The sequence below is a fragment of the Aplidium turbinatum genome, chromosome 8 (assembly GCF_918807975.1).
Source record: "Aplidium turbinatum chromosome 8, kaAplTurb1.1, whole genome shotgun sequence".
NCBI lineage: Eukaryota > Metazoa > Chordata > Ascidiacea > Aplousobranchia > Polyclinidae > Aplidium > Aplidium turbinatum.
Window position 1 is genome coordinate 11,613,154 of NC_137479.1, and position 52,063 is coordinate 11,665,216.

Consider the following 52,063-nt stretch of genomic DNA (forward strand, 5'->3'; position numbering starts at 1 on the left):
TTTCTCGCGTTTTTGTGTCTTATGATGACTATAATAGCATAATTCATCAACACTACAACAGGCGTCTGTTTGTTGAAATATTTACATTAAATTAGACTTAAAGGATAGAAATGCATCGTGTATTTTATAGCATAATGTAGAACCCAACATTTTTTTCACTCGACTGTATACACTGATCTTAATCTTGTAAAGCTATTTAAGCCGAATCTATATTTAGGCATGAATATGTCTAAGCATAATATATATGCAGTGACAACTGTGCTTTTTGACTTTTTAGTATCCTTTGTACTTGTCATTTTTTGGTCAAAACAAGTTGTCGAAAGTCTATTTTCATCAGATTTTTTTCGTTACATTAAGTCACCTCTGCAAATCAAAAAAAAAACATACAGAGGGCAGAAAATTAAAAAAAATTGTCAAAATACTGTTTAAGTTGAAAGACTTGGGCCATTTTGTCCATGCAGAAGTTGCATGCTTCTTAAAGTACACTCATGCTCCTCTGGTGACAGATTAAGAGTTGAGTGACACGAAAGATAAAAATGTTGAATGTTTACAACGTTCATGCTGATAACGCAAATCGCATTTAGAAGAAAAACTGTATTTTACGTCGTTATGCAAGTTGTTAGCTCAAATGTAATGCAACTAAGCTCTGGCATGTTGTGTTTGTACTGCAGTAGTTATCCGACCGAGGTTAATCCGTAATAGGCTTAAGCTGTACTTTTCACATTAATTATTTTTGTTAGAAAAGTTTTTATATCGAGTGCTGACCATACCAGGACATTGTCAGTTCACAATCAGGTTTAGTTCAATGTTGCTACTGTTGTGTTAAACCTCACAAAGTAATATAAAAATGCTTTCCATTGAATAGGCTCGTGCTGATTGAAACCGACGTCCAATATGTTAAACTACTGGCAGAAGAAAATTTTCGTGATCCCTTTATTTTTTGTGTTATAACATGTCAGTTGGCATAGCAAAAAAAAGAAAAACGTCGGTAGTAGTGTAAAAAGCTACGCGAAAACCAGGACAAATATTTTATTAACTGCTTAATTGAAGTCAAAAGTTTATAACTACTCAAGATATCTGCTTTTTCAGGTACTGTCTTGTCTTATTTCGATCATTCAATTGCGCAATGTCACCACACGACTACGTTGCAACGCATTAAATGAAAATGGCGAGTGTTATTAATCCTTCATGCAGTACAGTTATTCCTGACAATGGTGTAGTCACGCAACAAAAAACCATTTATGAAAGCACCTGTAATCTCAGGTTTAAAACATGTAAACTGACATGCTGTATCAGATTTTGAGTCGACTATCATTACATTGGTTAATTTTTTGGGAAAAGTAATTATAAAAAAAAAGTTTTATTTTTATTTATCTGTTGTTTTTCAATGCAAAATTTTCGTGAAAAAACAAATGGGTTTTAATACAAGGTTCAATTTATTGTCCGTGGATTTTTTAAGAGAATTACAATGTTGAAAATCGGTGTAAATGTTTTTTTTCTCGCGCGTATCAACAAAAGCATGATGCTGAGAGACTTAATATACTGTATCATTTCTCCAAGATTATTTAGGCTACAGGTATCTGCGAAACAGAAGATTTTCTCCATGGCAAACCAAGTGAGACAGAAATTTGCAAAGACAAGTTTATAAAAGCACAGTAACTAGTCATGTTCTCATTCTGTAGTTTTAGTCTGAAGTTTGAAGTCTTCAATGTATTTTAAGGATATTTTATACATGTATGCAGGTTGTTTTGGTAACATTGCTTTTTTGATGTGTCTCATGTTGTTTTTTTAAGTTCCCTGGAAAAGCTTGCAAAAAGTTTTAATTTAACATACATCATGTCTTTTTTCCTTCTGTCCAACTCTATGGTTGCACGGATATGCACAAAATAGAACTGTAGCCTACAAAAAAACTTTAAATTTCAATCATAGAAAATTCTTTACAGCCCTGGTGCAAACGTACGTCTGCAGTCAGCAGTTAAGTTAAAAAAGTAGTGTTATTGACAGGGAGTTTTTATGTTGTTGGTAATGAAGCGTTTATGGTCAAAACTTAATCACCTAAATTTTTATTCTATTTTCTATCACTTTTTCATCAACGATCGCTTTTGTAAAAACAAGTTTTGTAATGTGGGACGTTAAGCCAACTGGGCATTGAAACTTTTGGCAGTTTTAAAAGTCTTTCACTGAAAAATAAATTGAACCATGCAATGTCTTAAATGTTAATGCAAAGTTGAAGCACTTGCTGAGTTGTTGCATACCGAGTAGTCCGACGACCAAACCGAAAGCTTGCTGAAGTAAGAAAAGAGATAAGCACATATTTTCACTTGTATGCCGTACATAGGCCTAATGTCAGTATTTTTTGTCTACTTTCAGCCAATTTTGATCTCGACTTTGTAACACGATTAGTGGCGACGCTGTATTTATATTACGATTTTTCTAACTTAAGATAAGATATAATAGCAGCAGTACCGTAAGTAACAATTAGTTTTACCTATCGTTGATCAACTTGGAGTTTACTCTGCTTGCACGGACCACCGACTAGCCTACTTCCATTGCAGATGGGAATTTTTAAGTAGGTTTTGGTGTACCGGTGGTTCAAAATGTTTATGCACTTACTAGGCCAACTTTTGGTTTCATCTCATTGAAGTGACATAAAGCCATGGCATTTAGCGCAACTGAACAAAAATGAATAAAATAACTAACTGTTCAATACGAATATTGCGGTGACGGCTCAATGCAGCAAGGATTCCCAAAAGCAGTGGTTCAACTTTTTTTTAATTATTTTTAACAACTGGCGTCTGTTAACGTTTTGCATATAATTATTTTCCTTGCCAAGCAAGGTCTTTTTGGGGTCTTTTCCCAAAATAGGTTATCAATTACCCGTTGACAACACAGTTTTTAAGCGCATAGGAACCGCATGTTACCTTCACTGTGTTGTCTACCTCTATACAGCTCACGAATATTTTTTGATTTGTTCACTATATCATCGCAAACTAACGAAAGGCAAACAATGTGCATAAACTGCACATTCGGTATAGATAAATTAGGAACCATACTTTGATAGTGTATTTAGCAATAAATCGGATTTTCCTATTTCTACTTTTGCTGTCTTTGCCGCATACGAATCAATACACAATATATCACATTTTTTTAGCAACCATTAAGAAAAAACGACGATGCAGATTCAATACAACATTTAAGCTGTACATGCGTTCATCGTGTGTTCAAGTAGTTACCAGCACAGTGTACAGTGCTGCCTGTTTCTCCTGCGATTTGCATACAATAGCTCTACGCGAGGTTTATCTCATAATCTCCCCACAGGTTACAATTCACGTGAATTCTGTGTTTCTGATATAAAACTTAATTCGGGAGAGAGAAATGCATTGAAGAAAGGGCACGTCCCATGTCAGGTGTGCTCCCTTAGCGTCGTGCCTTTAGAAACTAGTTTCACCAGTTCGTAGCTCAACCACATCTTTAGCTACCAGGGAAGGCACGACGAAGTTTGCTCAGTATACTTGAAAACCTTTCACTGCACAGTTTCATCGATTTTTCAGTAATTGCTCACGTCACTATCACAAACAGGACTACACAAGGTGTAGTTAATGAATGCTAACCCAACCAACAATCGGTGTTTTTTGCATTGCTTCAACCCACCAGACCGTAAGCCATGCTGTATTCAGATTTTTCTACAAACATTGAGTTTGAGGTGGATTGATTTGATCGAGCTTTCCCCTATTTTCAGTAGTATTTTTTTTTTTACTTGTTATTGGAAGAATACCATAGTTAGTTATCACAGAGAGTTATTTTTGGAGATACCGGTTTCAACATTTTACCGTCACGTTACATTATTTTTAATGTATCAACTGGCATGCGCTTGCCTTTGTTCACCACAAAGCTCGAGTTTTTGGTAACGCAAGCAAGTCTGTCAACGCTGAGCTTTTTCTAACCACAAGCTTGCAGTAAAAGTTGATGGTAAAAGTAAGGCATCTATTCCGTCAATTTACACTGATAAAGCTTTAGTCTACGCTTCGTTAATTTTACTGTCTTGAAGGCTTTTCAGCAATAGGATTTAACGCGAATTTTCAGCAAGCTTTCGCTATATAATAAGTATGGTAATGAAGAAATTGGTGACTTCTGACATGACACTATATCCATGCATTTGGTAAATCGGGTAGGATTTGCATTTGAGAGATTCAATACACCAACTGCAAGAAATGGCTCTCAATGGGTTAGAATTTTAGATGCTGTTCTAGTCGTCGTCGTGTGAGCTTCTGGGGCCGAGGGTCTAACCTTTTATCACCCCAGATTCACGATGTTCCCGGACTACACTGGAAGGCTACTAGAATGCAGCCAGTTTTTGGTTTCATCATCTATGACACGCAGACCTTCTACTCCGTTAGGTGGCTTGAAGATGGAACAGTCATTGATGATGTGGTCTGCGGTCTGTTCCTCGGCACCACATTCACAGGAGGAGGAAGAGGTTTCTAGTGATCGCCTCTTTTCTAGTACCAGCTTTACAATGCCAATGACGCAACTAAAATTTCGTGTTCACTGCGAGTAATTTATCCGTAATTGTTATACTTTGTTTATTAGTTCATTTTTGTGTGTTGTAATTGAAGCTCTGGCAGCTTAGAAAGATTTCTACGTCACTAGCACATAAACCCCGTGACAGTTGATGTGGCACTGTTCATTGTTCAAGGTCAAAGGCAAAAAAGTGTACATTTAGTTCAGTTAACAAGAATTTTAGTATGACTTTTTACATTGAAGCCGATTTGATGAATATTAACACTTGTGGGGTTATTTTTTATGGTATTTCAATTTAAAAACTTAAAATTGATGAGCTACTTATAACATTTTCATGAATGCAAAAATTCTTATAGAAATTGAATTAAAATGGTTGGAACATCTGGTTGATCTAATGAAAATAACCCAAAATGTAGATACTAAACTCATGTTCAGTGAACGTTTCAAAAATTAAGTTGCCTTCAATTCATTTTATATTAATTTTAAACTTTTACTTTAGCAACACAGCATGAGGGGAAGATATAGCCTAATACAGAAACTTCCATTTGCTAATCAGCTGTTTTGCAAAAAATTAAAAAAATATTTTTCAGTAAATTTACATAATGTAAAGCATGGTAACATTTTAAGATGTTTTATTATATACAAGCGTGAAACTGTACGGCGTTAAAACTGTTGACATGTGTGCCATATTGAGGTAGTAGGTTACGCAGTTTGTGTCTTAGATACTTTATTAAGACATTGGAGTTAACTGTGTAATCAGCTATCTTCATGGCTTCAGTCACTTTCATCTGTTAGGAAACGTGTCAAGGTTAGATCATAATAACCTTTTTTGCCGTGTGCTGAACAGTTTGAGATGACCGTTTGCAGTAAGCCAAAAGTTAACCTCAGTTATTTTTACCGACGTGACCGCCTTTTTGCGCGCATGTGTCATGCTGTTATTTTTCCGGTTTTCTTCAGCTTATCTTATTTGCATACAAAAGCCAGACTCGACTAACTGAAGGCTTGCTAGTGGCTAGATGAGGTAGTGGTGGGTTAGGGAGTGCTCATCGAATCCGAACAAACTTTTCATGCGACTTTCAAGAATCATCAAAATCTTACCATTGCCGGAAACAAGGTATTTGCCGTCCAGACTTTGAGAGATATTTTCTCTGATGAGTTAATCAGGAAATGGGCTTGTTCTGCAATTTCCGGTCTTTACCGGGATTTTTCTGACACGTTTCGTTCAGTAAGCTTTGTCAAGCCAGCGCCTGAGGCTGAAGCGTAATTTTCTAAAGTTGTGCGAATATAGCGTTGATAGCCACATTGCTAGTGTGACATTACGTAGTTAAAAAGTACGTGTACTGATATATACGTTAACTTAAGCCGTTTTCAAACAACATATTTTAAACATGAAAAATAGTGTACGGACTGTAGCGTCTGCTAAATGAATGAAGTAAAATAAGAAAATTAATGATTTAGCTCTTTACGAAGGCTATCGAGTCTTTATTTGCTGTGCCCTGCGGTGAAGAGCGTGAGTTTTTGTGGTTTTTCTTTAATTTATGATGAAGTTTTCAGGTTCTCCTCGTTACTGATACTTGTGTCCATTTTTCAGAACACGTTTTATGCCAATATGTTGTGATCACCAACGCATACAAGATTGAGGTAGTAGGTTATGATGTTCAGGTTTTATTCTGCAGGAGATGCATCGCAACCCGCTGGCTCCTCATTGTATGCGTTTCTTGCAACATTTTAGTCAGAAATACACCTATATTGTCAAGTATTTCATTGAAGTGATTTTAGGCCACACTCATAAGCGAATCAAAGTGACTTTGCAAAGGTGTTTTTTTTTACAAATTTATTTTCTAATCACCGTCAGTAAAACTAAAAATTGTTTGTAGCCTACTTGAAATTTTTATTTTCAATTTTTCAGAGTGTATAAATATCCTTTGCCGGGTAATGCTTTATGAGATAAAAATAAGTCATGTTGCTTATGATTGTGGTGTGGATCATCTGATTGTTTCTCGATTGTTTTTTGCCCAATCCCATTGAGGCCCTGCATGCATTTGTGATGCGTTCAGCCGTTCATAGTTTGTAAAGTTGTCAAGAATACTTTCATGTGAAGCAATGCTAGTAGTAGTAGGCCATAACAATATTGACAGCTGAGATGAAAGATTTGCTAGTTTCGAAGACATGTGCATCTCTGCAGCTTTTCTATTGAGATATAGACATGCAAAAGTCATGCACATTTGCAAATTGCAACGTAGCAAAATAGGCGTGCTTGCCAGCTAAAGGTAGTGTAGTGTAATGCACACCTCAGTGTCCTGTATACCTTCATTTGTTCGTACTTTGGTTAGTACCACTCGTGAAGAATTTCAGTAGCCATTTTGTGAATTCGAATCACGTGTTAGTGATCAAATGTATTTTATTTCTATGCACAGTAGCTGTGTAAGCACTCGGCTTATCTGTTAATTATTATAAAGTGCCATAATAGAAAATTGTTTGAAACAAATTTCTATTCAGACTTTTAGTTGAATACGACGTTGCAGGCAATACAAAAAATAAAAATGCAGTTTTGATTTTGAAACTCTTACTTAGAGTGAGGTAGTATGTATGTCAGTTTTGTATTACTATTTGGGCGTTAAACTGATGACTTACTAGCTTATCTAAGTGGTTTCTCTGTCTGCAATTGTTTTGACTTCAATACTGAAGAGTGAGTTACTCAAAAAACTTCAAAAGGTAAATTACAATCCAGTAATGAGACATATGTAGTTATGCTTTGAAAAAGTAACATTAGTTTAGTGTAATCTTGGTCGCGTTTTGTGAAAACCTATGTCCTTTGCAAATGTTTATTTGCAAAAAAAGTATAAAAAGTGCTGTGTTACATAAATTTGCTACACACACAATGAATCTCTTCCCATCCATTACCACAGCGATAGGATCTCTGCAGTCTCAAATGCAACACTGGCTAACGAATTCTCTATTCACTGTCCAGGCTTGTTACAGCTTCTTCGAAAGTTTGAAACAAGGTTTTTAAAAAAAGAAGTTTGATTCAGCCGCTGTGTGTTCGGTGTGAGGTAGTAGGTTGTGCAGTTTAGTTGTCTTATTATTTCAGCTGGAGATAGCTGCACAGGCTTCTGGCTCGACTACACTAAGCGCTTTCTTCAAATCGGCTAATTTCGAAATCACGGCTTTCAGAGAAGCTTTTTATTATTAACGACACGTGGAATTTCTGTTGAGACTTCTGTTGGCTATAGAGTTTTGGTAGAGGTTTGCTTTGCAATGTCAAATTTTACTTGTAAACGTCACAGGATTTACTGTTTGTTCAGTTTAACGCAAGAAGTCTAAATGCGTAGTAAAACCTATATAATAATTATAAAAAAAAACATACTGCACTGAAATTTTTTGACAGTGCTTGTAAAACTGAGTACCTCAGTCAGCAAAATTATCACATCAACGTCGTTAAGCATTGAAACAGTGTAGAAAAACCAATCTTAGCTCATCGAGACAGCACAATTCAACAATACACACAAGGTCACCCCTTGGCAAGGAAATGTACCACAAGAGGTGTGAGATATATGTTCACCAGATATGTTTCTGTTTTCTAACACCTTTGTGGTTTGCGCAAAACCTAGAAGGTACTTGGCAATAATTTGACAAAGACGTAGTTTCTCAGGTTCTTCCTCGGAAATCGGAATGTCTTGATTTTACTTAGCAAGCAAACTTACCTTAATATATTTTGGTAACATCCTTCGTCTAAAAATAGCAATTCGGCTGTTCGAAGCAACTTTCTTTGGATTACAAAATATTTCATCAAATAAGGTGATTTTTTCGCCCAAATACGGTTCCTCGAGCTGTCAATTTATTTAACAACAGTTCGGCTAGTTGCGGACTTCAATTACAGTTTTAAGGTTTAAATTTATTTTGTGCATTTTTTTTCATGTGTTGGCTTTAATGTTATTCCGCAATTACAATGGTTGATGCAGTGAAGGTTACCATCCCACTTCATCAGGGCCGGATTTAGCTGATGGGGGGCCCGGGGCACTTTTAGATCGGGAGGCCCCGTGAAAAAAATTTTCGCGCCTACGGCGCGAAAAACCGTTACTACGTCTGCAGTTCATAAATTGTGTGCTACGCTAAACAATTATGAATTTGAGGTCATACAAGGCAAATTAAGTCATATTAATCATAAACAGTATAGCCTACAATAACACGAATAAAGCAATGAAGTCGACAAACCAAAGAATATCTACATAATCTAACTAGTAGGCGTAGGTTAACACACAGCTGACGAGAACGCTACATCTATGTCCAACTAATCAACAAAAATGCATCCATGGATAAGAGAGCGCACATTAGTTTCAGAAACTTAGTAGCCTATGTAGGATGGAATTGGTGTCCATTATACAGTACAAAAAAGATAAGCTTTTTAAAGCAGTGAGTGATGTTGGTCAAAGTAAACAAAACAATCAAACTATGAAACCAGTCAAGTGTTCACTGTTCAGTTACTGTAGACTAGAGACAGTATCACTAGATATAGGCTAAGATGCATTACGTTAAGGCAGATTTAACTTGCACTTTACACAGTTTACTACTAATGAACACTGTGCAAAGGGGAAAATAAATCACAATCAAGTTATTTGTATTATGAAACTTCACAACTATAAAAAGCAAACAACAATAAAACACAGCTTTCTGAAATCAGTGAAACTCAATAAAATTGTTTGCTGCATATAATTTTTATAATCTGAAACAACTAGGCTACTGCAATTACTGTGCAATGTAGCCTACTAAGCAAGTGAAATTAGGAATTCTGTCACACATCCCATTTTACTGCACCTGCAAAATATCTAAAAACACTCTTTCTTTCTACATTTAGCATCCACAAAATCTCTGATTAATTCATTAAATTCCACCATTTTAAGGACACTGCTTTCAATATTCAGTAGGCACAGAGAACTTAGCCTTTCATGACTCATTGTGCTTCTCAGGTGATTTTTTATCAGTGCCAATTTGCTGAAAGATCTTTCACCAGAACAGCTTGTTACCATCATACTCAAGTAAATTCTAAGGGCAATGTTAACACCTGGAAATGTATCACATAAACCTTCATCATGCAACAAAACTGCTTGCTGCAAAGGGGCAAGGCATGACCTGAGCTTGGCAAAAGCTGCAAATTGAACAGCTTCTTCAACAAAGACACTGGTAAGGTCTCCCGGATAAAAGCTTGTTAGTTTCTTTGCCTCACTTTTTATCTCTGGAACACTCAGATTGCATAAGTTAACTAGTACGTTGAACCTATCATGCACCACTTGGTACGCTGCTCTGCGCTGTTTTAAAGCAACAGAGAGCTGATCTAAAATAACATTGAAAACTTCACATCTGAATTTTTCTCTTGGTGTAAAAACAACCTCTTCTGAGGTTGTTGATGCGTCTTCATCGAACCGCTTGTTCCTTGTTTTCTGTCTGTTTCTGCCTGATCTATACACCATACTGGTACATAAGTTTCCAGCAACCTTTTCCAACTCATCAAACCTATCTCGGATGGATTGTACAAATTTTTCAAGAGAGTCTATCAAATCCACCACTACTTTCAGGTCAATATTAACACCTTGGAGTGCTTTATTGGTGCTGTTGAAACGTACAAGGACTATGTTCCACAAATTAGCTAGCAGAGCAATTTCCAGACAGTCCATTTTGTCCCTCAATGAACAAGCTTCATGTCTTGCTTCTGGCTTTTGTTCCAGGTTATTTTCAATATTCTCAAGAGCATTTTTAATGGAGTTGTATCCATTCACAAGGGCTATAGTAGCATCAGCTCTTGCTGACCAACGAGTAGCTGACAGTGGTTTAACCGATAGTGCACTTCCATTTCCTTCTAGAGACTTAACCAACACCTCCCATCTCTTCGTTGACGCAGAGAAAAATGTGTACAAGCTCTGGATAAAGCCAAAGTAAGACACTGCCTCAACACAGCATGATGCAGCAGCCTGCCCTACAAGATTTAGGGAATGTGCAGCACACGGGATAAAAATGGCTTTTGAGTTCTTGTTTTTAAGCCTTGCCTGCATACCTGCATAGCAGCCAGACATATTGCTAGCATTATCATAAGATTGTCCTCGACAATCATCAAAACTGATTTCTTCTCTTTCGAGAAACTCTAGAAGAGATGAAGACAGAACTTCAGCTTTGTGAGAGCCAGTCTGCAAAAAGGTTAAAAATCTTTCAACTGGTTTACCTGAAACCACGTAACGTACAATGACGGTTAACTGGTCAACATGTGCTAAATCTGGTGTTGAATCCACTGAAACTGAAAAATACTTTCCAGCTTTGAGTTCTGCCACAATGTATTTTCTAACCTTTTTTGCTATCAACAAAATAAATTCTTCAAAAATGGTTGATGACAAATAGGACTGCCTTCCACTTCCACAATTGCCATACTTCTTAATATGACCCATAAGGAATGGATCAAACTGTGCAATAAGTTCGACGATTCCTAAAAAGTTGCCATTGTGCTTGGATCCTATTTTCTCATCATCACCCCTAAATGCCAAGCCTCTCTCACTTAAGAAAAGTATGACAGCCACAACACGGTGAAGCACTTCATACCAATATTTCCTGTTTTCTTGCTCTTCTTTTTCTAACTGCTTGTCAACATGGGAAGAAGCGCTACATCGAAGGGTGAACTTTAGCACACTTTCTCTGTGTCGTTGACCTTTTTCATGGCATTTCATTTTTTCCTCTGCTTTTTTCCAGTTTCTAAAACCATCCTTTTTTGAAAATTTGTCCTGGTTGGTACGCATTAAAGTACAGTAAAAACAATAGACAGCCCCTTTTGATGTGCTGTAAAGGAGCCATTTTTTTAAATTTGGTTCACCATTGTCATGTGTAGAAAAAAACATGGTGTTTTTAAAATATCGACAACTTTGACCTGATTCATAGTAACGGCTGGATTCAGGATAAGAATCAAAGTCATTTTTGTTTTGACATACTGGTGTGATGGCAGTTGACCAATGGAATACACACTTTTCTGTGACAGGAAACCACATAGCTGGATCAGGATCGTACCGTGAGACTTCACTATCCTGATCAGGAAAAGTATCTGCAGAAGGGGTGCCACTATATTGCAAATCACCACTATCTTCACCTTGTTTTGTTAAGTCACCTTGGTTGTCTGCAAATGTACTTGAGGATGTGGATGCGGTTTCAGGAATATGCACTTCAAGTTCAAACTGTTCAGTACTGGTACCAGTATCTTGTATGTTTTGCAGAGAGAAAAAATCTGTGAGACGTTTTGTCTTTGCAACAATTGCAGCATTTTTTTCACTTGATTCCTTGGAAATTTTTCTTTTCTGAGCTCCTGAAAGCTGAATTTTCCGTGGCATACTCAAGGTTAAAATATATACTCTCTAAACAAAAACGATATAAAGCTTGAGTGATAAAAAAAAACTAGAAAAAGTGCTATCATATTTGTAACCACCACAGGTTGAGTTACTGATTCCATTTGGCTACCAATAGTAGCTATGCGGACCGCACATACATTAAACAGAGAGAATGCAATAAAGGGGACCCAACACACTGCAGAATCGAGAAAATTAACAGGGTTTAGGTCCACTGAGACCAGAGAGCTTGCAGGGCGTGGAATAGGAGGGCTAGTTATTAGTTAAGCACCATCCAAAGTTACAAATTTATGAACTGAGCTCTAGTAATGGAGTAGGCCAGCATAGGGTTACCAAACGAAAATGATATATGATTTATTGAGCAGTAGCACCAGCAGTCATTTCAGTTCCCACGAATCCAGCAGGCAATTACATCTGCATTAATCTATCAGTAGGCTAGAAATCCGATATCAATCAGTTATTGATGTCTTATTCAAATAGAAATATAAACATTAGATGAAGAGTGTAGGCTACTTACATACTGTATGACTTCCACAATAATAAACATTTAAACCCCAAAAAAGCTGCGTTCGAATCTTCCGCCTCGCCATCAAAAATCAACCTCATGGCGATGACAACATCCGGGAAATTGCATAAAGCTTATTTTGGGAAGGGCAACGCAGTCGACCGAAACTTGCGATGTAAACAAAGGCTACGTAAAGGGTCAGAAACAGTGTAGGCTATAAACAATTAGGAATAATTCGGGACTGAGATTATGAAACCAACAATATTCATATCGCCATAAAAATAAAGTAACTTAGAAACTTGAAAGTCACCCACACCGTTGCTAATGCCTTAACGCCAAGCTCAGTCGCCACCTTGTGACTAAAAATAAACTTTGGAAGAAGAGGGAGGCATTATGCAGAAACTTCAATGGTTGAAAGAAAAAATAATAATAACACTAAATCACATTTTTTTCTTCGTCGGGGGGCCCTTCTAAATGGGGGGCCCGGGGCACCTGCCCCCCCCTAAATCCGGGCCTGCACTTCATTTTATTTCCCAAAGTGGTAAAGGTCCGCCTTCGTCTCAGGTACTTGTAGATGTGAAATCGATTCTAGGTCGGGTCAAAACGAAGACTTTAAAAACGGTACCGATTGTGTTTTATAAATTAGTCCTGTTGCTAAATGATGCTAGCTGTTGTAGAGAGCAACAATAAATAAAACGTTATTATTGTCAGTGAGAGTATTTTGTTAGATGTTTAATGCTGGAATACACAAAACAGCAATTTGTGACTTATTGCATTAAAAGATTCAAACGCACAACTTTATAGTGTGGTCACAGTCAATACAATACCGTATGAAGTCTGTTATAGATTTTGCTCTTTGTTTGTTGCTTTGTTAGGTTGTTGTTTTGTTGTTGTTGTTTGTTCGTTGTTTTGTTAGGTTGAAGATTGTTTGAACGAAATTTTGCTTCGATGCAGATGTTGTTTCTTTGTTTCAACTGCAAAAGTGTTTTAGTACAAAATGTTTATTTTATAAAACCCTAACAATTTTATTTTCTTACCAACTCGAACCCTTAAAAATCTCAAATTTACTATCAGGAACAGTTAAAAATGAATTTTATTGCTCCAAACGAAACGAAATTCATCACAAGAATAGCAATGCGAAACAAAATCAGGGACAAGACTTCTTACGTGAAAACCAAGTTTCCTTCCGTCATGTTCTGTTTCAAACAGCCCTTGTTGCTGTCACACACAAATTTTCTTCTAATTTTTTTGCACTGCAACGTAATTTTGTTTTCATTTGTATCGTCCCAAAAAACTATGTTTGGAACAGTCCAGTTGCTTTGTTCGTTTTCCAGACAGCAAAATATGTTATTTTGAATCAATCAAATCGTTGAATCAATGTAAATATGACGAATTTTGCTGTCTAGGTTATTATAGCATACTTTAAATTAAAAGCTTTACGGAATTGCGGTATTCACAAAGCCTTGCCTTTCATTTGAAGTGTGATCCATCAGTCCTCAGTTATCGAAGTTTCACAGTCAAACCATTGCTACATGGGCATTGTTACGTAAAGCAACGTCATGTCGAAAGCTGATTTAGTGGTTGTGCCAACTTCAAGACCGTCACATCCCAGACAGTAAATGACCTAGTTTTTTTGCAGCAATCTCCGGTCACGCTTTTCGGTCACGTACGTTTTTCTTCAAGAAATCGCCATTTTTTGTGCTAGGTAATTTGCAGAGCTGCCTGTTTTGTGGTTTTCGCGTGAAATTCGACTAGTTTGAGACGTTAAAAATTAAGGACTTGCAACTTGAAGGATTTTTACTGTTTTATTTGGAGTTTTGCAATTTTATACTTTTTGTCATAAAAACCAACATGCACTAGTAAAATTGGTAAGATCTCTTGCTTTGTCACACTCAGAATTAGTGTACTTAAAACATGATTAAGTTTTCGACTCCATGAAATCTTTCAGGTCGCTTGAATCGCATTGCCTTGCGGATATTGTGGAATGCAAACAGCAGTGGGCTGCTGAGCAGATTAAACGCTTGAAAACTACCAATCTTTTATTATTTAATCCAATTTATTTTACAAAAAGTTTTCACATGTTTCTTTTTGGTGGAAATAGTTCGAAAGTATTTAAGTTTATACAAAAATCAAAATGTAGGAGCACAATAACTGGACCGCGTAGTGGGGTTAGAATTTGTTTTATTAAAACGGAACACCAGTTTAGTAGGGCACCAATCACACTAGCCACCTACCTTGGAAATTTTGTTTGCGTTCAAGACTGAACAAAATGGCGTCGCGTCTATCGGCCTAATTTATCTCGATCGCAATGGCTTCACTAGACTGCGCTCTGAAGGTTTTCACAATAGCTGATTGTTTGAGCGTGTTTATTTTGGCCACAAGTATGCATTTAATTAACGCAAAAGTGTTCTTCATTAGTTCAGTACAGCAAGCACTGTACTACTGCAATCTTCTCTCGTGAAAAGCGAATATTGCAACGAAAGCGTAAAATCACAGTAACTATTTTGCTATAAATAAAAACTATGCTTTAAAAAATCTAAATGGATTAACAGAATTTCGATTTTTTTTTTTTTAAGCTAACTGCAACAATAATTCCGATATAATCGCTTTGACCTTTCATCAGTTAAATAGCCTGCAGGTGCTATAGGCGTATAAATCAAACAAGCAAGTAAAAAATTAAGCCTTTTTAGATAGGCTATACCTGCAAACGTAGTTTTCCAGCATGATTCTTTTCCCGGATAATTTTTAATTCTAATCTTTTCACTAGCAAAGCTTCAGTCTGTATTATGTGATGACAGTGACCACAGACCAGTTTGCTATTCAACAAAAGTATTGGCCGAGTAATGTACGCCTGCCTCAAAGGCTTCGGTTGGGCATCTATCGCAGTGGATTACAAACTTTTTTGAACAACGGCACGTCAAGGAATTTTGGAATCTACCTGGGCACATTGACTTAGTTACTACATCAATATTTTTTTTCGAAATACACTACTGCACGTTTCCCTCAGGCGACTTTTGAATCGAAACTGCTACGGTATGCTGAATAAACTATGGATTACATAAGTTACAAAGTTAGGTTTCTTCTTCATCCGTTCAGAGTTGATTTCAACTCTGTGTCACTGAATAAATCATCTATCTAGTCACCACAGCTCTCGCAGACTCCTTCAGCTCTTCCATGTCCATCCCGCTGTCATTCATTGCTGTATCGAGCATTCTCGTTTTGAAACGTAGGTAGGCTAATTGTTTGGAAACTGTTGAAATTTGGTAATTCGTATAAAGGAAATGCATTTTTGTCACGATTTGTGTATGATACAAAATAAATAGGTAAAGGTGGTCCCATACTTGATTCAAGTGTTGGGTATGAGAAGATAAGGTTCTCATAGTACTAAGCCTTCGGCACTAAGGAGAGTAGGGTGGCCAGTTCCTTTCTTTCGGCCGCCTTTCCTTCAGCGGTGAGATGGCGCAGCGGGTAAGGCGCTCGCTTTCCAATCATGAAATCCTGGTTCGACTTATGCTGGTTGTTGACAAACACCGCTCACCTTTACCCAGGGTGTAATATATTGGGTGGGCATAGTTGCTGAAGCAAAGGCGGCCGAGAGAAAGGAACTGGCCACCCTACTCTCGTTAGTGCCGAAGGCTTAGTATAATGAGAACCTTATCTGCTCATCCCCCGATGCTTGGATTCAAGTATGGGACTCACTTTTACAAAATAAAGCGGGTCACAGACTGTATGAAGCTTCATCATGGATCATGATACACCAAAGTTTGAGAAACACCGATTTAGGGCTCTTCCATTAGCTTATTCTTTGACTCCGCTTTTCTGGTTTTATCTCTCCCATGTAATGCCATACTGCAGGGCTTCCCAAACTAGGGGTCGCAAAATGTATACCAATTTGCACAAGGTAGGCTACTGCATATTAACACTTCTGTGCGAGATGCTGTGACAGTTATTAACTTGATTAAGAATCGCGCACTCAACAGGCTACCCGTATTTTTGAAAATTTATGAGGTAAAATATAATCGGAGTGAAAAACTCTTTTACCGCATTGTGAAGTGATGTGGCTTTCAAAAGTCAAAGCTTTAAAATGGCTAACCAATTAACGTTGAAAACCGAAATCGTGGTTTTTCCAACAGAATAAAATTCAGTCTTGGTCCACCATTTTCGCAATGACATCTAGCTTTTGAAATTATGCCAAATGTCAGATTTGCTTGAAAAACTGAACGAATTTAATTTGTCCCTCCTAGGAGGAAACTTCAATATTTTGCATTGAAATCTAAAATTGGTGCGTTGATCAAAAATTGGATATCTGGAAACAAAAAGTTTCATAATGATTTATCTGAAATGTTCTCACTTCGCCTACCGTTCCAGCCTTAGCAACATTGAAACCGCCTTGAGACCTGCATTAACAAACACTGAGTCACGGCTGGACTTGCTTTGTGGCAGAAAGCTGTCACACCCATCACACTGAATAAATGTGTTTGCTTTTTTGTTTTCAGTAGGCTGCCCATAGGCTTCGTTGTTATAGTCAGAAATAAATAAATACAAACTGAACTGAGAACGGTAAATTGTTTTTGGTTTTCGTTAAATTTAAGGTTTTCAATAAATTTCACAAATGTATATTTTGCTCTGTTCGTCGTTTTAATCGTAAGGGGCCCCGAAACATTTTAGGAGATTAAAAGGGGTCGCAAGCAAAAAAGTTTGGGTAGCCCTGCCATACTGTATATGACTTTTATTGGTCAACTAGGCTAAGGAACAAGAAGTGTAACTTCCAACCTGATAGTAGGTCCAACATGATCGAGATAACGATTCGTAGAAATTTCACATATGTGCTCAAAAATTTTACTGCTTCATGTAGCCTATCTCCACAACATAGCAACGATTCTGTGGCAGTGGATGGACTTGTGCAATGACTGTACGAAATAAGAATAGGCTACTTCGTTTTGACAAACCAATTTGTGTGTTGGTTTCGTTGTTTACTCTCGAAACGAAACAAAGAAATAAGAATATCTCAAAACGCAATATAAGCACATTAGTTTACAATTTTATGTATCCTAGTGACTTTAGGTCATTAGGCTTACGTAATTCAAAACAAAATTTCTTTTTGATGCAAAATGTTTTGTCTAGATTTCGTTTCGAATTACAGACTAGCCTATTTCTTGCAAAATATTTCGTTTCATGTCGTATCGCTTTTTGCAGAGCAGTAGCCTACAATTTTGTTCGGTATAATTTGACCCAAAAAATAAATCGTTTCGAGCAGCACTATTTGTGATTTGTTGACCGTTTTGTTAAGATAGCCTACAAGCAGTGTACAGTAAATGCTGAGCTGAAAGCATCATTTTTCATCATCAGCATCATCATCATAGCTGAAAGCATCATTTTTGATATCGTGACGCCACACGCGTGCCAAAGGGGGGGGGGGGTTGAAAACCCCCTTGGCTACGCCACTGGTAGAGGCCATAGCTATTATGATAGAAACTAAAGGCGATGTTGATAAGTGGAAGTCAACCAACTCATCTTTACATTGAACACTGCAGCTCTCCCGTGATTTGTCATAACCTAATATCCGCCGTTTTCGAGATAAACGACTTTTTGTGTTTATAGCTGTAAAATTAACAAGGTAAAACACTCGAAGTTGACTTTTGGAAGGCTGGAGCGGACAACCAAACAAAATTTTTAAGAATGAAATTTGAGCCAGGTTTTTGTTTGTCTATTAAAATATGGCTTATATTTGGTTTTGCCAGATAACTAGTTATAAAAAAAGTATTAGGTTTGTATGATAAAACCTAATATATACTCTCGATGTTGACTTTAACCGCCTTATTGGCTAATTTAATGTTATGTTTTTGTATGATAAAGCCTCATGTAAGCTTAATGTTGACTTTGACCACACTATGTTTGCTTTGTAAGCCTAAATCAAACCTAAAGTGCCGGTAAGCCTCTGGATTTCTCCCAGAACTGTGTATCATTTCATCACTGTAATCTCTAGATGACTTTGCTGATATCACAAAAGTCTGCTAGGTTAAAGGCTATCGCTGACGCAAAATTAGTTGCTGGTAGCCTACTTAATAACCATGCCTTCATTTAAGGCAGAGGTGATGAACCTGCGGGCCGCATGCGGCCCGTCAAAGAGTTTTGTGAGGCCCGCAAAACGATTTGACAATCGCTCATGCATTAAAGACATCTCAGAGCTGTTTTGTGCATTCACTGGTACACCTTTCCTTTGCTATTTTCTTGCCCTAAGCACTAACTTTCAAGGTTTAAAGTTAGAAAATAGGAAAGCTATAAGGCAAAGTTGTTTAAACACTATTCAGTATCACCAACTTCACCTTGTATTTTTGGTCGATTCCAATCTATGACGTCATAGAATTTTGACAAGCGCTAAGTTGTGTGGCCCGATTACTCATGTGTAATTGACAAAGTGGCCCGCGACCGCAAAAAGGTTTGTCACCCCTGATTTAAGGCTACCGTACTACATTGCCTCATTGGCTGCACAGCATCTGGGACAGTTGATTAAAAATGACTAAACTCACTGAGTAGCGTACTCCCGGGCCTCTGCTTTAAAATCTTAATAATCGTATGCAAGGTAAGTTATTTAGCGTACCGTAAAGTCAACTAAGCCATCAGTACACCAGTAGGCTACAAAAAATCAAACTGATCGCCGAGACGTAAATGATACGGCATTTAATGAAAAGAAAAGCTAGTGTGTTCGGATGGACATTTTTAGGCTAGCCTACATAATTAAGCTTACTTAGTGCTTGACAACATTTTCGCCCAATCTACTTTATCAAACTCTTTTGAATCCGCTTCATGCAACTCAAGAGATGTAAGATGTTGTGAAATAGCCTGCTGCAGGTTTTCGATTAACAGTCGTTTCGATAAACTGTCGTAGTAGCCTACCTTATTTTTAACTCCATCATTGCTGTTGTTTTCCGACAAAGAAAAAATAAATTGAGTTTACGTACTTTGTCTATTTTCTCAGGCAAATTTTACTTTGGTGCCTCTTCCAATCGTTTTTTTAGATCCATTACTGGCTGCGGGAAACGTGTTTACAAATTACACTCTCTGCAGCCTAGTATGTAAATTTGATGATCATTAGCCCGTGTTTAGTAGCTTAATCTTTTGTCATGCATGCAAGACTGGCATTAGTGCCCGCACACATGTTTTTCACCCGAAATTTTTCACAATGCTTTCATTAACTACCTGTCTTAATAGGTCGTTGTGGTGCGAAAGCAAACAGCTGATCTTCTATGAAAAAACTGTCTTTGGTTGTCACGGATCAATTTATTAAATAAAGGTGCAGTAGTTCCCAATCTGTTTAGTGTAGCCTATTTCTCCCATGGCTAATTCTGTAACATTTAATTCTCCCTTTCGTAGTGTCTGGTGATGCCGCTTGCTTTTTAATCCTGGTTCGACTTTTCAAAGCTGGTTGTTGAAGATCATCGCTCTACCAAGTAGGCGGCCGAGGAAAAAGAAGTGGACACCCTACTGTAGACTATGGAAGAAACAAGTCTATTACAAAACTATAATTTGAGGAAAAAAACTACTAAAATTATCTGGGGATGATTTTCAAAATATAATGCAAATTGATTGGATCTTGTGTAAGTTTGCAATAAGCAAATTATACTGTGCAAATAATCTAGTGGTATTGCGTAGTTGCGTTCCTTCAAGCGAACACTGGTGCTCAGTAGCTAAGTTTGTTGACCAAACGACCTTTCAGTTCTGCAGAAAGCTTGTGATATGACCGTCACAACTGTGTAGCCTATCCGTGTCTAAACTAAAAGACATACACTGAAACCCCACTTCAGAGATTTACTATTTAGTGTTTATATATAAAATAAAAAAAAGAATAGTAAGTGTCAGCAAAGCTATTCGCACCAAATCTAGGATGTGGCGCCGGATAATTCTTGTTTGATTTTTTGCAGCCGATCTTGTGAAACGGGCTCGTAGCCAGCTACTTCGAGAGAAAGATCTGCTAATCCGGATGTCGCGCTTCTTAGGCGGGAGGCAAAGCCCTGTGTGAAAATAGAGTTTTTTACTTTGTAGCGGGCAATTTTCGCTTGGCAAGAGTTCGTTAACCAGACAATGATCGATGCTAATGAGACCCAAAACGTCAAACCAGCCATCTGCTGTCGTTCCACTTATGATACATATTTGCAGGTGTAAAATAATGAAATCTTTCACCTTCATTTCAGCAACTGGTGCATGGGCAAACACAATCTTGTTATCTTCAACTGAAGTAAAGTCTTTGACCACCGCGTGCCGTTTGTGAAGTTCTCCGAGGACGTCGTGAAATGACGCTTCTCTGGCGTTGATCTGTTGATAGTGACAACATTTTTGGAAAGGAATACCATCATCTTAATGACGTATTGGTTATGCTTCATCGTATGTAGTTTTTTGTGATTAAATTCGTGCAGGAAATCCAGAATTCTACTGATGTGAATGTTCAAAATCTCGCAAATTACTAACATAAAAATGTAACTCTAAGCTTTTGCATGTTTGCGTGGCCTAACCATCCCAAGCTAGTAAAATCCACTTTTATACATTGATTGAACGCGCAGTGTCGCCTTTTACACCACGCGCAGCTGTTGAACATAAACATCTGGAGTATGGAGAAGACTTAAAATTATCATACACTGACGAGACGTTTCAACTCTTCTTTTTGGAAGAAAAGAGCTTCGCTCAGCAGTGGGCTACCGCAAAATGATGATAAACTCAGAGACCAGTTCCACGTCAACGAAATGGTTATGTAAATAAATTAGAACCGTCAAATATCACGAAAATAAATCAATACTCTGACCTCTATTTTCATTATAGGTTCAATGAGTTGGCATTCTGCATTGTTAAGAACCTCCTTTGTGCATTTGTACGCTGCTGCAGTCACTAATGCCGCAGGGCAGTCACTGCGGCATTTCACAGAGCGCAGTCTAAATTTCGCTCCCATCACGGGATAGCTTAACACTTGACCTGATTAAAATCAAAAACATAGCAGTGTTAGTGTCACATTATACTGCAGATCATCTACAACGAAATACATTTTTGTCTAGTGTCAAACTTTGTGATAAGTGCGAGTTTAGTCACCAATGGCGCCATTATACGCAATCTAAAGTAGCATGTAACACGATGAAATTTTAACCACCCACACCCCCTAAAAATGTTTTGCGTACGCCACTGGGCATAACACTAACTTAACCGTATCTATGTATAAAACCAATGCTTGTGTCATCTAGCTCAAATCATTGTCATGAGAGCGATAAATACGAAGTCATTTGACCCGTAGACTATGAAAGATGATTCATTTGGAGAAGTGATCTACTGTTTTTCAAGAAACGTGAATTTGGGCAACTTAAAACACTATGAGTGAATCACATTAACAAACAGGTTAAGATGGAACAAAGAAAACCACGTACTAATGGATCACCAAAGAAATACGATCACCTTTCTGACAGGCTTGAAGAATCCCTTGCGCGGCGGCTAATTTGCTAGGATTGTCTACCGATGGATGAAGAATGTCCAGTACATCAGATACAACGCTCGCATCCGGACTCGGGTCCAAACTGATATCAACAAATACCTCATAAGTTTTTCCTAGCACACTCCGGCTATAATTTCCTGTGGATCAGATAAATTTTGCCATTGGTGATTGAAAATTAAGATCAGAAACTTAGTAGTTTGTAAATTATTACCAAACAAACCTTTGGAGAGTCTATACAATTCAAAAAATAAAGCTGTTTTAATAATAATTGCCTCGATTTAAATTATTAAACAGTACAAGACTGACAGTGTCCTACTCTAGAATGGTGTAACTTCTTAATCACAAACCCTTCCTAGAAAACTTAGCTTAGTTACAAAATCTATTTATTAACGCAACACAAAATACCGCACGCTGAAAATTGTTAGTGTAGTAGTACTGCAGTAAGAATCAACAAACGCAAACTTTAAGAAAATGACATGTAGTTAGTAATTTAGCCTACCTGAATGTCTTGCCGGTAAGTTTGGTATCTCTCTGTAGGCCACTTGTATAGATCCCATGTAGGCATCCACTTTAAATTCGTTCCTTATGCGTTCTGCTATGATATCCATGTGTAACTCGCCCATTCCAGACAACGTGAGCGCACCACCGTCCGTGGTCTTCACCCGAATAGATGGATCCTCACGGCATATGACATCCAGTGCATGATCCAAGGCTGTTGTATATACAAAGAAATGATACCAACGAAAGGTAGAAACACGTTAAATTAATGAAGTTAATTCAGGGCTTTCGTCGCGTAAGTGTGACTTCCTCAGTACATGTCTCTCTGCCAGTATGGGGACTACGCAGTATATCAAAATCATGCCTATTTCAAACGAGCATTATATCTGTTTCTGCAAACAAAACTATTGGTTGATTAATCGAAAGAAGACGTCATTTCCTTCTACAGAACTAATATTATTTACAGCACACTACACCACGCTGTGCAATCAGTTCATCAAAACATTTACTAAAAATGTTACAGAAAAGTTTTATTGTAAACTTTTCGTGTAACACAAAAACTAGCGGAGTTAGTTTGAACACTAAGCGGAAGCTAAATACCTTTTTCTTGCGTTATGCTCCCAACCTCGACGGTACAAAAGAAAACTGGCTCAGGCACAGGAACAGCCGCAAGAACTGCAGCATTTAGTTGCTGATCTAAAAGAAATGGTGGCGATTACACTGAATGAACGTTTCAAAGACTGATTACGTAAATCGTATCGTCAAAACAGTAGTGTAAAAATCACTATATAATTTTTGATCCTTGTTATAAAATGCATACACTATATTATACTTCGCTGCGTATCATGACCTATTCAGTCCCACAATAGCCTGTATCTTCAATAGCATTTTCATAAAAAACGTGGGTATTTTGAGCCAATCTCATGGATTTCTTTCACAAATCACATTTAAGTTCTACCGTGAGCACCTGCTACCTCTGCAGACGCTGAAGCATCAGCCGCCCTCTCTGTGGCCATATTGAATTGTCTTTTCGATTCCACAAGAGTATCGCCGGTAATTGTGTTTGCAAGTCCCGATACAATCCCAATCTCACCAGCGTTCAACTCGCCGATGTCCCGATACTCGTCCGCGAATACGCTCATCAAACGAGTTATTTTTTCACTGAAAAGGAATTTTGTTGCACCCATTATGCTCAGCTTAGTGCACGTAAGTCATGAGGAAATGTAAAACTATAAAGCTACAAAAATAAGGAAAAAAGACTCTGGAAAAATAACTTCAATACAAATAAGTACATAAGTAGGCTAACGATTAATGATGACTGAGTGATAAGGAAACAGTAAGACCTGAAAGGCGGGAAGACTGCGCGTAAGATAAGATATGGAGGCTATGGGGTTGATAAAAGAGAACGGGCATACCGTAGTAGACAACAGCAGAAATCGCAATCTGCACAGGTGACTCCACATCATGGGATTAAAGCTTATATAAAAAGTGAACATGTCGATATAAAACAAGACTTGGCTTCCATCCAACTGAAACATTCTTCATCTACTAACTTAACAAGTGACAAAAGTATGTTGCATTAAGTGTTTAGTGCAGTGGTTCTTAACTTTTTCTTTGGCACGCCCCCCTTTAACAATAATTACAAGTGCTTCGCCTTTTCCAGATGTAGTCTATAAACAGTTTGGATATGAACCATCTAATTAACGTATATTTTTTGGACAACCATCAATTATTACTCGTGTAAAAAATACACCAGATTATACATTATTTACAATCGGGCTGCATCTCCTTACACAGGTTGAAAAAACAATTCGCCTATAAGAATTCCTGCTTTTAATGAAGCACTCTACGTTTGCATAGTTAAATACTTTAATAATTAAGTTCAGGACACCCTTTATTGTTCACTGGAGGCAAAGTTTCCTTTGCTAAGGCTCTTTGATAAATAACGCAACGAGTGTTAACACTTACGATATTTTACTCTTTTCGATTTCGTGTACAACGAAACCAGATTGCAGGACAAGGGCAACAAAAGCTCCGTCTGCATATAGCCCTGCCTGTTATTTTCACTTCTCATATAATATAAATCGCAAAAAATAGTTCAGAACATCAAAATTACTGCAAAAAAATTAAATATCCTTGAAAAGCTCGCGCCCCCATGAAAAGTGGTTGACGCCACGCAAGGGGGGCGTGCCGGTTAAGAACCACTGGTTAGTGTTTATACCCACCTGCAAAATTTATTAGGATTGTAAAGTGTCATTCCACTTTTAATAGTACCAGAATATACACGTACGAAAATTAGTGGACCATATCTTTTGTGGTGAGAAACTTTAAATGCCATAGCCGTAAGTGAATTCTCATAATACTTTCTGCAATAAAAATTGACCAAACAGTTAAATAATGATTTTTTGATGAGGTTATAAGCGGCTGAAAAATAATAAACTTAACACCAACAAACAAAATTATTGTTGAAAAGGAGCGATCTTCCTGGCGTCAGCACTACCTGACTAACTCGACTGCCGAGAAACAAACAAAATTATTTTGATATTGATTTTACGTCTACAGACCTCACATTTCTTGCTTAGTAACGCCAAATAGAAGTGTTACAATCGACAAAGCATAGTTTCATCACTCATAAAATAAATTTAACCTTACCTATCAGTCTTACTGAAGCAACAAATAAACACTGAAACAAAAAACAAAAAGCTATTGAAGCAAAACAGAAATGTAAAAAAAATATCTTACGTAAAAGTATGATAAATATCTGATGGTCTTGGAAGGTAGTAAACAACGGCGTCCAACAAAGACTGCACTGCCACATTCTTGTACGAGCTACCACAAAGCACAGGTACTATTTTACGATCAATGGTGGCTCTCTTTAGCCAGTGCCTCAACAAATCTGTTGATATTGCTTCAGCGTCCCCTGCATGTGGTCCTTCCAACCAGGCAAGAGTGATGTCATCGTATACGTCACATAGCTGCAAAAAAAACATTACATTGCATGCATATATTGCAAGATATATAATGTACAATGTACATTAATCACTGAGCTTTTAGGCGACCAGTTTGCTGCAGTTATTTTGATAGTGGCTACGCTATAGCCTATTATACATCAAGTAAGTCAAATTCAAATGCGGTTCTTAAATACCATGCTGTGTACAAGCCAATGAAGCAATTCTTCGCATCGGTTTTTCTTTATCAAATTGTATTTAGAGATTCCAAAAATAAAGACCTAATAAAACAATAAAAAAAAAAATCTGAAAGGTAGGTTCTGTTTTTGTATTAATCACCGTACCGTACATATCGCGCATGTATGCATTAAACTTTAAAGCGAAATATAATTCGTTCAAATTCATCAATCCAAACATTGACCTGTTCAATCATGCCAGCACGTGCGGCAAGACAGGGCTCCCACTCAGGGTCTGTTGATATCAGACTTGTTGTAATGAAACTTTTTGACTTCGTTTCAGACGTACTCCATTCTTTCTTTTCCATGCTGACTATGTCAATGATTCCCTTAAAAATTCCATTTTCTTTGATAGGAAGCTAAATATGTTAGAATGTCATGATATAAACCGCAATATATCTGTGAAAAATCAACGCAAATATAAAAATTAAAATCTGATCAAAAATTAAGAACCTAAAATGTAGAAACTAAACGCATATTCGCTAGGTTTTGAAAACTAAATATTTTCATCTTCACTACTACTGAATTAATAATTACAAATAATAACTAGCCCAACTAATTTATAAAAATATCATTTTTTCTTCATTTTAATGAATTTAATATAATAAATTGAACTTGATTCAACAGGACTGAAAATGAAAACAGTTTAGTTTTCGAAACGCTTGCAAAACATGAGTTTAGTTTTTACCTACATTCAAGGTCTTTTTATTTTGTTATCATATTGATCAGGCGTTCCCATCATTTTTGTAAAAGTACGACCTGTATATTCATTAAATTATAAAACCACCACCTTTCATACATTATGTACTCGCCAGTTAAGGATAAGGAATCATGCTCCTTAAAATATTGTGATTCGTTTCGAACACTTGTACACAGCAAAACATAGATCTTCTAACTCAGGAGCTCTCAACTTTTTTACTCTCGTGTACCTATTGTCAAAGAATTGATCTGAAGGTTAATTTGCCCCAACCAGCTTATTTTCCATGCTTTAATAGATTTTTACCCCTTTAATGGAAGAAATTTTTTCTCTGGTTGAGAACATCTGTTAATCTATCAAAAACTGGATACCAAATATTTAATAGAATGTTCAGATTAAATATAATCTTTCAATAATATGGAATATAAAAAATTACTTAAACTCCCTTTTTCTACATTTTTTCCACAATAGAAACACATTCATTTTATTTACTAGGCCTTCTACCATAATGTTCCTGACCTATAACTACCTGAAGCAAAACAGTATTTGCTTTCAGTTCATTTTGTAACGATTGTATGGAAGCAGATAAGTTGGCATTTGATTTGTCCATTTTGTTTATGTAAGCTATCCTGGGAACATTGTAATGATCAGCTTGTCGCCAAACAGTTCGAGATTGGGCTTCAACACCTCTTGACCCGTCAAATACAGCCACCGCGCCTACACAACATTCTGCAGTAAGCATACCTTATACAATAAAACAACTGAATAATGCATATGGTATCTTAACTAAACTAAGCATCCATTAGATTAACAACACAATCAAAAAATATAATTTTTGTTTTATCAAAAGTGTATAAGCCACCAAAAGTAGGCATTATTCAATAGACTGCAAGCAAAAACAATCATCATAACAAAATCCATATTATATGGATTCCTACTAAGCAAGGCTGAATTTCTGAAGCACAACTTGTAGGCGCAGACATCCAGGACTACGTTGCATTGTCTTCTAGACCAGGGGTGTGCAACATGCGGCCCGAGGGCCAAATGCGACCCGCAAAGATGTGCCAAATTTGAATTGTGTGCGGCCCGCGAAACGTGTTTATAATTTAATTTAGTCTGGTACGTGCGAACAATTCATTGTAGAGTGGATTATTGTACATTTCGCACCTTCTTTTAACCATTTTACAAATCTCCCACCGGCCACCGCTAATTCGATTGTATTTAATTATTTGAAACGCAATAGATCAGAAGCACAGAATTGCACACAGAATAGCTCAAAGTACGAAACTGTATTCTGACGGTAATTTGGTAAGCAGTGTTTTATCAATGTCGCAGAAGAAATGTGCCCTAAAATGAAGAGTGAGTTCGAGAAAATAAGTCTGTCACGGTGGACGATAGCAAGGCGTATCGATGATCTTGCTTGTGCTATTAGTGACACTCTCAGGGATAAGGTGAAGAACTTTGTTTCATGGAGTTTTGCGATCGATGAAAGTACGGACCAAAAGGACACAACACAGTTGGCCATATTTGTAAAAGGGGTGGACAAAGACTTGAACGAAACGGAAAAGCTTCTGTCACTACAGTCAATGAAGGGCACGACAACTGGTGCTGACATCTTCACTGAAGTAATTGATGCTTTTGACAAGTTCGAACTGGACTTGTCCAGCTTATACGGAATCACAACTGATGGTGCTCGATCCATGTCCGGAACTGGCATTGGATTCATAATTCTCTTGAAGTCTGTCTTGCGGGAGAGAAAAATCGATGATGACATAGCAATTTTTCATTGTATCATTCACCAGCAAAACCTGTGCGCCAAATCCTTGAAGTTCAAATACGTCTTGAGCCCGGTTATTAAGGCAGTAAATTTCATTTGAGCACGAGGGCTCAACCATCGTCAGTTTCAAAAGTTTCTGGATGATCTCAACACGGCACATAAAGATCTACTGTACTTTTCCGATGTGCGTTGATTAAGCAAGGGCTGCATGTTGCGACGACTTTACGAACTGCGAAAAGAAGTTGTAAATTTTTGAAACTTAAAGGGCACCCAATAACTGAAATGGAAGACAAAAATTGGATATGCGATCTAGCTTTCTTGGTTGACATAACTACGCACCTGAATGATCTCAATACAAAATTGCAGCGAAAAAATCAGTATGCGAATAAAATGAATGGTCACATAAAAGCCTGATGAACAAATTACGACTTTGGAAAGCCTACATAGTACATACAGACAGGAAATCTTTACCACTTTCCAACTTTGAAAGACAATGGAATGCATCTTGAGAAAAAACTGAATTTGCAGACCAACTTGAAAATTATTGTATGATTTTTTGGCTCGTTTCAAGGACTTCAAATCTCATGAACATTTGTTTGATATATTCTCTTCGCCATTCAACGCAGACATTGACAAAGCACCAGCTGATATCCAACTTGAACTGATTGATCTTTAAGAAAAAACGGGTTTGAAAGCAAAGTATTTAGAAATGAATCTTGGCAATTTTTACCGAAAACATCTCAACCAAGATGACTTTCCACATATGAAAAAATTCATAGCTTCCAAAACGGCTCTTTTTGGCTCAACGTATTTGTGCCAACAATTATTTTCTAAAATGGGCGTAGTAAAAACTCAATATTGATCGGTTCTGACAGACGAACACTTGGAAAATGGACTTCTAATTGCGAGCACTTCCATTAAAGTAAATTTGGAAAAAGTTGTCGAGAGAAGAAGTCAGCTGTAATTTTCTCACTGAACTCGTTTAAAGACGATGTGGCAATAAATTTGAATAGCAGTTTTCTTCAGAAATGCATTTATGTGTGTTAAATTATTATTTTTGGAAGGAGATAACTCCTAATAATGCCATAAGAATAACATGAATAACAAAAAAACTAATGTTTTGTGCCTGCAACTACTAGAAAGCATAATGTTAAATAAACGTGCGGCCCGCGGTTTCACCCAGATATTTATATCTGGCCCTCCCGTAATAAAGGTTGCACACCCCTGTACTAGACCAATATCTTCACACCACAACCATATTCACTGTCACAATCAATGTGCAAGGCCTCGCGACGGACTGCTTTGTATTTGACCGAGCAACAAACATGCTGTTTTATTTGTGAAATTCTTGAGCGATATGTTATTATCGGCTACTGTCCTGTAGTGACCTCTGATTGCGAAATCTTTATTATGTGACGTATTTCCAGAACATTTTGTGGACGTGCAAGTCGGGAATATTCTTTGCTTGACTTGCCAGGTGTTGGGTGTTGTGACATCTTAAAGATGTTTGCCGGTAGTAAAATTTGACAGAACAATGAGTTCTTATGATGTAACCTTATTGGACCTTCTCGAAGTTACTAGACCATCAAACCTACAAACAGAGTAGCGTAATTTGCATAACTATCATTATGAGAGATGATTATTATTGTAGTAGTAGTAGTTGGTAATAGACGCAAAGATTATTGTTGATCAGGAGTTGAAGTTATTGAATACGAGTAAACCAAAGGTGATGCTAATATAATTTCTGATTGAGATTAGAATCGTGTGAAAAGCTGTGCATGGATTACGTTAAACTCGGTTAATAGTTGTAAGCGTTGGAATGGAATCTATTGCTGTTCACTGTTACTATTACTTTGATTAGTTGCTGGAAGTACTGGACCATTCGTTAAAGTCCTTCAAGAATTTTCATTATCATTTCACTAGTAGAACTATCCGACCATTTAATTGACTGCTTTTTGGTGATATCCCATTAAACTACGTCATTAATCCTTTCCAAGTCTCTTTCCTGGTAAGAGATAGAAAGAAACCGTGACATTCACTTTATTAAGATGATGCTTTTTAATCGTTTTGCCTTAGTTTTGCTGACTTTTTTATCAATAGCCCCAATAGTTGGATGAGCCCTTGCTAAAAACTCAAAATTTTTAATAATACAAAAAGTACATAAAATAACCAAGTAAAATGTATAAATGCATATAGCAATGTCATAGTTATGATATGGTTCATTCAAAAAAACAAAATTGTTATAGCTCCATCGGTTTCCAAGATACAATATATTTATATTTTTGGGGTTGTTTCTATGAAAATGCTTCTACAGGAGGCACCAAACGACAATTGATTCAACTTTTTTTGTCATTTTTATGAATAATGAGCCCAACTACAACTTTTAACCAACTTATGTAAAAATCTAAGACGCTTTCCCAAAATTAGTACAGCCTAGTCAACAGTTGCCTCTTCAACAACAAACTTAGGCGTTTTTGCTTGTACTGTAATACTGATAGTATTCATATAATACCTACACAGCTTATGTTACATTAGCAAGAACATTATGGTAAGCAAAAAAGCTGTTAACATCAGCTCACCATCAAGGACGCGAAGAGACCTTTCAACTTCAATAGTGAAGTCGACATGCCCAGGTGTATCAATTAAATTTATTTGTGTATCTAACCATTTGAAAGAAATTGCTGCACTCTGGACTGTGATTCCACGTTCCATCTCTGTTGGTAGGTAATCCATCACAGTATTACCAGAGTCAATATCTGTAAAGGTATTAATAGGCTAGTGGTTTGAAATGGCTGTGTCTGCTTGGAAAGATCAATATAGGTAACACACCGGTATGATTTTGTAGCAGACTTTCATGTTCCATGAATTTGGCTCATTTCATTTAATAGTTGTGTCAACAAAAAATGAAAGAATTTCATGTTGATTTCAGTGTTGTGTGAAATTAGCTAAGAATTTATAGATTATGAAATCTAAAAAGTAGAGAATATTTACAAATATCATTACCGTACTTGATAAATCATTTCACCTATATTTTGTGTGATTTTACACTTACAGGTGGTAGGTTACATCGGAATGGCCCGTTTCGGTGAGTCCGATTCGGTGAGTTCGATCCCTTAACGGGGGATTTTTTGAATTTTTTTTTTAATTATCGGGTACCGTAGCCTAATTATCATTGCCGTTTTAGGGGTTTGGGTTAGAGGTTAGGAACTCACCGAATAGTAGCAGACCCAGGTTATATATACTTTAAAGCTGCTTTAACGCTAAATAGAATCGATGAAAGTCTCCCTTTTTGGCTGTTGTTTAAATGCAAACAACCCATATCATGAGAGAAGCTGATCAACTGACCATAGTGGATTTCTGCAATCGATTGCAAGAAATTTTAACACCAGGCAACACTGCTTTGTTTAATGACAAGTGCTTCAGAGATGACAATGAAGGTATCCCTAACACTGCAATTCCCTTCAACATTTGTATGCAAACAGCAGGAAAATGTTAATGCTAAAAAAGAAATATACTGTATAGGCTTTACCTCCCATTCGATTGATATGTCCTGAATAATAAAGCATTCTTTCAGTTGTGGTTGTCTTTCCTGCATCTATATGTGCCATAATTCCAATATTTCTTAGATCTGTAGTGAGTGGTCTTGCAGAAAATTGACATAATTGTGATACATACACAGCAGTGCGAAATGGCAATACAGCACTGCTAAGTTTTGTAATAGTTTGATGTACAGTCCAGATGTGCTTTGCAACAAATCTTGGCATATCATGAAATAGCATTATGCAGCATTAGTTTAAAATGATTAACAAAATCCCATTGAAGTTTGGTGTTGATATAAAAAAAAATTAGGCTACTATTTCACTTTCAAATTAAGTCATATCTGTAATTTAAATGTTACAGATTAGATCATAAACTCTAGTTTTGCAAGAAACATTTGCATGAAACAAATCATGCATGAGTTAAATAGAGAGAACTGTCCTTTATATGATTCAGGTTGTCTTTTTGAAAGGATCATTGTTACATACAGAAAGAAAGTCCTACAAAATACGACTATTTTTTGGAGAAAAAAAAAATTATAAAAAAGCAATAAAAACACAAAACATTGCATTTTGGAAGCACTACATACACTTGATTATAAACTAACAGAAACAAAACATCGCATTTTGGAAACATTCACTTGATTGTGAACTTTAGCTAAAAGAGATAAAACTGTTTTTCTTGTCATTCATGCAGTTTGCACTCGATGGTGACTTTGTGAAGGCAATTGACAATTGAAGGCAGTTTTCAACGACTGTGATAATCGAAGGAAGTTTTCAATTTCAATAAACAAAAACTTTCTTTTAACAATACAAATATAACACTGAACGGTATTACATTAGGCAGTTTCAAGATTACCCTATTGCTTTCTTAATTTACAGGGCAATGCAATCCCAGCAAGGTATAGTAAAGTTGTTAATGAGCCTGCGCCCTGCAGCCCACATACATGTTCAAATGATTTAAGTACCAACGGTCCTCAAAGGGTTAATTAAAATTTAAGGGCATGACGTTGCAGGCCTCTAAGCTCTATCATTTTTCCAGCAACCAAGCATGGGTTACCACAGCTTTTTTCCATCAGTCAAATTATTGCACCTGGCAGCAAAAATAAACAAATTCATTAGTAGTTTGTATTTTTTAAATCCGTTAATTAATATTGTACTTTTGCGTTCACTCAGGTAAGAACAACGTAAACAAGGCCCTGAAACACATTGGCAGTTGGACTTACATGAACTGCTTCCCAACTACCTTAAGTGTATAGTTAGTCTTCGAGTTTTTATAGGACAACACTCAGACATCAGTGATTAGGATACGTTGATAAGATTAATAAGATTTACAAAACTCTCCTCATTGCAACAACAATAGTCTTTAAACATAGGGTACCAGCTTAGTAGCTTTGTAATTAGCTTGTCAACCTCTGAATTGGAAGACAATCTTATTCCTGCTTGACTGTAAGCATGGGAGTAGACTCACAGTAATAAACTAATAATGTATAATACCTACTGGTTTACTTTTAGCGGTTTAGCCTCTTTCGAAAATCGAAATACCAATCAGCTGATCGTGTCTGATTCATGCCAGAGTTGCCAGAAAAACATTAATATTTTGCGAAATTATGGCTATGCGCAAACACCTTCCAAATCCATAAACAATAGACCTTTTGCATAACAAACCAACAGAGCGTGACGTTGGAGTCGTGAACGACTAGCCGCTGTTTACAATGCTGTGCGATAGGGTTAGTGGCGTAGTTTGCAGGCGAATAAATTGTTTAACGTCTGCTTGAGCTGTTGTTTTGTGGTCTTTACAGGCGTGTATCAGTGTTTCAGTATAATTTGCCAGAAAATGAAACTCTTTTAAGTTGTAAACTTAGGCTACAGAAGTGTAAACCTTCGACCAGTTCTTTGCTGTATTGGAAGCGATCTTGCCAGGCAAAGATAGGAAGAATTTCTTGTATTATACAGCTTCAAAAGCTAAGCATGCAAATCAAAATATTGATGCAAAACTTAATGACGAGGCTACTTTCGAAATACCTCAAAATGCTACAGGAGCACTGCATCTACATAGATTAGCGGTGGAAGGTTGAATTTTTGCTGGTGTTGAAGCTTCGCCTGGGTTTGTTTTATACAGACTTAAAGCACAAGGTTGTGTATTAGTTCTGCATTCGTACCGTACTCTCGTACTTGTTACCTTGCCGTGGTGGGGAGGCTTGAGTACCTCAAGGATCTTGTGGGCTATACCGACGGGTGCTCGTAGCCCCTGGCAGGTCTAACCATGTCGGGCAGGTGAGAGGTCAGACAAAAGACAGTACAACAGACGGAGCTCGTCAGCCTTGGAAGGCAGTTCGTCTAGGGGAAGGCAAACCTTGATTCAAAACCTCCGCTGTCTTGCGGCTACATCCAGTCCTGGAAAAGGCTACGGAAGTCAACCCAGACAGAAAATCCGGAGTGGAGTACGTGGGGCGGTCGACTGTCAAACTCTGACATCCTTCCGGCAACTCCTGCAGCCAAACCGTCGCCGAGCGTCACGCTTTGCGTTCCCTCGGACCACGCCGGAGAGGCAGAGAGGGGGGTCCTGTTGTGTTTTTGGGCAGCGCAAGACCTCCATACAGACGCCCAGTCCAGCACTCTGGAGAGGCTACTCCAGTCGCCCCCATCCCTGGGTGAGAAAAACAAACCGGAGGACAGCAGTCTACGGGTTATAAGTCTTTGCTAAATTAACTCAAGGTGTACCGTGCATCGTGCATGTGTTCTTATAAGTACTCTGCTGTACGGTAGTGAGTCCTGGACCACTTATGCCAGACAAGAAAACCGCCTTGAAAGCTTTCACCTTCGTTGCTTTAGGCGCATTCTTGGTATTTCCTGGAAGGACAAAATACCCAACACCACTGTTCTGGAACGTTCTTGCTCCCTGAGCATGCACCTTCTCCTCTGCCAGCGACGTTTACGCTGGTCGGGGCATGTTTCCAGAATGAAGGATGGGCTCATTCCAAAAGACATTCTGTACAGTGAACTTGCCACAGGGAAACGCCCAGTAGGACGACCTGCATTGCGTTACAGAGATGTTTGCAAACGCGACCTGAAGCTAACTGACATAGACCCTGCCAGCTGGGAACTGATCGCAGCAAACCGCAGCAGATGGCGCTACGAAGTCAGTGCGGGTCTAGCAAAGGGTCAGTCGAGGCGGAGGAAGCAACTAGAGCAAAAAAGACAAAGAAGAAAAGAGAGACAGCAGCCTCAGAACTCCTCTGATTTTATATGTCTAAACTGTGGACGAGACTGCCACGCCAGGATTGGACTTCAGAGCCACATGAGAAGCTGCCGTACCCAGAGTGCTACCATCATCTGAAAAGATGGAAGGATGCCTACCTACGTACTGTACTGTACACCGTATTTTTCATTCATGAATGCACCTCATGTATTTAAGGTTGATTAGTTTAAACATATTCCCTCATCGTGACGTTATCATAGCAACCATGAAGCAAAAGGACTACCCAAGCACCATGATCATCATCGACTGCACTGAAGTAGGCCTACGTCTCGAAACACTGTCCTCACTTCACCGTCATTCGCAAACGTACTCAAACTATAAAAGTACAAACACTGCAAAGGCATTAGTCATTAGTGGAAGTTGATCCAAATGGGGGTAATATATTTGTATTTCAGTTGTACACTGGTAATGTGAGTGACAAAGAAATATATCACCAAAGAAATACTTTTCACCTTTTGAAGCAGAAAATAGCTGCTATGCTGTTATGGCCGATAAAGCGTTTCTTATAGAAAAAGACTTAGTCTACATGGTATTGGTCTACATTTGAATATCTCACCGTTCCTAGGTAGAAGGCCTCAAATGAGTGAGGACGAAGTGTTGAATAAACGAAGTAAGTATTGCACGCCATCGCATTCCTGCAGAGAGGACCATAAAAAAATTCGTCAATTTCACATCTTCGACAGGAAAATACCAGTGACTATGCTTGGTATCATCAATAAAATGTGGTTGGTTCGTTGCATATTATGTTAGGCAGAATGAAAATAAAATGTTGCAAGACAAGGTGCCACTATCGTGGTCCATAATTCCCGGTCAAAATACACACGCTTCACAATGGCGTCCTAAATTGCCTTTCCTAGTCTGTTAGCCAACACTATGATTAAAACGAACAAGAATTGAAGTGTACCGATAATCTACAACAATTCATAAACACAAAAAATTTACTTTTACCTGCCACCGACCTCACGCTTGCTTGCAATAACAAGAAACGCCTTCATAAACCGTAGTAAACAAGCGATTCTCAACCCTCAGACTTCGCGTACGGTAACTCAAACGTCACGCTCTGGTGATTTTGAATGTGCAAAAGGTCTTTTGCCAGTTTTGAATGATAAAAAATGTCGTTAGGAAGATGGTCATTTATTTTTGTTTGCATGCAAAACGTACATTAAACAAAAACGTACAATGTGCATCCAATGAGAAAATGCGAAAGAAAGTTCGTAGCCTTAAATAGGCGCAAGAGGTCGTCGAGTCTGCACTCTCTCATTCAAACAGTTGTACCAAAGCAAGTAGTTGTATTGTGTTTTTAAATAGCTGTTCCCGACAATGGTTCACCAAATCAAACGTTATATAAAACCGTTATGGTCTACTTAACCTAGCTGGCATCTTACGTCATGAAAATTACTAGAAAATGTCCAAATATTGCACCATCGTTCGTAAGACCTGATGAAACATTGCATCATCACCTTTGAACACCTGTTTGAATTGCTTCACAATTCCTTTCATTATTGCGTCACATAACTATGTACGTGAGTTTGAGATATTGAAATGTATTCTGACCATTCGTAAAATTGTTACTTGGAAGTTGGTGGCAAATTTAACTGTTTCGCTTAGTGCTGCTAGCTGGACAAAATTTCCGTCTTTAACTAAGTAGTTTGGATTGTAGTAACAGGTTTTTAGTGGTGTATCGCGTTGCACCTCATTTTCGATAGCCGCGGGCTAATTTTACAGAAATACACTTTTTGAATAGACGTTTCAGAAGAGTGTTTCTTTTTCGGTCATTACATACAAACGAACGGATCCGGGAATCTTATGTTACAATTTTCCCACGAAGAGATTATGATTTACCGCTGTGACCATAAATAATAAAAGACGAGTTCTTGTCAGTTGGTAGGCTGCAGAAGCAAAATAATAAAAGACGAGTTCTTGTCAGTTGGTAGGCTGCAGAAACAAAATAATAAAAGAAGATCTTGTTGGTTGGTAGTCTACAGAAGCAAAAGAAAATTAAAGACATTTCTTGTCAGTTGGTACTGAAGAACTTCAAGCTAAAAATTAAAGGCGTTTTTTTCTTGGTTCTGAAGAAAAAACTACATTGACATTCATTGGCAAGAAAGAAGATTAAAGACAATCGATCTGTGCTTGAAGATTCAAGTGGACAAATCCAAGCAAGTTTTGTGGAACTTTAGGACTTCATATACCCGTACAACTACGATATTGTGCATTTAAATTATTTTTGTATTTTTACGATCTTTGCAGTTAAGTTTTTTATAACTTAAAATTTTGTGTGTTTGTGTAACTTAATTTTTTAATTGTTAAATTTAGCCCCAACATTTAATATGTCTACACTCGGTGGCAACAGGGACTCGACCGCCGTCGACTCGACTGAGTTTAAGCCTGATGATGTTCTTTGCGGTCGGGCAGGCCATTCTGGGGAGGGACCCATGAACGATAAGGCTAAGTCAGTTCGAGAGGCCCGGCATCTTAGAAGGGATATTTTGACTCAAATTGGGGAACTTTCTTTCGCCCTAGGTTTTTTGAGTGATAAGCAGGAATTGTTAATTTTTAGATCTAAGTTCTCTACTTTGGAAAAGGATTTACGGCATTTCCTTGCTCTTTTGACTAAAAGTTTTAACTCTGCAATCTCGGCAGAACTTCGTGATAGGGTAGATCCCGAATTTAACTCGTTAAAAAACAACTTCGAACAAAAAGTAAGTGAGTTCTCAGATATGTTTGATGCTGACATACATCCTGAGGATAGCTCCTCAAATGTAAGCACTAGGATGTCAAGGAGTTCGTCTCGGATAGTGGCACAAATTAACCTACAGCTAAGACGAGAGGAGCTCCAGATACAAGCCGAAACTAGAGCTGCTGAGGCTGCCGCGAGAGCGGAGGCCATACGAGCTGAGGCTGCGGCGAGAGCTGAGGCCATACGAGCTGAGGCTGCCGCGAGAGCTGAGGCCGAAGCAAGAGCTGCTGAGGCCGCTGCGAGAGCTGAGGCCGTACGAACTGAGGCTGCCGCGAAAGCCGAAGCTAGAGCTGCTGAGTTTGCAATCAAAGACGCACAGTTGAGGGCTGAACAACGTAAAGAGGTAGCTTTAGCGGAATATCGATCAGATGTGGGCTCCCGGCGTAGCTCTAAGAAGGGATCTTCTAGGCATTCCAGAAGTGAACATCAATCACAGTTTAATTTACATAACCTTTTCCAGACGCCTGTTCAATCTGTAAGTGGACCAGTACAATCCACATGTTTTCAAACTGTTTCAGGAGGTCTTGGGGCCGCAGCTAAGGATCTTTCGAAGGATCTAAAGCCAAAGCCTGCGAATTTTAGCCAAACTCCTCCCCCAGAGCGTACAGGTCACGGGGCCGCTGATAGCAGTAATGCTTTGCCCCCTTCACAGTTTTCTGCGCCGCTAGGTTTTGATCGCCCAGCTACACGTAATTTGGGTGGTTGTGAGAGGCGTATCGCGTCTCCTGATTTTAACGTTTGTGAGGATCGTGATCGGGCTGTGCATGTAACTGAGCCCACTCAGCCCCTTAAGGGATATAGCTTGTCTTCTCCCGCTAAATCGAGTTCTCAACAACAGGATAGCTTTTTTGAATATCAAAATAGTAGGACGTTTTTTGATAAGGCGGCTTGATTGGTTACGATGGTAATAATATGCCATTTATCTTCTTTAAAAATCGTGTTACGGCCTTAATGGCAGCTTCTCCTTTTAAAGGAACTCGTTTGACTTTGTTACAAGCAGCTTGTGTTAGAACAGCTGCGCAAACGATAGCTAATTTGGTTTCCGACACTCCTGGCTTGTCAGAAAAAGACAGGATAGAAATGTCGTTAGCTCGCTTGTCCCAGTGTTTTGGGGTTCGTGGAGGTCTTTTCGCCGAACCAGAAATTAGAAAGTATCGCTATGGTAGCAAATTGACTTCTATCTCTTCCAGTGATTTGAAAGAGTTTAAAGATGAATTGTCGCAGTGTCTGCTTTACGCGCAAGCTTATGGTCAGCGCCACAAATTAGAAGGACGTTTTGTTTTGGATTTGGCTAAGTGACTTCCGTTTGACGCTAAGCAGCGTTATCTTGACTTTTCGGTGATCAGTATGGTGGCACTAATGAGCCTACTTTTCAGAGTTTGTTCGATTTTGTTGTACGAGAGGAAACGCGTAAGTCGACTGATTTTAGCATTATGCTAATGGGCGATTCTGGTGAGTCGCAGCATTTTAAAAAGTTTGGCAAAGGAAAATTGCCTTCATGTCCGGTTAGGCAAACGTCGATAAAACCCCATGATAATGTGATTTCAGGGAGTTCGCAGTACTCGACTGCTGTTGGCGCACCGCGCGGTGGTGTGGCCAGACGTAGTGACATACCGGCATGTTTTTATTGTTCGTCACGTGGTCAAGTTGAATATCATTTTTTGTCTAATTGTAAAGAATTTTTGCGCTTGACACCTAAAGATCGGAAAGATGTCATTGTGAAAGCTGGCAAATGCTTGAATTGTTTGCGCCAGCATATGGTTAGGGATTGCGTTCATGCAAACAACTGTCGTAAGTGTGGCCCTAACAACGATAGGAAACACATTTTTCTTCTGCATGATTTTTATGTGACGTCACGTGATTCTCTGGATTCGGTCGGCAAAGATGATGCTCGTGCCAGAGTTCCTGTGCGTAATGTTAAGATTGGAAATGTTAAAGCAGCTTTTAACCGCATTACTGCTGCTCGTGTTTTGAATCGAATGACTGGCAAATCGAAGTTGGTGTATTGTCAGCATGATCCTGGTTCGCAGTTGACATTTGTTTCGAGTGATTTGGTGTGCGAACTTGGCGTTAAACCGTATGATAAAACGTCGTTTAAAATAGATACCCTGGCTGGTCAGAAAGCTACTTGTGCTAACCTTGTTAAACTCAACATCCAGTCGTTAGAGACGGATGAACTGTTTTGTGATATAACTTCGGTGGTTAACCCAGCTTGGGCTGACGATGTTAAAACTTTACCGCATAAGCAGGATTTAAGTGGTTTCTGTCATTTTCATGACGTGAATATGTTTCATTTGAATGATTCTAGTACTGTAGATGTACTGATTGGCAACGACAACGCTTATTTGATGTGGGCTAAAGAAGAGCGTGTTGGTGAAAATCGTAGTGAACCGCATGCTTTACGCACTCCTCTCGGTTGGTTGGCTTGTGGTGGTAAGTCACCATTAGATGAAAGCGTTGCTAATGTGTGCAGAGTGCAGACGTCTTCAGAGTCGGATGTCATCTCTGGCTTTCAGCGTAAAATTGAGTCTCGTGATATGGAAATAGCAGACCTGAATAAAATCATTCAGGATTTGACCTTGCAAAATGAAACCTGTGAATTGTCTCGCAATGATAATTTGGCTAGAGAACTTGTTGAACCGAATATTGAGTTGAAAAATGGTCGATTTGAGATACCTGTACCGTTGAAGGAAGATATTGATTTACCTAACAATTTTGTGTTGGCGTCAGATAGAGCTGCTGCTTTAAGAAAGAAAGCTTTAAAACAACCTGAACTTTGTGATTTCTCTACTGACACCATGAAAGATCTTAAATCTAATGGTTATATTGAGCGTGCTGGTGAAGCAGGAAATGTAAAGGGATTTGAGTGGTATTTACCATACTTTGTGACGTCACAATTAAAAAAGCGCATTGTTTACGATGGCAAGTCTGAATTTCGAGGAACTTGTGTTAATGATGTAATGTTTTCGGGTCCTGACTTGTTAAACCCTCTGGCAGATCTCTTGGCTAGATTTCGGGTTATTGGATTTGGTTTCGTAGCCGATATGACCAAGTAGGCTACTTTTTTCACATTTTGGACACTTCAATACGCAAGCCCAATTTTATTGAACTGCTTACGTACACGAGCAGTGCGGTGCGGATCGTGAACGAACGCCCTTTGGTACCTTTGAGTGACGACCCTAGGGATTTTACTGTCATCACCCCTGCCTCACTTTTGACCCCATACTTGGACCCATACTGTGCGTTGAGAAACCACATGATCATGATCAATTAAGAAGGAATTATCGGTTCAATTTGTCACTTTCTCAGCAGTTTTGGAGCAAATGAATATATTTTTACTTGCCAGGGCTTCAGGGCCGGAAAAAATGGTTAAAAATGGCCGAGAATTTGGAGCCTGGTCAACTTGTAGTGGTGGGCGCTCTCCAAGACATTGGTAAACGTGGGAAGTATCAACTTGGGAGGGTGCATGAGGTGTAGTTCCACAAATTAGGAAAGGAAAGCCTGTGGTTCGTAGAGCTAAAGTTGTCGTTTGCAACTACGATGAGAGTACGGGGAAAGTGAAAGTAGACTACGTGTTGAGGAATATCTCTTGCCTCGCCCCCGTAAAGAACACTTAAGTGTTAGGGTTTGAGCCTGGTTCTGTCTGCGGTGGCCGATCTTTGTCTGAGCCCAGAACAGTTGGTTATTATCGCAACAATTGTACATAGCGTCATTTTTGCGTGTACCTATGGTACCAATTTGTCGCGTATTATTCTTATTGCTGTTCATTCTTTGCATGCCCTTTGTATTTGCGTATTAACTTAAACGTGAGTGATTCTAACAATTTGTGTATTGTGTGTTTTTATTCATTGGCTCACAATTGTCGTCAATTCTTTTTTAGTTATGTCATGTCAGACTGTCATAACTAGGGGTTGCTATGTTCCCGACAATGGTTCACTAAATCAAACGTCATATAAAACCGTTATGGTCTACTTAACCTAGCTGGCATCTTACGTCATGGAAATTGCTAGAAAATGTCCAAATATTGCACCATCGTTCGTAAGACCTGATGAAACATTGCATCATCACCTTTGAACACCTTTTTGAATTGCTTCACAATTCCTTTCATTATTGCGTCACATAACTGTGTACGTGAGTTTGAGATATTGAAATGTATTCTGACCATTCGTAAAATTGTTACTTGGAAGTTGGTGGCAAATTTAACTGTTTCGCTTAGTGCTGCTAGCTGGACAAAATTTCCGTCTTTTATCTAAGTAGTTTGGATTGTAGTGACAGGTTTTTAGTGGTGTATCGCGTTGCACCTCATTTTCGATAGCCGCGGGCTAATTTTACAGAAATACACTTTTTGAATAGACGTTTCAGAAGAGTGTTTCTTTTTCGGTCATTACGTACAGACGAACGGATCCGGGAATCTTATGTTACAGTTTTCCCACGAAGAGATTATGGTTTACCGCTCTGACCAATAGCAAGTTGACCCAAAAAGAAGAAGGAAGGAAGGAAGAACAAAAAAAATATTTTGAACATTTTAGTTGTTATAAAAAGCAGCCTTGCTCCAAACAGATTTGATACCAATCAAACAAATTTTAAAATGTAAGTGGTAAAGAGGTGACTTTCTTCAACCCAGGGATATCTATAACTACGGGATTGGAAACTCTATCCAGTGCTATACATCAGTAGGGTCATCACATTACTACGACTACAGAGAGATTAACAAAATAAAATACCGACTAAAAGATACACAAAATTCGATATTACAATAATAATACAAAATGTACACTCACATTAAAACTTAATTGATTATAAAAGTACATTTACCCTGCTAGAAAAAAAACCAATGAATCCAAAAAATGAATCAATGCAACGAGTCCAAAAACCGCCTACTGTTGTTCGTTAGTATTTTGCGTGCTGCAAATCGGATCAGAAGTAAACGAGGAGTGTTCAGCAATCAGTGAAACATGGTGTTGTATCATCAACTTGTTCATAGACCAATCTAGTACGAAACCAATCCGTTTACGATGTCATCAGAACTAAAGCCAATAGTCATTCTGGAAATTTTTTAAGCAGCAAACAAAATACAACATGACTGCACCAATGGAATACAAACAAATAAACAAACCAGGCAAGCGTAGACCTTACAATTTACAGCAGATGAATTGATTGTTAAACTTTTGGTTGTTCGTTTAGCCTACTACTTGCTGCCCTTTGAGGTCAAGTTATGTGATTATTTATCACAGCAGCGCACAAAGAAAAGTGACTCTACTGGTGTATAAAAGGGTTTTCAGCTCCACAGAGTTTCCAATCCAGTAGTTATAGATATCCCTGCTTCAACCATAGGTTTTATCTGTCTATACATACGCAGTTCAATAAAGTATAATCGAATTGATAACTTAAGTTTAAACTTACAGGAATGTGAAGATTTTTGGGTGGATATTACCTTATCAAATAGTAGACAATGCAGAATTTGTGATATAGGTCTACAGGTGTACCGACTGCTGTCTTATATTCGTCACCAGCCATTATTCTGCAGTGCAGTCCAACGTTCTCATAATTCCATAATTGTACTGTTTGGCCTACGTTCAAGTTTTATTAATTCATTAGCATTGGGCCTGGCAGCACTCCGGCGGATGAATACTTTGGCGTATAAAAGGACTAGCGTGGCAAGATTCGTTCTTTTTCCTTCTTTTTTCAAATTGACACAACTTGGCGTGACCTGTTTTTGTCTTGGCTATCTGATGACATCGACTTGTATGCTGGGTAATCAATAAAGAAGACCTTTGAGAAGCAACTGTAGTGCTTGATCTATGTATACAGAATGTTAGCTTAACCACTTCTGTCACAATGACATCTGCTTTCATCACTTCTGTTACACAGGTATCCCAAAAATAAAGTCACCGGTAAATGAATTTCAACAAAAACTCTGTGAGTCAGGGGCACAGGAAGCGGGGGGCAGGGGGGCAATGGTGCCCTTTTAAGGTCATGTAAGCTACTGCACTTTTTGCAATTCGATATAACAATTTCAATTATTTGCTTTTAGCCTAATTGTAATTTGAAATCAATACCGTAATCAATAACATTCACGACACAAAATTCTATAGGCCTATCAGAGTAGAGAAAAGGTAAAGGGGGTCCCATACTTGATTCAAGTGTCGGGTATGAGAAGATAAGGTTCTCATTGTACTAAGTCTTCGGCACTAAGGAGAGTAGGGTGGCCAGTTCCTTTCTCTCGGCCGTCTTTACTTCAGCAACTACGCACACCCAATTTATTACACCCTGGGTAGAGGTGAGCGGTGTTTTCAACAACCAGCTGAAGCCGGGAGTCGAACCAGGTTTGCATTATTGGAAAACCAACGCCTTATCCGTTGCGCCATCCCACCGCTCATGAATCAGAAGGGATATTTATCTGATTGATGATAATAGGCTCCCCTACATGATAGCTTTCCCTACTGATTCATGAGCGCCATCCCACCGCTCATGAATCAGTAGGGAAGCCTACATCATTATAACATAGCACATAGCCGTACGAGCCAGGGGGGCAGCTGCCCCCCTGTTGTTTCAAAACATCGCAAATTTGGGCAAAATCTTGAAATTATTAGGGCAAAAATTGCTATATGAAAAGCTACAAAATTGCATGAATTAAGAAAAATTATAAATTAATATCTTTTACCTATCAAACTAAGTACAGTCTCTTATTTGCAAAAGAAATGTGCCGCAAAATTTTCATTTGGCACACCCGTATTGATGTATTGCATGGTGATCAAACTGTAGTACGAAATGCATTTAACCAACTGCATCATGCCAATTTGGGCAGCCACCAAAATATGTCTCTAATACTTTTGTGAAACTGCCCAAAGCAAAATGCAAAATTTGCTATATAACTAACTTTATTAATTTTCACAAATGCATCGTGGTTACGGACAATTTTCATATCAAACGTCACATAGAACCGTTGTCTACTAAACCTGACGTCTTACGTCATGGACTGTTGCTAGAAAATAGCAAAGATTACATCATCGTTAAATCTTGAATTGCACAACCGTTTGCAGCTGCAGCATAACATTACATCATCGTTAAATCTTTAATTACTTGAACAGGTGTAAGCCAAACTTGAGCAGGTGTGAGCCAGGCTTGAACAGGTGTGAGCCAAACTTGATCAGGTGCTTGAATAACTTATCATTGCTTATCATTATTACGTCACAGTAGCTGCCTACGTGCGTTTGAGATATTGCAATGTATTCTCGTCATTCTTAAAATTGTTACTTGAGAGTTGGTCGCATATTTAACTGTTTTGCTTAGTGCTTGCCAGCTGGACAAAATTTCTGTCTTTATCCAAGTAATTTGCATTGTAGTGACAAGTTTAGTGGTGTATCGCGTTGCACTCCGATTTCGACAGCCTTGGGCTATTTTTTACAGAAATACAATTCTCGAATAGACGTTTTCGGAGGAGTGTTTCTTTTCGGTCATTGCATGCAGACGAACTGATCCGGGAACTTTACGTTACAATTTTCCCAGGAAGAGATTATGGTTTACCGCTGTGACCAATCGTGTTGATTTGGGCAGCTGAAAACATGAAATTATCTGATGAAACTGATTAGTCTGTTTATGCAACTGCCCAAATTAGCGTGAGACAGTTTCCACAAAATGAACAAATTCATTAATTTTTCCCATTTACATAACTGTATCGTTTAGATTTGGGCAACAACAAAAAATATGAAATTATCTGATCATAGTCTATTTATAAAACTGCCCAAATTGGTATGATGCACTGATGCAGTTGCCTCGGCATCAAAATTTACAAATTTTTTCATAATATCCATAAATGCATCATGTTGATTTGGGTAACTACACAATATGAATTTATATAAATCTGGTGAATACTTTTATAAAACAATTCGGGTGGAGAGGTTACAGTACTTTTTCAACCATAAACGGACATAGCTATAAGCAACACCACAACATTTAACAAAAAATGTTATACCTGATGTAATGTTAATGTTGTGGTGTTGCTTAGCTTTGTTTGGTTACTTTTATAAAACTACCCAAATTAAAATGATGCAGTTGCGCCCCAAAATAAAAAAAATAAGCTTATATTTAGTTTGTTTATGCAACTGTGCTGTCATGTTAATTTCACCAACATTTAAAATGCTACTGCTGAAATATATACCGTAATCTCAAACCAATCATAATATATTCATTTATTTCAAAGCTTTCCAAACTCAACACCTGCCATGCAAGCTGACAAAATATTTGCTTTGCAAGATCTTGTGTGAAACATGGCAGCTCCACTTATTTTCATTAATATCTTGACTTCTGTTCTGTGGAGACAGATCCATTTGTTTGCATTAACTTGACCTGCTTTTTCTGGTTGCAAAAAAATGTTGGCAAGCTGCATGCGTATCTTCAAAGACGAGTTCAGTTCTTCCTACTTTCGTAAGAAATTCTAGCTAGCTGGTGATCTTGTTATGTTAGTTTTTCACTGTTATCATGCATCACATACATTATATTTGGGCAATTTCTATAAAAGGGTGCAGATTTGGGCAAACTTACGTTCTGCCCCCCCCCAAAATGGTTTGGTCTCGTACGGCTATGACATAGCAACATGCTCTTCCGTGACATTGTTCCTTGTAGCCTATACCGGACACTTGTAGCCTACCATAACTCGATGATGAGCTGATGGATGAGTCATATCGCTATAGGCTATCTTATCTTAAAACTTTTAAAAAAAATTGACCTTTCAGCAACAAAAGTGCCTTTTTTTCATAATTCTGCCCCCCTGCTGTGAGTGCATTTGGTTCTTATAATTACAAAAAAGATTATCATTAATGTGGCGGTTTCAGTAGGCTACCGGTATAAGAAAAAAATTCAGCTGTTAGAAATTGCTGTGATGCACTTGTGGTACCAAAATAGAGCAAAATCCAGAAAGCGGATTAAGCTGTTTCGTGCCACATAACACCCCACCAGTGCCTTAAGGCTGGGTTTGCCCGAGACACGTAAAGTTAGAGTGCCCTGCGTTGTTCTGAACGTCGGGGATCACCAATGCAGGGGAGGGTGACTAGTCCTCACGCCCGTTGGTCGACGTTGCCTTACATGCGAGAGTGGGAGCTCCCGATGTTGGGGTTCTCAGCGAAGGCAAGTCGACCCTTGTGTTCTGTCAGAAACAACTGAAGTTTGTGGTAGCGTACTGTTACGGACAATCTTCAAATCAAACGTCACATATAACCGTTGTCTACTGAACCTGACGTTTTACGTCATATGTACTATTGCTAAAAATAAGCAAACATTGCATCACCTTTGTCACACCTGTGAAGCATTACATAATCGTTAAATCTTGAATTACGAGATATGGTGTAAGCCAAATTTAACAGGTGCTTGAATAGCTTCATAATGCTTATCATTATTACGTCACAGAAGATGGTTACGTGCGTTTGAAATATCGTAATCTATTCTTTCATTCTTAAAATTGTTGCTTGAAAAGTTGGTCGCATATTAAAACGGTTTTGCTTGTGTTTACCAACTAGACGAAATTTCCGTCTTTATCTCAGTAATTTGTATTATAGTGACAAGTTTTAGTGGGTACGGTTTTTCTCCATTCTTCAACAGCCTTGGGGCTATTTTTACAGAAACACAATTCTTGAATAGACGTTTTCAGAAGAGTGTTTCTTTCGGTCATTGCATACAGACGAACGGATCCGGAAATTTATGTTACAATTTTCCCACGAAGAGATTATGGTTTACCGTTGTGACCATAAATAATAACGACAGTTTGTTGTTGGTTGGTAGGCTACAGAAGCACAAAATAATAAAGACGATCTTGTTGGTTGGTAGGCTACAAAAGAACTTAAAGCACAAAGAAATAATAAAGACGATCTTGTTGGTTGGTAGGCTACAGAAGAACTTAAAGCACAAAGAAAAAGAAAGACGTGTTGTTGTCAGTTCCAGAAGCACAAAAGAAAATTAAAGACGTTTCTTCTCAGTTGGTACTGAAGAACTTCAAGCTAAAAATTAAAGACGTTTCTTTGTCGGTTATCAAGAAAAACAACATTGACATTCATTGGCAAGAAAGAAGATTAAAGACAATCGATCTGTGCTTGAAGATTCAAGTGGACGAATCCAAGCAAGTTTTGTGCAACTTTCAATAGCCTAGATTGGAGGTCTCCAGAAGTGGTAGGACTTCATATACCCTTACAACTACGATATTGTGCATTTAAATTATTTTTGTATTTTTACGATCTTTGCAGTTAAGTTTTTTTTTTATAACTACTGTAATATTTTGTGTGTTTGTGTAACTTAATTTTTTAATTGTTAAATTTAGCCCCAACATTTAATATGTCTACACTCGGTGGCGACAGGGACTCGACCGCCGTCGACTCGACTGAGTTTAAGCCTGATGATGTTCTTTGCGGTCGGGCAGGCCATTCTGGGGAGGGACCCAATAACGATAAGGCTAAGTCAGTTCGAGAGGCCCGGCATCTTAGAAGGGATATTTTGACTCAAATTGGGGAACTTTCTGTAGCCCTAGGTTCTTTGAGTGATAATCAGGAACTGTTAATTTTTTGATCTAACTTATCTACTTTAGAAGAGGAATTACGGCATTTCCATGCTCTTTTGAGTAAAATTTTTAACTCTGCAATTTTGGCAGAACTTCGTGATAGGGTAGAATCCCGAATTTAACTCGTTAAAAAATAACTTTGAACAAAAAGTAAGTGAGTTCTCAGATATGTTGGATACTGACATACATCCTGAGAATAGCGCCTCAAATGTAAGCACTAGGATGTCTAGGAGCTCGTCATGGATAGTTGCACAAATTAACCTGCAGCTAAGACGAGAGGAGCTCCAGATACAAGCTGAGGCCGAAGCAAGAGCTACTGAGGCCATCGCGAGAGCTGCTGAGGCCATACGAGCTGAGGCTGCGGCGAGAGCTGAGGCCGAAGCGAGAGCTGCTGAGTTCGCACTCAAAGACGCTCAGTTGAGGGCTGACAAACGTAAAGAGGTAGTTTTAGCTGAGTATCGATCAGAGTTGGGCTCCGGCGTAGTTCTAAGAAGGGCTCTTCTAGCCATTCCAGAAGTGAACATCAATCGCAGTTTAATTTACATAACCTTTTTCAGACGCCTGTTCAATCCGTGGGTGGACCAGCGCAATCCACATGTTTTCAAGCTGTTTCAGGAGGTCTCGGGGCCGCGGCTAAGGGTCTTCCGAAGGCTCTAAAGCCAAGGCCTGCGAATTATAACCGGACTCCTCCCCCAGAGCGTACAGGTCACGGGCCGCCATTAGCAGTAATGTTTTGCCCCCTTCTCAGTTTTCTGCGCCGCTAGTTTTTGATCGCCCAGCTACACGTAATTTGGGTGGTTGGGTTCTTGTAGTGGTGGGTAACTTGTAACTTGTAGTGGTGGGTTCTCTCCAAGACATTGGTAAACGTGGTAAGTATCAACTTGGGAGGGTGCATGAGGTAGTCCCACAACTTAGGAAAGGGAAGCCTGTGATTCGGAGAGCTAAAGTTGTCGTTTGCAACTATGATGAGAGTACGGGGAAAGTGAAAGTAGACTACGTGTTGAGGGATATTTCGTGCCTCGCCCTCGTAAAGAACACCTAAGAGTTAGGGTTTGAGCCTAGTTCTGTCTGCGGTGGCTGACACTTGTCTGAGCCCAGAACAGTTGGTTATTATCGCAACCATTGTATACAGCGTCATTTTAGCGTGTACCTATGGTACCAATTTCATGTATCGTCGTGTACTATTCTTATTGTTGTTCATTCTTTGCATGCCCTTTGTATTTGCGTATTAACCTAAACGTGAGTGATTCAAACAATTTGTGTATCGTGTGTTTTTATTTATTGGCTCACGATTGTCCTTGAATTCTTTTTTAGTTATGCCATGTCAGACTGTCATAACTAGGGGCCGCTATGTTAGCTAGGGGCCGCTATGTTATGAACTGACTTAGCCTCATCGACGGACAATCATCAAATCAAACGACACATAGAACCGTTGTCTACTGAACCTGACGTTTTACGTCATATGTACTATTGCTAAAAATAAGCAAACATTGCATCACCTTTGTCACACCTGTGAAGCATTACATAATCGTTAAATCTTGAATTACGAGATATGGTGTAAGCCAAATTTAACAGGTGCTTGAATAGCTTCATAATGCTTATCATTATTACGTCACAGGATATGGTTACGTGCGTTTGAAATATCGTAATCTATTCTCTCATTCTTAAAATTGTTACTGAATCTACACTGTGAACTTAAAATTGTTGCTTGAAAAGTTGGTCGCATATTAAAACGGTTTTGCTTGTGTTTACCAACTAGACGAAATTTCCGTCTTTATCGCAGTAATTTGTATTGTAGTGACAAGTTTTAGTGGGTACGGTTTTTCTCCATTCTTCGACAGCCTTGGGGCTATTTTTACATAAAAACTATTCTTGAATAGACGTTTTCAGAAGAGTGTTTCTTTCGGTCATTGCATACAGACGAACAGATCGGGAAATTTATGTTACAATTTTCCCACGAAGAGATTATGGTTTACCGTTGTGACCAGGTACGTACCGAAGTAAAGCAAAATCCCGAAAACGGATTTAGCTGCTTCGTGCCACAGTTGAGTGAGCAATCTGTTTGCTTAGGAAAATTGAATATTTTTTTAGTTTTTACCACTTAAATACACTGCTGAAATCCTGCGTGCCGAATGTCTTCGATTTGTACGTTGGGACTATAAGTGCCTCCTGGATTAGCTACTGCCTACACATAAGTTACAACCTAGGTTTATGAAAAAAGCTAATGTAGATAGCGTAAAAGTGTTTGAGACTTCTGCTCTAGTTGTAATTTTCAAACAACTTAATTGGCACTCCGTGATGGTGAAACCTTGTCACTTGTTAAGATTGGGTTCAGATAAAGGATTTTTGTTTATTGAAATAGACTAATAAGTGAAGATTAAGAATTTACTTAAGTTATTAAAGTAATTTAAGTAGGCTAATAAGAAAATCTGTAATTTACCAGAGTACCGCAGCTTGTGGCATGAACTAGTGGTGCGATACTGATGAGCCCAGCCTCATGGATGAAACACGTGGTTATCGCTGTCAATTCTTGCTACACTCGACTGCCGAGAAACACATGCTTTTGGAAAAGTCTTGATGGCTAGTATAGAGGCTACACCGGTATGGTTAGCAAAACACAATGCTCGCTGTTCTATAGTGAGTATAGCTTATTTAAGTACGGTAGTGCTGACGCCAGGAAGATCGCTCCTTCGCAACAGAACAAATTCTAGCTGTTGAAAATGGAGTGAACATTACCAATTATCCGATATTGTATTGGTAAAATAAGCAGTTGTAATTGCAATATCACAGCTAATAACTTATCACTTGGTGAAAATGAAGTTTTAACAAAAGCATTCACTCAAAGGAAAAGGGCATCAAAGAGCAATAGTTTAAAGGAAACATAGGGTCCTCGTCATTACAGTCACCCGGTTGGATTACAGTTGTACCTCTTTCACTGGCTATAAAAAAGACTTCTCAGAAAGCATAGAGAATCAATCATAGGCTACCCGTTGGTCACAGCGTTAAACCATAATATCTTTGTGGGAAAGTTGTAACATAAAATTCCCGGATCCGTTCGTCTGTATGCGATGACACCGAAAAAATACTCTTCTTTTCAAGAATTGTATTTCAGCAAAAAATAGCCAACAGGCTGTCGAAAATGGAACACAACGCGATACGCCACTAAACCTTGTCACCACAATACAAATTACTTGGATTAAAGACGGAAATTTTGTCTAGTTGGTAAGCACAAGCAAAACAGTTTTAATATTTGACCAACCTTTCAACGACGATTCTAAAATGACGAAACTGACTTGAGATATTTCAAATGCTCGTAACCAGCTTCTGTGACGTAACAGTGATAAACATTGTTATGCAATTCCCAACAGGTGTTGAAACGGTTTGTGCAATGTTTTACTGGTGTTACGAAGTATGTTGCAATCTCTGCTCATTTTTTAAAATATTCCATGACGTAAGTTATGTGACGTTTCATTTAGGGAACGATTGTCCGTAACACCCGTATTACCAACAAAAGACCTGAGTTTAGAGACAAATAAAGCAGTCCAGCAGCACCGAAGCATCTTTCACACTCAACTGAAGGTGGTCAGAGCAGTGGCGTAGTTAGGGAATGTGCCGCCCGGGCGGATTCAGATTTTGCCGGCCCTTCAAGAAAAAGCATGTGAAAATGAAATTTTTTTAATTGACTTAAAGTGGAATTATTGTATGTTTTGAACCAGTAGCGTGGCCAGTAATTTTGAAAGGGGGGGTTTTAAGGGCCGGCAGGCGAAGCCCGACAGCGTCCTCGCCTAAGACGACACCCAGCGGCGGGGAGTCTGGGGGCCTCCCCCAGAAAATTTTGAAAAATTACTTTGGATTTGGTGCATTCTGAGAGCATTTTCAACAAAAATGTGGGTATAAATCCCCTAGTATAAATATTCCTGTAAAATGGTGCTGTCCGGTGGCATAGCAA

At 38.4% G+C, this 52,063-nt stretch overlaps 2 protein-coding genes across 2 annotated transcripts; both read right to left on the reverse strand.

The window, feature by feature from the left end:
• Positions 1–9,347: 9,347 nt before the first annotated feature.
• Positions 9,348–11,882, reverse strand: LOC145776067 (zinc finger MYM-type protein 1-like). Its single transcript, XM_082587472.1, has one exon. The coding sequence runs from the start codon at positions 11,880–11,882 to the stop codon at positions 9,348–9,350; it is 2,535 nt and encodes an 844-aa protein (XP_082443598.1).
• Positions 11,883–20,197: 8,315 nt separating this feature from the next.
• LOC145775516 (ribosome-releasing factor 2, mitochondrial-like) lies at positions 20,198–31,898 on the reverse strand. The gene is made up of 13 exons (XM_082586811.1): positions 31,560–31,898; positions 30,610–30,786; positions 26,783–26,970; positions 25,742–25,915; positions 25,115–25,347; positions 24,598–24,738; positions 23,340–23,533; positions 22,973–23,068; positions 22,374–22,586; positions 21,838–22,011; positions 21,200–21,366; positions 20,584–20,715; positions 20,198–20,414 (listed from the first exon to the last, which is right to left on the reverse strand). The coding sequence occupies exons 1-13, from the start codon at positions 31,807–31,809 to the stop codon at positions 20,283–20,285; spliced, it is 2,271 nt and encodes a 756-aa protein (XP_082442937.1). The 5' UTR covers positions 31,810–31,898; the 3' UTR covers positions 20,198–20,282.
• Positions 31,899–52,063: the final 20,165 nt, after the last annotated feature.

Bases quoted from the DNA above. Each gene is read 5' to 3' on its own strand.
- LOC145775516 (XM_082586811.1), bottom strand. From the start codon at position 31,809: ATGCTATTTCATGATATGCCAAGATTTGTTGCAAAGCACATCTGGACT. The intron at 30,787-31,559 runs GTAAAGCCTATA...ATACCTTTACAG, and splicing joins ACATATCAATCGAATGGGAG to ATATTGACTCTGGTAATACT. The intron at 20,415-20,583 runs GTGAAAGATTTC...ATTTTCACACAG, and splicing joins CACCAGTTGCTGAAATGAAG to GGCTTTGCCTCCCGCCTAAG.
- LOC145776067 (XM_082587472.1), bottom strand. From the start codon at position 11,882: ATGCCACGGAAAATTCAGCTTTCAGGAGCTCAGAAAAGAAAAATTTCC.